Genomic DNA, 51,840 nt, shown 5'->3' with positions numbered 1-51,840 from the left:
CTTCCACTAAAGTGAGCAGAAAGACAACTGTGATTTCAGTGGAAGTTTAGCTCCCATAGAAGCTTGTCTTTCAAATCCAATGCTATACTAAAGAATGGAATCTCTTTTCTGCATTTACCAGCTACCTACTGATAATATAAAACTTCACTGAAGTAAAAGAAATTAAGTGGGGTACCCAGAATTAGGAACAGCCCGTCAACTAAAATCTGAAGAGAATTTATCAAGTCAACTTATATGCACTCAGACTATGCTAAAGTTTCATAAAAGTTTCTCAGTTCAAAAAGAGGCTTCTGTTTCTGCTAAAACATTTGGACTCCCTGCCCTTCTGACAGCCAAGCCTACACACCTGAAAACCTGAGGAATTTCATATCACTGATTCCCTTGGAGAATGTAACTTGTATTGTACAAACCAGCTAAACAGAAAAGACCCAGAAATCCCATACTCAGTGTGGATCTAACCCTCTTTAACTAATGGACACTAGAGATAGTGTGCTGTATAAACAACGCAAAGCAAGACATCTGTTCAGTCTAACAACAGAGAGTTGAAGCAGATTTTAAACAGCTGTTTTAATATTTTACAGATTTTTAAAAATAATCACTGGTAAATTTTAAAAATAATGACTAAAACTTCTCACTTTTTTTTTTTTTTAAAATAAAAAGTTATTTCCTTGACACATTTCCCTCCCATGGATTAACATTAGAACCAGAAACAGGACATGTAGTCAAACTATTTTTTTTTACTACTTCTTCCTTAGTTATATGGCAGAAGTTTGATGATTTTATGTATGGCCTTTTCTGCTTTTTTGGGGTGTAGACAAAAGTAAGTTATGCAGGTACTGATTCTCAAAGAAAGCTTTTTCAGCTCAAGTATGTAAGTATGGAAGCCACTACAAAAGGCACTTGTGATAAACATTACTATGGTCAGCCAGAGGTATTATACAGGTAACCCTTTTACTATGCTGCTAATTACAGTAACTTGCATGGAATGTGGTTGTGATTTAAGGATGGCCTCTAAAGCTAAATTTTGAGCCTTGGTGGTTCTACACAACTGGAAAAGATTTGGGTTGTTTTCATTTGGATAGGCATTTCCCTCGATTAATCAACACCGCTCCCTGTATTTTTCACTCTGACACCTGCAAAGGTTTCCTGTGTGATGGTGGCACCAGGTGCGGAGGCAAGTTGTTGGGTAGTTCATACCCATCTAGTTTAATCTTGATGAGATGCTTCGCCAATGCAAACTCCTCATTATCCAACATCCCATCATTATCACAGTCTGAAAGTTTCCAGATTTTCCCCAGGACACTGTTTGGTAATTTGGAAGTCACCATTTCCTTCTTCGCACTAACCCCTGAGATTTTTCCATTGACTGGTGACAGGGTATAGAAGATCTCATCATACGCAGGTTTATCTTTGGCAACAATCCACTCTTCTTCACCAGCTCCTTCCTTGGCACCTTCCCCATACCCATGGTCAAAGGGTCCCGCCATGGTGCCATCAAATGCTCCACCATGCACCATCTGTGTAGGCATGCTGTTTTCTTCCTGAGAGATTAGATTCATCAGAGAGGCAATTTTATTTGCCAACATGTTATCCACCGCTTCAATCAGCTTTGGTTTCAGAGAATGAAATTTGGTGAAATCACAAACCTCCAGTTGTTCCTGCCAATGAAGTACACGCATACATAAACAAAACATGTCAAAAGTTTCTTGACAAAAACTTTCCTTACTCTACCTTTGTTGTGGTACCTGCTTCAGATGAGGGCCTCTGTCTTTAGAAATCTTATTGAAAGCAGTTCCAACAAAAAGAGCCTCCGGGGTCTTACACTCCATGGGGCTTATCTGTCCACAGATGTGAACTGTCCTTACCAGTCCACATCACTACCCTGTGCCTATCCCTACCACAGGTAACCCACCAGGATGTGGAGGCTGGGGCTTTAAGGCACCTCTTACTTGTCTTTCACTGGGGAGGCAACTAGACTGGTATTTCTGGAAACTGCCCCACCATGGGCAGACCCACCAGACCATCCTCCCCAGCTGGGTGTAGCTTTTGGTCATGCCCCAGAACCAGGAGCCTCCTGGCATCCCCATAGCTTCTGCCCTTACCTCCAAGGATGTTCCATGAACAGTAGCTCAGCCAGGCAGTGTTTTTTCCAGCTGGTTGTAGCAACTGCTGCCTCAGTCCTGAGGGCCTAGGTTTAAAATGGAGGCCGCTCAGCCCCACTTAAGAGCCCCTCCTGTTTACTGCATCTTCAGCTATTTACCTGGTTTCCTTAAAATAATATAATGATTTATACTATTTGCTAGTCAGTACTAATATTAATAATATCTAGAGTTAATTCATGCATCTGCACAGTCTCCTAGCTCCTGAGGGACACCTATTTTAATGGGACGTATTTAAAGATATTTGGACCTCCAGTTGGCTGAACGTACTAAAAAGATGGATTTTAAAACAGTACTTATCTTACTATAGCAAAATGCTAGTAACCAATGTTCTTGCTAACAACTGAGGCAACTTAGGCCTGGTCTGCATGACAAAGTGATGCTGGTACACCCACAACAGGTGGGTTGTAAAACACCCCCTTCACCAAGATGGGCATGTCAGCAAAACCCTTTAGGGTAGATGCAGGTATGCCAAGAAATAACGGCATTTGCTAGCTTAGCTTATGTCATTTGTTAAAATGATGCAGCTACTCCAGCAGAAATATTCCTTCTGTTAGTATGTTGCAATAGGATTTCTCACATAACAGCAGGTGGCAGCAAATATGCACAACAGAGAATTATATCATTTTTTTCACAAGTTCTGTTGAGAAGTTTATTACAATTACAAACCCAGCTCAAAGGTTTTACTTTTTTCTTTACTTGGTCCTTAACTCCACCATCAGTGACCAGTTAACATACAGGGAGACTATATTTAAAATGTTTTCATCATATAAATCCCTTTTAAAACTTCTTCATCATTAACAACCTCTCCACTGTTCAGCTCCTGAACTAAGCCTTTTGTTCTTCTCACCTTACCACTCGTACAATTTGATGATTTCTGAATGACCTGTATGTACTCAAAATACAGGCTGGGCCCTCATTATGGATGAAAATATCTGCTCAATGCACGAGTGGTGAATTAATAAAAAATTTAAAAAATGTAAATAATGGGAAAGAAAATTATTCTGAAAAGTTCATGTTGCCACAATGGTGCTTCAACAGCTTACGACCATAAACAGAAACCAACCAATTTCTTCCAATTCAGGAAACTTAGTATGTGCTTGCTGCAGTGGGGGTAGAGAGAGATCATGCAGCTGGGAAGGAACTGTGCAGGTGCATGTTGCAGCTGGGGGCGGGGAAGGAAGGAAGGAATTGCTTGGGTTGCAGTTGAGGGAAGACAGAAAAACACCTATGGTGTGCATGGGAGAGCACCTTTGGTGCCTGCCACTTTAAGGGGCAGAGCAGGCAACAGGGCAGCTGGCAGGTGTGAGCTAGCATAATGAGCCAGTCACATGACCGCAGGACAGCACTGAGATAGGAGGAGGGGGCTGAGCGGCCTCCATTTTAAACCCAGGCCCTCAGGACTGAGGCAGCAGTTTCATAGTTGGTAGGGTAAGAAGGGACCTGAGCAGATCATGTCTGACCCCCCTGCCGTGGCAGGAAAGAGTACTGGGGTCAAATGACCACGGCCAGGTGTTCATCTAACCTCCTCTTAAAGACCCCCAGGGTGGGAGCCAGCACCACTTCTCTTGGAAGTTGGTTCCAGATCCTAGCCGCCTTGACTGTGAAGTAGCACCTCCTGATGTCTAGCCTGAATTTACCCTCTGCCAGCTTGTGACCGTTATTTCTAGTCACTCCTGGTAGCGCTCAGGGGAACAGGGACTCCCCCAGTGCCTGCTGGTCCCCTCTGACTAGTTTGTAACAGGCCACTAGATCCCCCCTCAGTCTTCTCTTGTGGAGGCTGAACAGGTTCAGGTCCCATAGCCTCTCCTCGTAGCACCTGCCCTGCTGCCCCCTGATCATGCAAGTGGCCCTCCTCTGGACCCTCTCCATGCTGTCCACATCCCTCCTGAAGTGCGGTACCCAGAACTGGACGCAGTACTCCAACTGCGGTCTGGCCAGTGTCGCATAGAGGGGGAGGATCACCTCCTTGGATCTGCTTGAGATGCATCTGTGGATGCATGACAAGGTACGGTTGGCCTTCCTGACTATGTCCCCACACTGTCAGCCCATGTTCATAGTGGCCTCAATAATGACTCCAAGATCCTTCTCTGCCTCTGCACTGATGAGAAGGGAGTTCCCCAGCCTGTAGGTATGCTGCTGGTTCTTCCCCTCCAGGTGCAGTACCCTGCACCTGTCAGTGTTGAAACCCATCCTGTTCTCTTCTGCCCACCCCCGTAGCCTGTCCAGATCCGACTGCAGCCTATGCCTTCCTTCTAGTGTGCCCACTTCTCCCCACATCTAAGTGTCATCTGCAAATTTGAACAGGGTGCATTTTACCCCTTTGTCCAAGTCGCTGATGAAGATGTTGAACAGTGCGGGCCCGAGGACTGAGCCCTGAGGAACCCCACTGCCCACATCCCTCCAGGATGAATAAGACCTGTCCACCACCACTCTCTGGGTGCGGCCCTCCAGCCAGTTGGCGACCCATTTGACTGTGCAGGCATTAACACCACAGTCTCCTAGTTTTTTTTTTAATGAGAATGAGGTGACAGACCATATCAAAGGCCTTCCTAAAGTCCAGAAAGACTATATCCACCATGACACCTGCATCCACGGATTTGGTGACCTGGTCATAGAAGGCCACCAGGTTGGTTTGACAGGACCTGCCTCTAATGATCCCATGTTGGTTGCCCCTAAGCATAGTCTCCCCTGCTGGTCCCTTGTGGACATGCGCCAGGATAATTTTCTCAAAAAGCTTTCCCAGGTAAGACTAATGGGCCTATAGTTTCCTGGGTCCTCCTTCCTCCCTTTTTTGAAAATGGGAACCACACTGGTCCTTTTCCAGTCCTCCAGCACATTGCCAGAGCACCATGAGTGCTTGTAAAGCTGTGCCAGAGGTCCCGCAATAACCTCTGCTAGTTCCCTCAGCACTCTGGGGTGGAGATTGTCAGGACCTGCTGATTTAAATACATCCAGTCCCTCCATAAGTTCCCCGACTAGGTCCTTGCTGACCCTAGGCCTGGGTGTGCCTCCCATGGGGCCTACCGGGGTTCCAGTTGGGGGGATGACCAGGTCCCTACTCAAAAAAATGGAGGCAAAGAAATTGTTAAATAGGTTAGCTTTGCTGTCTGGTGTGACGACCAGATTTCCTAGCATGTCCTGCAGAGACCCCACATTACCCGGTACCCATGTATTTAAAAAAGGACTTCTTGTTGTCCTTGATCCAGGTAGCTAGTCCCAGTTCCATCTCTGCCTTGGCCTTCCTGACCACCCCCCTACAGCCCCGAGCAACCGAGGTATAGTCCTATCTGGTGATGGCCCTTCCCTTCTAATGGGTGTACGCCTCCTTTTTAGCTTGGAGACGTTTCCAGATGCTTTTGGTGAGTAATGGAGGCCTTTGCGCCCTCTTGCCCCCTTTGATCCATGTAGGGATTACCTCCCTTTGGGCTACAACCAGCTGGAAAAAAAACATTGCCTGGCTGAGCTACTGTTCATGGAACACCCTTGAAGGTAAGGGCAAAAGCTATGGGGATGCCAGGAGGCTCTTAGTCCCGGGGCATGACCAAAAGCTACACCCTGCTGGGGAGAATGGTCTGGTGGGTCTGCCCATGGTGGGGTAGTTCCCAGGAAATACCAGGCCAATTACCTCCCCAGTGAAAGACAAGTAAGAGTCTTTCACTGGGGAGCCTCAGCCCCCACATCTTGGTGGGTTACCTGTGGTAGGGACAGGCATGGGTTAGTGACAGGTCATATCTGTAGACACCTAAGCCCCATGGAGTGTAAGACCTTGGAGGCTCCAGAGAAGGGGCAGAGAGAGTGGCCCTAGTGAGAGGCAGAAACGTGTGGTGGCCCACACAGAGTAGGGTGCGTGGTGATGGCCTGAAGAACTGTGCATAAGGGTTATAGAGGAGGGTTGCAGGGGCCACCTGAAGGGCTGGACCTGGGGGATGTTGAGTAGGGCTGCAGAAGTGGCCCGAAGGGCAGCACACAGACCAACCCCCATAAGGATTGAACCTAAGAGTGGACCAGAGAGGGGCTAGTGGCAGAGTTCAGCCCTGTGTAAGGCATAAGGCTGGTGATCACATAGAGTAGGGTCTGTGTGAGGGTGGCCTGACGGGCTGCATGTGGACTGGCCAGAGTGGGAGTAAAAAATCCTGAAGGGCTATGTAGAGTTAGGGCCCAAGGGGGACCTGAAGGGGCTGTATGAAATAGGGCAGGTTGAGTGGCCCAGGGAGGGGCAGTGTGTCTGAGGCCCTGTGAAGGGTAGTGTACCAAGCAGAATGCTAGAGGCATACCAAGGAGCAGTTTGGCCTGGCCACAGGCCAGAGCTGTTACCATCTTATGATGCCATCTGTGAGGCATGGGGCAGAGTATAGGAAAGGTCAGCCATGTATAATGCTCTTGGCACTGCAGCATAAAATGGGCGCCCTCCCATATTTTACACCAGTTACTTATTCATCTAGTTGTGGCAGGCGAGACAGAGTAAACTGCCCCTAGACAGGTGGGTGGGCCAGTGTTGAGACCTGGCCCTAAGATGACTCCCTATCACAGCATGTAGCCCCCAGGAGCTTAGAAGCTGGATAGCCTTGGGCTAAATGAATGGCAACTCTGATTCCATACAGTGATATATGTTTTTAATCTATAACACATTATCAGCAAAAGGTACTTTGAGGTAGCAATCCATCATTTTTGTTATATTGTTATGACTGTAAATCTTAAATTTATAGCAAGACAGCCCTCAGCAATCACGACTGACCTCTGCCAACCTTTTGCCACTGTCAGCAGAACCTACCCTCAAGTGAGCTTTATGGAAGATTGTGTCATTTTTTTTTAACCATTTGCAGGAGGGTGCCAATTGATAATTAGGGCACAGCTCTATGTTAGTACTATACCTGCATTTTCTTGACCTCTGGGAAATCCCCTTGTGAAATTTGGTACTCTCGTTGCAGTTCTACATAGATCTCAGGTAGTCTACTGATCAGCTCCTTCTTCTTGTTCTCTTTTCCAAAAACAGATGGCATTTCCTTTTTAAGGTGGCTGATGATATAAGCATGGACCTAGAAGAAATTAATGAGTTCTGACATTAGCTACAGAGTCTAGATGATTTTTTTCATTAAAAAGAAAAAAAAACATTAGCTGTGTACAAACACATCATCTTTAAAATAAAATGCGTCAACCATTATTTGTTGAACAATTCCATAAAAACAGATCAGTGGTTCTCAACCTTTTTGGACTCAGGGCACCTCTTGTTAGACTCATGGCACTCCGCAGAAAATACCAGTTCTTTGTTTTCACTCATTTTTGAGTGCAGAAAAATAACAGAGCAACTTGTGTGTGGCAAAGAACTCAAAGGCCCCAACAGCTCAGAATGGTTTTAATATTATGTATTCTTATTTAAAACCACTAGGTTTTATCTTGTGAATCATGTCTGCGTACCGAACAGCGCTAACATTGTGTGGCGGTCTGTGGCACCCTTTAAAAGATCTCATGGTACCCTGGTTGAGAATCAAATTACTGGGCTGAGAAGCTACTCTATTGCTAGCGAATTTTACGCATCTTATATTTCTGATTTTGAAGAAACATATATTAGACAATGAATGTTTGTTTGCTCACTCCTGAGAGCTTAATTAAAACTACATATGCCCTTAAAAATCTTCATAAAAATATGGTTGAAAAATCAGGTGCAATTACAGTGAGCTCTGGTTGATTTGTTCCTCTAACGGAAATGGAAATAATAGCAAATTATCTGGTAGTGCACAATTATCAGGATATAATTAATAATGCATATTATTATCACAATAATTGGGAGGCAGAAGAGAGGGGATTGCCCAGAAACTGGAACAGTGGTGACTTACTCCACAGAGAAACCAGGATAGGTTTGCACCTTGAAGACGAACTGAATCAGAGTTCACTGTAATAAAAAGGAAGAACACTGTGCTTGGTCTATCAGTGCCAAAAGTGAGAGTGAATGGGGAATGGAGAGAGTTACTGATCCTTAAACATTGCTTGGTGTGGGCAATCTTTGTGCCTCCTGCGCCCCATTTTTAGTTTTTACTAAAATAAGCTCCCTCTGCCTTGCTACTAATAGCAATTTGGGAAGAGGAGGGAAAATGTCCTTTAAATAATCTAGGCATGGTAAATGATAGGGTTATCAGAGTGGAGTGAGTGAATAAATAGGAATGTGTGTCACTTGCAAAAGAGAGACTAAGCTGTTTCTATATTTATGCAGCCACTAGAAGATGACAAGAGCACTCATCATACTTTAATAACAACGTGTCAACTGCTCCTGAAAAGGCAAAGGAGAAAAGCAGGGGGCATTTCACCATAAAATGAAAGGCATTTCTTCAGCCCTACACTGTACTGATCTATACACAGCTCACAAATCTAGAAACAGATGCCCTCTTCAGAATGTGACTAGTTGCGCTGCGATATGTCATGGCACAGCTGATCTGTTTTACTGACATCTATGGATGTCCCTGGAACTTTGGGTTGCCTGCCCTCTCAGGGTTTATGAGGCCCAATTCTGTGGGAAAAGGGCCCTAGGTGTTGTGTCCTGACTTGGGATGTGCATTTGGAAGTGGAGGAAATTTTCTGAAAGGGTTCCCCCCAACATTTGAAGAATGGGTGCACTGAGGGAATCCCCACAGGGGTCCCCTGCTCTGCACTTGCACAATGTGCCCAGACCAGGAGTGCAGTAGCATGATAGGCCACAGCCCCACACTTTTCTCCCTTGACTCACCAGGGGAATGCCCTGCAAGGGAATTCACCCCTGCCCTGACATAGGGGAGTATGTTTGCAAGTAGAAGGTTTCCCCACCCCTGATCACGGACCCTGTGCCAGGGTGAAGCAGCCCGGGCCCTTTTCCCACAGGACTGGGCCCATGAAGTTGGGGGAATTCTTGCGGGGGGGTGGGGGGTGGAGAGTTATATAGATATCAGCCACAAAAAGGAGACATAAATTATTACTATGTTCATTGCCACCACAAAATTTAAACGTGGAGCAACGAAGAGCTATGACATCCATTTACTTGGCTTTGTATAACCATAAATACTTTTACGGTGGCACAAAATCATTGTCCGCTTGCAGCCTTAGATTCTGACCCTGGAAAGACCATGCTCAAGCTGTAGAGTGAAACCATTCTTGGTTTTTAACACACTTGTTTTTAGATTCTTAATAGAGGCAGGAATGGAGGGGAAAATTCAAAAGCAGCCTTCTGTATAAGAGTTCAAGTGTTGCTGAAAGATATGAAAGGATAATTTGGGAAAGCCATGTTTAGAATCCTACCTGTTTTTAAGATTCCCAACAGATTAAATGGATTTCAAACATATAGTAAGGCTTCTAGGAAAAAGAAAATATAGACACGAAAGTTCAAAAGGCACAAGTCACTATGCTCTAGCCATTAGTCCTACCAGTTAAACTGCTGCAAATAATCATGTGTTTGTAGAGATATGAACTTTCCATCTTCAGAGTACTTTATAACTATGACCTAAACCTCACATGACTTTGAGCTGATGCTCCAAAGAAAAGATAAAGCCCAGAATTTGACAACCGGTTGACATGTTTCTGTTTTATTTTTGGGTCTGCTCCAACCTTCAAGAAGACAGGCAAAGAAGCGAGGGAGACATGGAACCAACAAACATCACAGCAATTTTGTTCAAAGATGACTGAAGGTTTGCCTAAGAAATCATGTAACAGCTATTCTACCTTAAATTTTACATAAACAGGATTAGATTATTGCCTGTCTTAGGGATAAGCAGTTGACTTCCGTTCTTCATGGTTGTCAACTTAGTGCATTCCATGAAAAAACTAGTTTCATGTTTAAAAATTCTACTTTGAGAAGCTTGACTATACTTTCCATATTTTCTTCATTTACTTTCACCCACATCTGAATACAGTTTAAAGAGAATTTGTGTTAAATAAGATGTTATCTAGCTACTTTGGAAGTGGTTCAGATGAGATCAGAAAAAAAAAATCCTAAGATTTTAAGAAATAAACATCAGGACATGATGCCAAAATGGCATATTTCTTTGCTGAGACACAGTAGGCAACATTAATGTGCTCAGTCTCCCTATTTTCCACACCTCAGAAAGATTTCAATTAGGGTTAGATCACCCAGGATTGTTTTACTATTATAATTATATGGTACAGTTTTAAAAAAGCAATATAATTCAATTAGTATAAGCCTCAGAGACAGCTTCTTATTCCAGTGTAAGAGTCAACCACGCTGGAATCCCTTGCCAAACAACACTCAAGTGGAAAAGTTCCTCTCATACTGGAATAAGAATGTCCATATATACTAGGATAATTACTGTGGTTTATTCACACTATGTAGGCAAACCTCAAAACACTATAATCTGCATTTTTGTGTTGCTGGAATAAAAAATATAGCTACAATTTTCCTTTTGAGGAACTATGGTCACAAATTGACAGAGAGTGGATTTAGGCTAGATATCGGGAAAAACTTCTTCACAGTAACGGTGGCAAAAATTTGGAATGGGCTTCCAAAGGAGGTGGTGCTCTCCCCTACCTTGGGGGTCTTTAAGAGAAGGCTGGATAGGCATCTGGCTAGGGTCATCTCACCCCAGCACTCTTTCCTACCTGGGCAGGGGGTCAGATTCTATGATCTGTTGAGGTCCCTTCCGATCCTAGCATCTATGAATTTCACCTGACTAGGTTAATTTGATTTGAATTATTTCCTGTTTTTGGGAGGGGAAGGAAGGGGAGAACTTTTAACTTCTTTTGCTTTACTGTTGAACCTCTAACAAAGGAAAGCTGCATGTTGCAATAAGGTCAGATCAGAGCCCTGTGCCCAGCTAGTCCCAATCAGAGAATCAAGGCAATTCATCCCCTGAGGCTGTAGAGGAAGCAACCAGGCAAACCCAGATCAGTGCCCTGAGCCCAGCTGGTTCTAGTGAGGCAATTAGGAGAACTGCAGTGATTGCTCCCACTAGAGGCCATCCTAAGGCTGCACTCATTCCAGCCCTTAAAATTCAGACCCAGGCTACAATACTCTGTCCAGACAAAGACTTAGGTACTTGTTCCTGGCTTTCCCTGCTTTACTACTCGGATCTCTGGCCCCGACTCAGATCACCCTGGCTTGGTTCTGGCTTCTGATTCTGACTCCAGCTCTGAACCTTGGCTTATCTCAACTCACCTCTGGCTCACCCTGACTTGGCACTGGTTCTAGTTTGAATGCCTGGCTCACCCTGACCTCGGCATTGACTACTATTTCCCCTGACTTGATCTTCAGCCTCCCAGTTCCCTGGGAACCTGTCCCATGAACTCTGCCCACGTACCTGATAACCTTCCTTGACTGGTCATACCCCAGCTTCTAACACTTCGGGGAAGAGAGGTGTGGGGTGATGTAGAACTCATGCTGCCAGTGTCCTCACGGCTGCTGACATTCTTGGCCTACGCATGCCAAAAGGCGAGAGGATGAGACCAGAACAGGATGTTCTGTGCTGCTCCCATGTGCTCCAAAAGGTCTTTGGTAGCCAGCACAGGAATCTGTCAGTTCAAGTCAGGTTCTGAGATTAACTATTTTCCTTCAGCCTGTACTGTGTGGGTGTGTGTTTTAATCAATTTGTGACCTACCACATAGTGCTGGTGCACTTTCCATAAACGGAACATACCCAAAATAGGTCCCTGGAATTAGAAGTGTCTACATGTTCACTAATGCTCTGTAATTACAACTCATTAAGTTTAATAACTCTAATAACAGGTACCAACTTAATGCACCATAATCAGAGCTACTGTACAGTAGCACCAATGCATTTTTTTTTTGTAACACTAATGCACAGTAGACTAATTCTACTGCACATTAGCATGGTTTTTGCCTGCTGCGGTAATGCGTAGTAGAATTAGTCTAGCATCTGATATAGATGTGCCCACTGACTATTACAGCAAAAGCTTTGTTATCTGCCATCTCCTGGAAATGGGGGATGCCAGTTAATCAAATATGCACCATCTGGTGCACTCCCTGGCATTGGTATGCTGGGGGACGGGGCGGGAGGCCCGTGCAGGCTGCTTTGCCCTGGGCCATGGACCGAAGTGAGGAAAAAGAAGAACTCGGCTTATGGCAGCAAAACTGGAAATGGGATTTCCGGTTTTGCTTTTGCCATGTCCCTTGGATGCCGACTGGTGGAGCTTTGTGGTTGATACAGTGCTGGATAACACTGCTTTTGCTGTAATTACCTTTCTGGCAAGGAATTACACTGGCCGATTTCATTAGCTGTTGAACTCCCATATATAATTGTTACCCTGTTGCATCCATTAAAAGGAAAGAAAAACAGTCAAGGTGATGCCTGGTTCTTGTCACAGCAAAAGAGAAGAGACAAGATGGTAGAAAGTTTTTATTAAGGGATACTAAATTAGAACCAGTGTTCATGACGGTGTTTCATAACTTTACATGGTTTAACCCCTAAATACAGACCATTTTCAATAGTAAATTCACTACAGAGCTGCACATGCTAGCCCAATTCCACAGTTGCAGGAGACACTACTATATTACATTTCTCTGGTCCACTGGCTCCAGACTGCTGCCTTACCAAGACACAACTACTTCTACGATGAAAGGTATTTTTCAAGCTGCATGTAGCATGTTGCCCAAAGGGGTTCACAGATTTCATAGACATTAGGGCTGGAAGGGACCTTGGAAGATCATCGAGTCCAGCCCCCCGCCCAAAGGGCAGGAAGTTAGATGGGGTCATAGGATCCCAGCAAGATAAGCATCCAATTTGCTCTTGAAGGTGTTCAGAGTAGGTGCTTGAACCACCTCCGATGGCAGGCTGTTCCAGACCTTGGGGGCTTGTACAGTAAAGAAATTCTTCCTTATGTCCAGCCTGAAACGGTCTCACACTAGTTTATGACTGTTCAACCTCGTTATCCCTTGGGGCACTCTGGTGAACAAATGTTCCCCCAGACCCTGGTGGTCACCCTGATAAACTTATAGGTGGCCATCAGATCACCCCTGAGCCTGCACTTTTCCAGGCTAAAGAGCCCCATGGCTCTCAGCCTGTCGTCGTAAGGTCTGTTTTCCTGACCTCTGATTATGTGCGTGGCTCTTCTCTGGACTCTCTCAAGCTTCTCCATATCCTTTTTGAACTGTGGAGCCCAGAACTGGACACAATACTCCAGCTGCAGCCTCACCAAGGCTGAGTACAGGGGGAGAAGGACATCCTGGGATTTGCTTGAGAAGCATCTATGGATGCAAGCCAGCGTTTTGGTTGCTTTAGTAGCTGCAGCATCACAATGCAGGCTCATGTTCATCTTGTGGTCAATGATAACCCCCAAGTCTCTTTCTTCCGTAGCGCTAGCCAGCGTAGCACTGCCGAGCCTATAAGGATGCTGCAGGTTTTTCTTCCCAAGGTGGAGAACCTTGCATTTTTCGGTGTTAAACATCATCAGGTTCTCATCTGCCCATTTGCTGAGCTTGTCCAGGTCAACCTGGATCACCTGCCTGTCTTCTGGCATGGATGCTTTGCCCCAAAGTTTGGTGTTATTGGTGAACTTGGCCAGTCTGCTCCTGACTCCAATGTCCACCTCATTAATGAAGATGTTGAACAATATGGGTCAGAGCCTTGGGGGACCCCACTGGTCACAGGACACCATATAATGAGTGATTTCCATCAATTACTACCCTCTGGGTCTGACCATGAAGCCAATTTCCCAGCCAACGGACCGTGGTGGACCCAAGGCCACAATTGGCCAGTTTCGCCAAGAGGTGATCATGGATACCAGATCGAAGGCTTTTTTGAAGTCATGGATGCTAGCTCAGTTGGAAGATGCTAGGGGTACATGTACAGTATATCCTCACTGTACAGTTGGCTTGAAGGACTGACTGTCAGGCCAAAGCATCCCAGTAAATCTCACTGAAATGCCTTGTCTAAGTTAAGGCATCTTTGCTGTGCAATCATCTATGTCATCTCCTGGGGCACATGCTAGGCAGATCTGAACTGCTTTATCTTTCTTTCCTGGTGACTTAGACAAAATGTATATTCCTGCTGGGGAATGCAGGGGAATGATAGGAGGCCAGAGAGGAAGGATAGGCGCCAAACCCCAAGCTGAGTCAGGAGGTCATGGGAATCAACCAAGTTACCAGATCCAAAGAGAAAATCAGGGATAGAGCACAAATCAAGATTCCAGAATTAGAAGCCAGTGCCAAAGTCAGAACCAACTGGGAAATAGAGACAAAGTCTGGGTATACCAGAAGCCAGAGCCAAGTCAGACATAGAGCCAGCATATATCAGGTGTTAGAACCCGAATCAGGGTGAATAAAGAGTCAGTGGCCAAGTTACCAGATCCAAGGTGAATATCCAAAATGTCAGAGTCCAGGAACAGAGAAGACTCAGGAGTACAGGATCAGAGCCATACCAAAACAGACATTCAGAACTGTTGCCCGACCTGCTGCTATAGGTGGAACTAAATGGGTAGGCTGTTCTCCCCAGTGGCCAACTGGTTCATTAGCTGGGATAGGGCTACTAGTCTGACAGTCCAAGCAGGTAGAGGCAACTAGGTAAGTAGGCCAGGCTGGCCTGCCTAATAGGTGCCCAATACTGATTATTCCACTGCACAGGAAGGCGGGAAAAAGGTCCAAGAAACCTTCAGGGCTGAGCACGGATATCCAGGCTGGCCTGAGGGCAAAGAAAAAAGCATACTGGCGGTGGAAGCAGGGGGCAGGGACAAAGGAGGAGTACACCTCTCTGACCCAAGCTTGTAGGGATTTGGTAAGGGAGGCTAAAGCAGCACTGGAGCTTAGATTAGCTTCTGGGATTAAGGATAACAAAAAGTCCTTTTTCAAGTATATAGGTAGCAAGAAGAAGTCTTGGGGTAACACTGGACCCCTGCGGAGCGAGGCAGGGCAGGGCAGTTGGTGACGGAGGTGCGAGAGAAGGCAGAACTCTTCAACAAGTTCTTTGCCTCTGTGTTCCTGTCTGCTGACAATGGAGAGCTCTCGGGTGATAGCATAGAGGCCCAGGAAGGATGCAAGTCCCCCGACTGTTAGCTCAGACCTAATTAAGGATTACCTGGAGGGCTTAGATGTATCCAAGTCGGTGGGCCCGGATGACCTTCATCCATGGGTGCTGAGGGAATTGGCTGGTGTCATTGCGGAGCCTTTGGCATAGCTGTTTGAGGACTCCTGGTGCTCAGGCCAAGTCCCTGAGGACTGGAAAAGGGCCAATGTGGTCCCTGTTTTCAAGAAGGGTAGGAAGGAAGAGCCTGGCAACTACAGGCCAGTCAGCCTCACTTCTATCCTGGGGAAGGTCTTTGAAAAAATTATCAAGGGCCACATTTGTGAGAGCCCTGCAGGGGAAGTGATGTTGAGGGGTAACCAACACGGCTTTGTGCCAGGCCGATCCTGCCCGACTAACCTGGTCTTTTTCTATGACCAGATAACAAAAAGTTTAGATGTGAAGGAGGAAGTCGATGTCATCTTCTTGGACTTCCAGAAGGCCTTCAACACAGTGTCCTACACAATTGTGGTGGGCAAGCTGAGGGACTGAGGCACTGACGAATGCACGGTCACATGGGTGGCAAACTGGCTCCAGGGGTGCACCCAGAGGGTGGCGGTGGATGGGTCGATGTCAACTTGGAAGGGTGTGGGCAGCAGAGTCCACCAGGACTTGGTCCTTGGGCCAGTGCTGTTCAACATCTTCATTAGTGACCTGGATGAGGGTGTGGAGAGCACCCTGTTCAAGTTCACTGATGACACCAAGCTGTGGGGTAAAGTGAATACACCGGCAGGCAGGGACCACATCCAGGCAGACCTGGATAGGTTAGAGAAGTGGGCGGATCTGAAAAGGATGCGGTCCAACAAAGACAAGTGCAGAGTGCTGCACCTGGGGAGAAGGAACCAGCATTATGGTTATAGGTTAGGGGCTGACCCTCTTGGCATCACAGGGGTAGAGAGGGATCTTGGAGTCAGGACTGACTCCAGGATGAATATGGGTCGCCAATGCGACGAGGCAATAGGTAGAGTCAACAGGGGCATCACTAACAGGTCCAGAGAGGTCTTGCTCCCCCTCTATGCGACGCTGGTCAGGCCGCAGCTGGAGTACTGTGTCCAGTTCTGGGCGCTGCACTTCAAGAGGGACATGGAGAACCTGAAGAGGGTCCAGAGGAGGGCCACTTGTATGGTTGGGGGCCTCCATGGCCAGCCCTATGAAAAGAGGCTGAGGGACCTTAATCTTTTCAGTCTCTGCAAGAGGAAACTGGGGGGGGTGGGATCTTGTGGCTGCCTACAACCGTATCAGGGGCCAGCAGCAGGGACTTGGGGAAAGTCTGGTCACCAGGGCCCCCCTTGGAGTCACTATGAATAATGGCCACAAGCTGAGGGAGGACAGGTTTAGGTTAGATATTAGGAAGAACTACTTCACTGTAAGGGTGGCCAGAGCCTGGAATAGGCTTCCCAGAGAGGTGGTGCTCTCACCTTCCCTGGAAATCTTCAAGAGGAGGCTGGATAGGCACCTGGCTGGGGTCTTATTACCCCTCCCACCCCCAATGCTCCTTCCTGTCCATGGCAGGGGGTCAGACTCGATGATCTGTCTAGGTCCCTTCCAACTCATTGATTCTATGACTCTATGATTGCATAACTAGGTCCCCAGAGTTATGCAAAAGAATAGAATTCAGATGCATTTTTTTGCTATTACTCTGACTGGCCTTGCCATGTTATATAATGAAAGCAGTTTATGATGGAACTATTTAAAGAAACCATTAGAGACCCATCAATTCACACCCAATCAATTCAGTTTGTGTCGAGGTATGAAAGGTGTACAGCAGAAGACAGGTATTAAATGGGCGTTAAGCAGCTTACTCATGAAGACTAGTGTAAGTAATTATCAGAAGGCTTTTAAAATTCATAAACAAACTTTACAAATAAGCAGATGCTGGTTTAATTAAAAGTTTACCAACATTTACACATGCATGTTCAACAGGCAGCACTGATCACAGCCACAAAGTTCTGAAATACATCTGTATACATCAGAGGTGGGCAAAATGTGGCCCACCAGGCCATTCTATCCAGCCCGTGGGGCCCCTAAAAAATTTAGAAAATTAATATTTATCTGCCCTGGCTACCTGTCATGAGGTCCTTGATGGCTTGCCAAAACTTGGTAAGCTGCCCTCCACCTGAAATGATTGCCCACCCCTGGTATACATGCACAAAATCTCAGTATTTACTCAGGCAAACTAGGTTATACATAAATTGGGTGGCTCTTGTAACCTGCCCAGTTACCCGGGTTGCACATGCAAATACAATTTTCCCTAACTGAAAACAGAGACGACTACCCTGGCCTCCAAAAAAAGGTCTCTTACAACTCTCTTCCTCCCTGATGTGTCAGACACTGGAATTTCTTCTGGACATGGACACTAAGCTCATATTACCTTCTATCTAGGAGATTTGGACTGACGATAAAGCAGGTTTAATATGAACAGATTTTTTGTTTGACCGGAATGTGGAAAAATGATATGGGAGCCATTTTGCTGTAGCAGCTGTGCTACTTTTTAAACACTACAACATATGCAGTATGTGCAGTTTTAGGGGAAGTTGCTTAATAATAGCAATATCAGTTAGCCATAGTGCTAGTATTAACCAATAGTGTTATATGCCCTTAAAATGTGTGTAAGTGGGCATATAGGTGAGAGGGGAGGGGACATGCACAGATAAATATTGTGTCTGAACTCTGACATCTGTTATGAAGATACTGAAAGTGTCACTTTGATGAAGGGACATCTTGTGGTTTCTTCATCGTCTCTCTGGCTACTAGCTGTTTAGTTATCTTCAGAAAGCAGCATTAAAACTCCTTACCGAAGGAAGTGTGACTTCTAAAGGCAGAGTCAACCAAAAATACAGCCTGTACAAGAGTATATAGTAGACTTAAGTTTCTTTTTCTTTCCAGAGAACACCAGGTTTCTGGAGAGAAAGAGAAAGAGGGAGGGGAGAGAGAGAGAAAAAAAAAGTGAAACAAGTAGAAGGGAATCCTTATTAAAAAAAAACTGGTTTTATTTGCATCTTACCTTTGCAAGTCTTGCCCTCTTGATGAGATCATTGAGTTTTCGGACAGCTGCCTTCTGTGGAAGACTCTGAATGTCATGGAAGAGATCTTGGGCCTCTATTTCAAAGAGCCTCTGATTTTCAGTGTTTTGAAGAGGCTGGGCCCAAAATGAACCGATGTAGACTCGCAACACCTCGGGAGTGTCAATCACTTTTCCCAAGGACCACATGAGTGCACCATAGACCCTCATCAACTGTTGTGTATCAACTTGGTCAGCTTTGTTAAGCACCACCCGAATCTTGTCATCCTGGCCTCGGAATGACTTAATGGCCTCTGAAAACTCATCAGAAATATCCAGTTTATGGGCATCAAAGAGGAGGATAATGCGGTCTACTCGTTCACCAAACCACTGGAGGACCTGACAGAAGTCATAGCCTGGAGAGGGAATACATCAGGTGATAGCACTTTATTAAAGATTGTTTACAATATGAGCTGGCAGTAAAAGTGAGATAAAGGTTTGACTTCTAAACTCAACTGCTAACCCTATTCTCAGTTTTTCTGGTTGTCAGATAAGGAATACTTTAAATAAAAATGGACTGCACCACAGTATTTGGTAGTAACCCTGACACATCAAATTAAGAAATCAAATTCATAAGATTTCAACCTGTTCTGACAACAGTTTTATGGATGAGGCGGGTCATAATAGAGAAAAATGAGTAGCTAAACTAAAGACTACTTTGGGGCATAGCTTTTGCTTTAAGCTTTCCAATGTTTTATTTTAAAAAGTCCGTACAAACAGTTAAGTACAACTGGTAACCTGGTACCAACCCAGTCCACTCATGACAACCTGTATGTATGACAAACTGTATTGAACATCTTTACAAAGTACATCCTTCAGGAGTGATTCATAATTTACAGAAAGAGTAATTCATTTATGATGTGGCATTGGGTTTGGTCTATATGACTCATCCTGCTTGAGTGCCTGTAGCAGACGTGAACTGAAACAGTTCTCCACTCCACAAAATCCAGACTCCTCCCCAAGAAGAAAATAAAACTGAGGAAGGGAAAGTCAGATCACAAGAACTGTTGTGAGGAAAGCTGAACAGAATCTGCAATTCTACCACTCAGCAACGTTTAAGCACTGGCTGTATGTAGGAAGCTCACAGCTAAACTCTAATATTCTGTCTTCAGATCTTTCCACTTCCACAGTGTAAGATTTTTACACTACTTACTTATGAATTCAGTCATCCAAGCATTTCATACAACTACCTTGACAGAAGCAAAAAGTTTTTAGATCTTCACTCTCTGTTAGCTTTCCCTCATTGACCCTGAAGCCATACAAGTAAAAAGCAGAGAGGAAGGAGGTGGGGGGGATTAAAAAGGGTGAACAGCATACCCATATCATTTGCTTCATTTTTCTTGAAATAATGCCTCTTTAGGTAGGAATATCCACAGCCATATTGTAGTTGGAACTATTTGCCAATTTTTTGATTTCAGTAGATGTATTGTTATTTATTGAGTCATCCATTACTACGCTTTCAAGCTGCCAGGTGCAGGTAGCAAACTTTTCATTGCTTTCCAATAGGAAACTGTCTAGAGGTTGTGACTAGGAACCCAAGATATATGTGAAAGCAACAAGGAAACATGTAAGCATGAAATTCAACACAGCAGTCACATCTCATCAGGCTTATTAAACAGAGGATGGAACTGGGCTTTAATTTTTTTTTTAATTGAATGGATCAATTCTTTAAATATGACAGCAAAAAAATATTGCACAACTCCCAAAACAGTGCATTGTCAGGCACATCCAGGTGTGCTGTGGCATTTTGGGCTGGAGCCACGCCCCGCTACCTGTTGCTGCTGCGGACAGACAGACGGGGAGTGTAGCTCCAGCCAGGGAGGGGGCGTGACTCCAGCCCAAAATGCCATCCAGCTGGCTGTGCACCCTCCCCGCAGTTGGTGTCCAGCTGGCTGCGATCCAGCACCCCCCCGCCATCCGGTGTGCCATGGTGCTTTTTTTTATTTAGGAAAGTGTGCCATGGAGCGAAAAAGGTTGGGAAATGCTGCATTAGACCACTCTACACAAGTTCCTTAAATCACAGCAAGATCAATGTCAGGCCAAATAGTCTCAGGGCTCCTCCATCACAACAGGAGAAAGATTTTTCTAAAAGAAAGCCCGTTTTGAAAGTGCACACAATTTAAGAATGCAAGCTTTTCTCATTCCAGAAGTGGGTAGCTGATCTTCCCTGACTACATTTTCACCTTTGCAAGGCTTTTATTAAAATGTGTTGGTAAGGTCGTGCATAGAGGCGGACAGATAGAGAATTTTGGGGCCAATACCAGTAACTGATTTTTAAAGAGGCATACTGGCTGATACCAATCCAATTTCTGATACAGCTCTGTGCAGCTGGTAAGTCTGTTGTGGTGAATGGGGATGGGGGAGGGAAGGGGCATGGGGATGCAGATCAAGACCCCTGTGAGGTGAGGGAGGGAGTGGGACAGGGGCTGGGGCAGTGCTGCGCTCTTTCCAGAGCATGGGGGCTGTGCTTGGGGCAGGTGGTGGTGCTGGCACTAGAAGACTATGAAGCGGGGGGGGGGTCAAAAAAATTTGGGGTGGCTGCAGCCCCCCCAAGCTCCCCTTCCAGCACTACCACTGCCCACCCACCCTATCACCTGGACAAAGGAGAAGAGATTGATGTCATATATCTTGACTTCAAAAAAGCTTTTGATCTGGTATCCCATGTTCACCTCTTGGCGAAACTGGCCAATTGTGGCCTTGGGTCCACCAAGGCCCGCTGGCTGGGAAACCGGCTCCGTGGTCAGACCCAGAGGGTAGTAATTGATGGAAGTCAATCGTCATGGTGTCCTGTGACCAGTGGGGTCCCCCAGGGCTCTGTCCTTGGACCCATATTGTTCAACATTTTCATTAATGAGGTGGACATTGGAGTCAGGAGTGGACTGGCCAAGCTCGCTGATGACACCAAACTTTGGGGCAAAGTATCCATGCCAGAAGACAGGCAGGTGATCCAGGCTTACCTGGACAAGCTCAGCAAATGGGCAGACGAGAACCTGATGGTGTTTAACACCGAAAAATGCAAGGTTCTCCACCTTGGGAAGAAAAACCTGCAGCATCCTTATAGGCTGGGCAGTGCTACGCTAGCTAGCGCTATGTAAGAAAGAGACTTGGGGGTCATCATTGATCGCAAGATGAACATGAGCCTGCAATGCGATGCTGTGGTTATTAAAGCAACCAAAACGTTGGCTTGTATCAATAGATGCTTCTCAAGCAAATCCCAGGACATCATTCTCCCTTGGTACTCAAATCCCAGGACATCATTCTCCCTTGGTACTCAGCCTTGGTGAGGCTGCAGCTGGAGTATTGTGTCCAGTTTTGGGCTCCACAATTCAAAAAGGATGTGGAGAAGCTTGAGAGAGTCCAGAGGAGAGCCACGCGCATGATCAGAGATCAGGAAAACAGACCTTACAATGACAGGCTGAGAGCCATGGGGCTCTTTAGCCTGGAAAAGCGCAGGCTCAGGGGTGATCTGATAGCCACCTATAAGTTTATCAGGGGTGACCACCAGTATCTGGGGGAACGTTTGTTCACCAGAGCACCCCAAGGGATGACAGGGTCAAACGGTCATAAACTAGTGTGAGACCATTTCAGGCTGGACATAAGGAAGAATTTCTTTACTGTCCGAGCCCCCAAGGTCTGGAACAGCCTGCCATCGGAGGTGGTTCAAGCACCTACATTGAACACCTTCATTTATACACACCCGCATTTGCTAAAATGTATACCAAATCCACATTTTTGATTCTTTTTTGAGAAGATGCCCAGCAAGCCCCAGAAAGAGGTGTGCTGTAGGGCAAGATCCGTTCTAACTCCCTATTCACATGACAATTAAACTGATGAAAGCTAAACCATGTTCTAGACTCTTCACTGGAATAGTTTTTTTATTTTTTTTAACAATCATCACAGGTGTGATTCATATTAAGGAAATTACTTTTAAAACCACAGCTTCACATTCGGAGTTCCTCCCCTCCTATTTTCAACACTTTAGAAGATAGCGAAAATAAACTGCACATGCCGAAATTGCCATTTGCAGTTGAAAATGTCATCACCTTTGACATGCACAAAATTCAATCTGCAGAAACAGAGGAAGTAAAGATGTACAGTGTGTGCCACCAGAACATACAGCATACTTATTTAGCAGATAAGTAAAGAAAAGATACCATTATGCTTTCAAGGAAGTACGCCTTCAAGCAAAACATATGTAGACAGCTTGCTCATTCACTTCTTTTTAGCATTTGCCTTTTTCAACCATTTTTAAAAATCGCAAGTCAGTGACCAGATGGATGAAGAAATGCAAAGAAATGAGGCTTTGATAAATCCATGCCTAGGATGGCAAATTAAGTCTCTGCAGAGAATTATGTCATTTAATTTTTGAGCTCTCCTTCCCTTTCCCTCACCCCAACCCCATTTAATGTTTTGAAAATTGATCATATTTTTAACTATAGGTTTCTAATCTGGATATTGGCAAGAAACCTTAACTTGCAAGACAGACTTTTTTTGTTGTTGTTCTTTTTTAAGTTTTCCAAAAGCAGGCTAATTTCTTCCTAACCATATTAAAAAGCTGTGGCTTAATATTTTATACAACTTCCACTTTTTCCCCCTTCAAGTACAATTCACAAAGCGGAATCAACTATCTAGAAATAATGTCTGGGATTCAAACCATATAAAATAAGGGGCAGGCATTGGTGTAGATCGCCCATGGATTGTGTAGCACCATAAGGCTGTTAAACAGTGAGCAATAATGGCTGATAAGAGTCTTTTCTGTTAATGTAAACCATGCTGCGTGAATGTGATTGACTCTGTCAGAACAGAGAGGAGGAATGAAATAGGACAGCATGCAGCATCAGCAGTCCTCTGCCATTTAGTAGTTCATCTGATAGCTATTATAAGACTTGCTTCCACAAAAGGAAATTAATGAACAAAGGCAGCCATTCATTCTACTTCTCTTTTGTGTCTTTTATTCCTAACAACAGATTATTTCAAGTAAATTTGTTTGCTGAATTTAGTAGTTTACTTTTCTTGGTGCAATAAAATTATATTTTACACAAAAATGCATTTAAAAAACTCAACATTTAGATTTTAGTCACATCACACAGTTAAGACTGCCTATATAACTTGTTTCCATTCTGCGTATGTATTGTGATATAACCTTTAATCGGATGATCACATACTATTTTAAAGGACATTTCCTCACATCTGAATGCTTGACTTGCAATTTTAAAAATGTTCTTTTAACATAGTGTCTTGTGTGTTGCAGGTTTTCTTAAAAAATGAACTAAAAAAGTCCACACAGGTTCTATTAGAGGCATTATATTGACACTCAAGCCGTTCATCAGCCAGACCACAGCAGCTTAAGCTAAAAAAAAGTTACCAACAGCAAGAGTAGGCTGTCATCCTCAATGAGGACCAGCATTAGAGACAGATAAGAGACTTCGAGTGAGCTTCATAAATAAATGGTGAAACTCGTTAATCTTGGATTCCATCTCAGATTCAAGGACAGTGTTCTTGTGGGCAAAGACTCTTCTGCCAGCCCCCCTACAAACTCAACCCCTTCTGTCTTATTGCACCATACCTGCCCCCGTCTCTTCTCAAACCCTTGTTCATTCTCCTAGTTCTGTTCTCCATCTCTGCCTAATCCCAGCTGCCATCCCTCATGCAATCCCAGTCTCCTTGCCCACAGGCAATTTCCAATTCTCCCTCTCACCCCTAACTCCTTGTTCCCAGGATCCATACCAAGCCAGAAACAGCTCTTTCCCTGCCAGCTCCTCATCCAATTTCTTTTCCCCCTCAGCTGACTGGTGTCCAATCCTAGACACAGTATTTTTCCACCAGTGTAACTTGCACCAGTTTTGTACACTGATGTAAAGTACACAGGGATCCTGAGCAGACAGATGAACAGCTATCCAGGAATAGGTACCATATTCACTGGGGAGCATGTCAGAGCCTATATGCCTACAGCAAACAGTTACCTCAGGAAGCAGATGACAACTACATCTACATTGGTTTACATTACATCAGTGTGTTTTTACTACAGAGTTTTCCCAGGGTAACTTTACTTCAGAGTCAAAGCACATACACTAGCATAGGAGTTTATATAATTTAGCAGCCCCTTGCTCATGGTGGTATAAAGACTGATTGCATTGATGTAAATGTATAATGTACACAGGCCCTTAATATTCCTCTCTTGGCTCCTCAATCAATCTATTCCCCCTTACCCTTGCAACCCGAGATCCTCCTTTCCCCACACTGGTTCCTAGTTACAGGCACCTTCTCCAGGTGGTCCTAGTTCCCAGGCTTCTTGTTTCCCTCCCAACCCCCATGTTCCACACCAGTCTCCAGTTTCAGCCTCCCCAGCGTCACCTTCTCCTCTCAGCTCCCTTTTCAGACAGTTTCCTACACACCGTACCACCAGCCTCAGATTTTTTCTTCTAGTCTTCCTCCCCCCCTGCCTATGGTACAGTTTTTACCCTCCCACCCCACACCCCAAATTCAAATTAAATGGCTTCTTCTATACATCATTGAGCACAAAGGACAGACAGCTTCCTCTGGCAAGTTACAATGTCTGACCCCACCCCTGTAAAGGAGATAGTACTGTAAAAGTCTGGCTACAGCCCTGGCCTGGTCCACTTCTGGCATAACGGTCACTCCCTGAACATTATGAGTCCTTGTTTCAGAGCGCAGGGGCAAAAAAAATATATTTTTATACATAAACATATTTTATATTACACACACACACACGCACACACACACACACACACCCATTTAGCCCTAAACAAAACAATGTCTTTTTCCCTAGCCTCATTCTCAAGATTTCATAGATTTCATAGACATTAGGGCTGGAAGGGACCTCGGGAGATCATCGAGAGGATCCCAGCAAGATAAGCATCCAATTTACTCTTGAAGGTGTTCAATGTAGGTGCTTGAACCACCTCCGCTGGCAGACTGTTCCAGACCTTGGGGGCTCGGACAATAAAGACATTCTTCCTTATGTCCAGCCTGAAACGGTCTTGCAGGAGTTTGTGACCATTCGACCTCGTCATCCCTTGGGGCGCTCTGGTGAACAAATGTTCCCCCAGATCCTGGTGGTCACCCCTGATAAACTTATAGGTGGCCATCAGATCACCCCTCAGCCTACGCTCTTCCAGGCCAAAGAGTCCCATGGCTCTCAGCCTGTCATCGTAAGATCTGTTTTCCTGACCTCTGATCATGCGCGTGGCTCTCCTCTGGACTCTCTCAAGCTTCTCCACATCCTTTTTGAATTGTGGAGCCCAAAACTGGACGCAGTACTCCAGCTGCGGCCCCACCAAGGCCGAGTACAAGGGGAGAATGACGTCCCAGGATTTGCTCGAGAAGCATCTATGGATGCAAGCCAGCATTTTGGTCGCTTTAGTAGCCGCAGCATCGCATTGGAGGCTCATGTTCATCTTGTGGTCAATGATGACCCCCAAGTCTCTTTCTTCTGTAGTGCTATCCAACGTAACACTGCCGAGCCTATAAGGGTGCTGCAGGTTTTTCCTCCCAAGGTGGAGAACCTTGCATTTTTCGGTGTTAAACACCATCAGGTTCTCATCCGCCCATTTGCTGAGCTTGTCCAGGTCAGCCTGGATCACCCGCCTATCTTCTGGCGTGGATGCTTTGCCCCAAAGTTTGGTGTCATCGGCGAACTTGGCCAGTCCACTCCTGACTCCAATGTCCACATCATTAATGAAGATGTTGAACAGGATGGGTCCCAGGACAGAGCCTTGAGGGACCCCACTGGTCACAGGGCACCACAAAGAGCAGTTGAACTATTTGTGCTGTACTTTTCCAAAACGCTACTTGGAAGCAGACAGCCAGCATGAAAAACGGTTAAAGTTTTGGCAACGTTACACATAATTGGACACATGCTATTTATATAAATAAAACATCATACTATATTGATAAGCTGTCCATCTGGTTCTGCCCAAACTAAGCATATATGATTTACAGTCTACCTTGGATACGCTTAGTAATGTGAACATTTCATGAATTGCCACCTCATCTTCTATTTTTCTGATGTTAGAGAGACGTATAACCTATGCACTGTTATACAGTGCAAAATAGATAGCTTATGAAAACTGGTACTGTAGTTTAAAAAAAGAAAAGAAAAGAAAAACACATAAGAACCTTAGCTAGTCAATACTTAGCGTAACTATATGCTCCCTAAAATCCACAAACAAAGGTAGCTTCTGGCAGATCCATCACATCCAACTGTGGTACTCTTACTGAAGAGCTAGCAAGATTCAGAGAAACTATCCTGAAACCACTTGTCACTCAAAAAGCAAGTTTTCTACCAGACATAACAGATTTCATCAAATTGCACAACATCAATCTCCTCCCCAAAAAGGTGATACCTGTAGCCATGCATGTCACCAGCCTGTACAGTACATCCCACACCACGAAGGCACAGATGCCTCCCTGAAATACCTATAAGAACACAGACACTTAGATTTGCAACATGCTGCACAAATCATCCACTTCATCCTGACCCACATTTTCACTTTCACAACCAACGTTTCCTCCAAACCATGGGCACAAAGTCCCTCGACATGAAACAAAACTGTGACATCAAACCTGCCCTCTACTTGTGTTTCCATAGAAGACTTTTCATCATCTGGACTCGCTGACTTCCTCCACGGGTTTTATTAACTCACTCCTTGATCAAATTTTCTCTGAAATATTGCTACACTAACATCAACTTTCTAGATACCACAATTCACAACTATGATTACACCTTACAACCACTTTATTAGAAAAAAAAAAAACCACATGGACCACCATACTGACATCCACAAAATTGGCAATCATTTGAAGCAAGCCACAAAAACTCTGATCTAGTCAGCCGTCAGATTATCACCGCATCTGCTCCGAGGAGAATATCTGCAATGCCCACTTTGCCAGCCAGCAATCTGCCTTTATATAAGAAGGACATTCCAATAGAGAAATAGACTATATCTTTGAAAGAGCCACTCAAACATCCCATAGTAACCTGCTACAATACAAAAAGAAACCTCCCAGTGACCGCACATCTTTCGTGGTCACCTACCACCCCACACTTGAACTGATTTAACAAGTCATCAAGCAGTTGCAGCCTATATTTAACAAAGACCAGACCTTGAAAAAAATATTTCCAGCTTCTCCACTCCTGGCTTTCAAATAAACCCCTAACCTTGCCCAACTCATCACCAGAAGCAAACTCCCTATTGTTCAACAGACATCAACTGAGATGCAGTTTTGTTAACAGGATTACTTTCCTACAAGGAACCGCATCAGAATTCACGGATCCTATGCATGCCTTTCCCAAAACATCATATATCTGACCCAGTGCACCAAATACCCTCATGGTAACTATGCAGGTGAAATGAGACAGAAACTATGCACCACAATTAATTTTCACAGGAAAAAATATATAATGGAGAGGCACAAATACCAGTAGGAGCACATTTCTCACAGAGCAACCAGACCCTTTCTGACATCACTATGCTTGTGTTTAAGGGAAATTTTTGAAATATCTTCAGAAGATGAGCCTAGGAACAAAAACTTATAAGCTGGCTACGCACCAAGAACCAGGGACTGAACACAGATATCAACTTTATGGCATACCATAATCTACCCAATTCCTGAAAATCTTTCTTCACACAACAGGTGATAATGACCCTTTTCCTTTCTAAAAGGTCCAACAATCATGCCATCTTTTTTTTCAATTGTTTTTCTGCTACCCCAGGAATTACCGTCTCCTCCAATTTCACATCCCTTTAAATTGATTGATTAAAAAACACTGTTGTGCCTGCTACTGCCTTCAGACCCGATGATAAATGTTTTTGCATTGTAAAGTTTCTAAGTCCAGTTGGTTCAATAAAAAATATCTGCCACAAAATCACTGTCTATAGTGTAACTATTATGTCTTTTTTAACCTTTTCCTAATTTATATCAATTAAGGGATTATGTTTGATACATTCTGAAAGACTCAGTGCAATGCTTTTTTCCCCTTAAGAGAAAAAAAGTATTGTGCCATTAACCCAGTGTAAAAGGACTGCTGATCCCAGTTTCTAAAACTAATCTCAAAATATGAATGACAATACATATACAGTATATGTAACAGAGACCTACACAAGATACACATCTCTCAGGTCCCAGCGGGATTGCACTGCTGCAAGCCACTTGGAGTAAGTCCTCAAGAGATGAGTGAATTACCCACAACAGCAAAATAACTAACTAGTGGCTTCATCTCCTTTTGACTGCCACAAACTCACCTCTGCTGATGCGTTGTTTCTCTCCCGAAAGAATGCCAGGACTGTCGATGATACTGATGCTCTTCAGAACCTCATTAGGTAACTGAGAGCACATAAACCTGCAGGGAAGGAGGAAAAAGAGACACTTAGAACAGCTATTGATTGTTTCTAGAGATCCCCCACACTTAAGGGCATGGGGCCTAAACAAAGGCCCCTTTAGAAAGAGATGAACACTAGGGTTGCTAGTACTGTTGATGGCAAACATTAAAAAAAACCCAAAAAAACCATGAAAGGTTTTATTAAATGATAATTGTGGGGTTCTTTTAACTTTTCGTTCTTATTTCTGGGCCCTTAAAATGTACAGTTACCACTTTCTCAGACTCTTCTCTGCAATCATATAGACTGGAACTTTCTATTTTTAAAACAAAAGTAGAGATTTTTTTCAGTTTCTAAAAATGCAAAATATCACAAGGCTAAACACTCCATCTGAATTAGAAATGACAAAAATAAGGTAACCACCTTAACCTGACAATAACTTAAGATGATTAAAAGTTAATCTCAAATTTCCCAAAGAAAGAATATTCAGGAGTGTTAGGTATAGCAAATGCTCCAAATACTGAAGTAACATTTTCTATTTAAAGTTATATGCTGCTTCTAAAAATGAGACACTTAGAAAAAAATCTTTGGCTCCCCCAAGAGACACTGGGAGGAACAGGAAATACTGACCTATCAATAAAAACAAATGCAACCCTAGAGCCTCAGATATAACCTAGTCAAAGCCATGTCTTGACTGAGAGCTTGCCATGCTTGTAAGCAGTTCTCTTAAACATGCAACACTCATAACATACTACCTCCCCACTTCCAGAAGTAGCACAGATGCAACACCACCTATGTGCTAATTAGCATGAGCCTTCAGTCTAAACACAAAACCAAGAAGCACAAAGGCTAACACACACCAGGTAAAACAGCTTCCTTATTAGCAGTCCCAGAGACTGATATTTTTCCTAGTTATGTATTCTCACAACATCTCATCTCTCTGTAGAAAGTCTAGGATCTGTTTGAGACCAACCAGCACTTTCAGGATATATCTTATAAGACAAGGATCTTTATTTCAGCAGAACAATGCTGCAATGTTCAAACTTCTCCTCGAGCCAAATGACGTAACAGCAGCAACAGGTTATGCAGGAAAAACAAGAGCAAGAGTTAGCTATGGGGATAGCACTGCTGATTACACAAGACATTAGTAAAGTACAGAAGAGAAACTGGGGAGGTGGGTGGGACCAAGAGTAAGATGAATATAGACTGAAGTTAGAAAGAGCTGGCTGTAGTTTCTAAAATAGGCAACAGCCTAAAAGCAAAGAGGAGCCCTGTTACAAAAAAAAATAGTTCAGCCTCTTATTTCATACCACAATTTCAAGCTGTAAGCTTAACTACATCAAAATATTTATTTTAGACCCTATTTTTATGACAAGTTTAAAGCATATTTTGCACCTAAAATGCAAGTTCAGAGCTAAGTTTCAACGAACACTGTTCTCTATGTATCTTTATGTCAAGGTGCAAACATAATTTGCTTCAAAGAACAGAGTTACACAGTGGGTGCATGAAAACAGAGCGTTACTGTGCAGCAGATATCTATGTGAAAGCTTCTTCTCTATTAGTGCATACAGGATGGTTCATTATATTCTGGCTAGGGTTATCTGAACGCAGCACTCCTTCCTGCCTAGGCAGGGGGTCGGACTCAATGATATGTTGAGGTCCCTTCTGATCCTAGCATCTATGAACCTATCTCATGTTTTCTGTATTTTAAATTAACTGTAAAACATAGATCACACATAAACACACATAGTGATACTACGAGTACTGTAAAAGTAATCCTCTTTGTGGGAATGAAATCAACAAGAAATCTTGCAAATATTTGCAGGGAAAAAAGTTTTATAGCATTAAAAAAATCAAAGGCAAATTAAGGCTGCAGATGCCTCTTGGCTTTTATTCACTTGTGTCTGCAGTATAAGACAGCATGCGAGCAAGGAAATAAAGGCTCTAACTTAAATGAAATATATACATTTTTTTCTAAGACCTTTTGCCATTCTGCAATATTTTTCCTTCTCGTGTACTTTATCAGCAGCCAAGGGCATGCTAGCCTTTTTCACAGAGCAAATAAAAGGAGCAGTCCCTGAAACAATATGCTTAGAAATTCAGTTACAGACATGCCAACTATGAAGAGAAAGAAAAAGGAGGATAGAGTGAAAGAGAAAAAGATTACAAGAAGAGCTTATGTTTAATTACATTCACTATGCATGAACAGCAATGGCAGCGGCATGTTTGTTTGCTAAATTCTCTTTTTCCCAGCTGTTATGTTCAGGAGCAGAAATCATTTGATCAATGACAGTAGCCTGGGGGAAAATAGGTTCTGAATTTAAACTAAAAACAGATCCTGAAGCACTGGAGTTGGAAGATTATTCCAATCTAATGGGAAAACAAAGGGGAAGGTCCTGTGACAGAAACATTAAAAGTAATACAAGGGGATGCCAAGACTGTACTGCTGACAGTGACAAGTGAGAGAGGAAGGAAAGGAAAAATAGTAATGAGAACTCAAATGAAGGCAAGGGGGAAGTTACTCAAGGCCTTGAAAGTGAAGCTAAAGTAAGAAAGGGGGAAACCAGTGGAGCAATTCAGACATCTGCATGACCTGGGAAGAGCACACCAGCAAGGGGTGTTTGCTACAGAAATGCAATTAAAGCTTGACTGCAGGTCCCCAGAGAGCTGCTATCATCAATTTACATGAGCACATCTCTCAGCAGACTAACAGTCAACCTAGGTTTGAGCAGCCACAGCTTTTTTCCCCCATGAGAAGCATACTGTATAGAGCATGAAATGCCCTGCTAGCACACAAGCCAGACTTTAGCAGCAGAACAGGAAACATTAGTGTTAAAAGGAAATCAGTTTAACTTAACTTGTCTCGTAGGCGCAGGCTTCCTCTTCAAGTAACCACTAAATGGAGCAAAGGAAAAAAGCATACTACATCCCACCGTGCCTACGTAGTCAGTTCTACTGAAATTAAGTGATATTTTTAACTCAAGGGCTGAGGGATTTTACACAATGTGTGTACCTTGTGTATCTAATCCTCTGCTCCAAGTCACAAGTCTCATAATCAGTTAAAGTTTGTACACTGAGGCAGAGACACAACCAACACCCTACAAAAAGAAACCCCAGTGGGTTGTTTTTACCTGTTCTACTAGTCAACGGTCATATGGCTTTTTTTCCCATTAAGGTCCCTTTAGCAGGCCTTTTAATTTTCCCATCAGTGACTGCTCTAAAGAGCTGTTGAGCCTCTGGTCAACCAGAACCACAGACAACTTCCTCTCATATAGCTCAGATATAGACACACCACACAACAGGCACTTCATGGGTACTAAGCAACTAGTACCATTCTCTTTACTAGTGAGACACCTTTAACTGACAAGTTTCTCAGTACCTTTTGGCAAGTTTCTGAACTACACAATCCCTGAAACTGAATATACACCTTTTTTTTGTTTGACCATCCTCACTACATTTATTGAATGATATGTCCCCTCTCAGTCAACAGCTGCAATGTTAAACTTCATAAAAAATATGCACTGCACTACATGGAACTGTGTTATTTAGTTATTAATATACTAGCCAATTGCCCATCAAGAATGACAGGCGGGGGGGCTGGGATGGAGTGACAACACCTAATGCCCCATGCTGCTGCTCTTCTGCCTTTTGCAGGGAGCAGGGTGGGGGAGCTGGCCTTAGCCGGCCTTGGCTCCCCAACCCTCTGCCTGATCCTTGGTGCAGCTTTGGAATCATGGTGGTGCTCCCCCATGCTTGGAGCACTTTGATTGGCTAGTTCCATCAGCCAATCAAAGCACAAATAAAGCATTATAGACAGATAGACCGACAGACTTAGGCTTTTATAATATTAAAATTCAGCAACTCCCAGTTACTGGTCACTGGATTTCGACATACATCATTTGCACTGTTAGCAATATAGCAGAAAAATAGCAGGCTTGAAAGTGCTGAGAAAACTGAATTAACTAAAAAACAAGAACCAAGCGAACAGCCTGCCCCTACCTGTTCAGAAAAGCATTTCCAAAGCGGCTGAGTTTACGGAATGGCTTCTTCGGGTCCACCACCAGAGCATTTCCAGGAGTACTCCCTTCTGTATCGCCATACATCACAGCAATGAAAGAATCTGTGGTAGGCTCAGGACCAATCCTCATGCCTGGAAAGTCCTGCTCTAAAAGGTACCTAAGGAAGGGCATTACAAAAAAGAAAAGAAAAAAATGAACAAGTATTAAACCAAAACTGCTGCAATTCTTACAATTATTAAAAGAAATGAAATTGAAAATGGCACACAACCCTCCCCCCTCATCTCAACCAAAATGTAGATTCCTGCCCCACCCCCTCCACATTTTGTTATTTCTTTTGGCTGGAAAATCTTATATAAATCTAAATCTATAATTTTAATTTTTTGCAAAAGATAGACAGACTTGGATGCAATCCCACCGGGGCCAGACGAAGACAGCAAAAGTCAATCCTCTGCAGTAAAACCGTAACTGTAAACACTCCCTCTGCTGTAACACCTGCCTGAGTAGTGAGGGGTCCTAACTTCTTCATGCTTAGCTACAAAGTTATCTGTTAATTTAAGGTGCTCTGCTGGGCATGACTGTAGCTAGCCAATATAGCAATGCTAACACTAGGACAGTGGCTCTCAAATGTTTTGGGGCTGCTTTGCCTTTCAAGTCTGTTATACTGATGTGTATCCCTATGTTGACAAGTTATGGATAATGGAAAGGAACACTGTGGGTCATAACTCATAGAAAAGTAGAGCTAGATGGGACCTCAAGAGGTCGTCTTGTCCAAGCCACTGCCTGAGGTAGGACTAGATTGTATTCCACCTGTTAGATATGAAGGTGGACTAAATGAAATCCTATTCCACCTTGCTCAAGTCCTGGAAAAACTAAGTAGGTCTTTCCCTCCTCCTCACTGCTTTTTTGTGATCAAGTCAGAAGAGTAAGATGACAGTGTGGTATAGAAATAGACCCATTAATGGATTTTCAGGGAGTTGAGCAGGACGGAACAGAATTTCACTCATAAATCCATGCATGTGCCGAATAGGTAGAATAAGATCTGGCACTTTATGTCACTATAGTCGCTCCAACAACATAAAAGACATTGCAGAATTACTATTAATTTGTCTTTTTCTTCATTTTGTCCCATTTATATTTCTCCTTTACCGTCTAATGGTTTCCCTTTCCTTCATCTCATTCATCCTTTACAAGTTTGCCAACTACCCCTGGGAGAGGCATACTCCAGTTCAAGAAATACTGCTATACAAGATCTCATTTAGCAGGTGTGCTTTTATAGAGGGAAAGCTTTTTAAATTAGCGAGCAAGCATAGTAAGAAAAGCAACCATGTGAAAACGGTCACCTTGCTGAACAAATCAGGCCTTTTAGTTGATTCAGTCATATTTTCTGATTTACTAAAATGTATTCCTGCTGGCATTTGCAAAACCAACATAGCTATAAGGAGAGGAGAGAAACAAATGGAGAGGAGGGAAACAAATTTTATTCTGACCTGCATATCGAACATAAACTTCACAGTTAATGAACTCCTGAACTAAGGTACAGCCCAGGTGAAGACTATTGTCTTACTAATACAGCATTGCACAATTACATAGCATCATTTGATGGGTTTTCCACAGCCCTCTGAATCACCAGGGTTAGACTTCTGCCAGAGACAGAAGATCTTAGTTGAAATAATCTTCCAAACTGGCAAGTTAATCTTTACATGCCTCTGCTTCCAAGGAGACAAAGGCCTCAAACACAAGTAAGTAAGTTCAGTAGGTCTTAATCCTATGTTCAAAGTATGTGTTTATAGATTTTCCTGAATAGGTTCATATTTAGGGATCCCTGTGGCTATTAAGCATATATCATCATGACATTACCCCTTCTCTAGATAAAGGACGTAACTACAGTTAACTCCGTCTCACTTGAAGGTGACTATGATCTAGCTTCACACTCATAACAATATTGCCTTAGAAATTATCACATTGATGAGCTGAGAACTGGTAAGTCTATCAGTTTCACTGCATTGTGATATAGTGACTACACTTAGAAAAAGTGAGGAGATTCTAATAGTTCCAAGATTCTCTCTCAAAGAGATCCACTCTGGTCCACAGAATTAATCATCTTGGAACTTTTTTGATCATATTGATTTTCATCATTTTGGAATTTTAAAAAAGACACTCATAGCTATGAATCAGCATTTGCAGACTCCTCTCAACACAAGACCATAACACAGAAAGTCATGACACATGCAACATGAAGTTTGCATAGTGGGACCAACAAATTAAACTTTCAGCACTAGAAATCACATCTTTCACTGGTAGAAGTCTACCAGCATGGATCCAATGCTGGATCACAGAGGTGCACTGAAACATTAGTCCGATACTGGATCAGCATCGATATAAAGAAAATTTTCTGTATTGGAAAATCGGTCCAATTAGGGTGATAAGTTCTCTGATAAATGCACTTGCATGTGCGTAGCCGCAGCACAGCATGTAGGCAGTGTGGAGCACAGCCTGGTAGTGTGGTGTGCTGCATGCAGCTGGTATCTGGTATAGTGGAAGAGGGGAAGGGGGGAAAGAAAGGGGTAAGGGGCATGAGGGGGGAAGATCAAGACTTCTGTGATGAGGGATGGTGTGGGGTTGGGGTTGGAGCTGCCCAACCAGGGCCAGGGCGAGACAGGTGTGGGTCATTGGGGGGCGTGGGAAGGCGGGGGACAGCTCCTGCCGATGCGAGTCATTAGTCTGGTGCTCATCTGGCAGCTCCCTCTGCTGTTCCCACTGCTCATCCAGGAGGGCATGGGGGAGGGGAGGGGCATGTGCCCCTGGATCTGCACGGGACGGGGTTGGCTGGGGCTGGGCTCTTCCCAGCTGGTCGGATCTAGGGGTACACGCCCCCCTCCATGCCCACCTGGATGAGTGGCGGGAGCTGCCAGATGAGCCGTGTGCAGCGGAGGGGCCTGCCCCCGCCCCAGCCCCAGCCTGAAGCTGCAGCCTGCCCTATGGCGCACAGATGCGGGGGTCACATGCCTCCCCTCCCCAGACAAGCCACTTGAAGCTCTGTCCCATGCCCTTCCCTGCCCTGGCAGAGTCAGTGCCTACCCCTGACCCAGCCCCATTCCCTCCCTCACAGCAGAGGCCTTGATCTGCCCGCCTCCCCCACCCCACCAGACTTACCAGCTGGACAGCTGCGTATCGGCAATTGGATCAGTATCAGCTGATATACCTCCTTAAAAATCGGCTATTGGTATCAGCCCCGAAAATCTCTATCGGTGCACCCCTGCTAGATCATGTTCCTATTACCAAATTACAAGGTCAGAAACCTGCTAGATACCTAGACAAAGGAGGCCTTGATCCCAGCAATTCTCCTTTTCCAAGCTTTCCTTTGGAAATGTAGTCTTCAGCAAATTGCTGAACATTTTTGAAACATCTCTGAAAACTCCTGGCGCTCTGGTGTAGTGCCTGAAGACTGGAAGAAGGCCAATGTGGTGCCGATCTTCAAAAAAGGGAGGAGAGTGGATCCGGCTAACTACAGGCCCATTAGCCTGACTTCTATCCTGGGGAAGATACTAGAAAAGTTTATTAGAGGAGGCCATCCTTGAGGGACTGGCCCAGGCTAACATTCTAAGGGATAGCCAGCATGGGTTTGTTGCGGGTAGGTCTTGTTTGACCAATCTCATTTCCTTCTATGACCAGGTGACCTATCACCTGGACAAGGGAGAAGAGGTTGATGTCATATATCTTGACTTCAAAAAAGCTTTTGATCTGGTATCCCATGATCACCTCTTGGCAAAACTGGCCAGTTGTGGCCTTGGCTCCACCATGATCCACTGGCTGGGAAATTGGCTCCATGGTCGGACCCAGAGGGTTGTGATTGATGGCAGTCACTCATTGTGGTGCCCTGTGACCAGTGGGTTCCCTCAAGGCTCTGTCCTGGGACCCATACTGTTCAACATCTTCATTAACAATGTGGACATTGGAGTCAGGAGTGGACTGGCCAAGTTTGCCGATGACACCAAACTTTGGGGCAAAGCATCCACGCCAGAGGACAGGCGGGTTTTCCAGGCTGACCTGGACAAGCTCAGCAAATGGGCAGACGAGAACCTCATGGTGTTTAACACCGAAAAATGCAAGGTTCTCCACCTTGGGAGGAAAAACCTGCAGCACCCTTATAGGCTCGGCAGTGCTACGTTGGTTAGCACTACAGAAGAAAGAGACTTGGGGGTCATCATTGACCACAAGATGAACATGAGCCTGCAATGCGATGCTGCAGCTAGTAAAGCGACCAAAACACTGGCTTGCATCCATAGATGCTTCTCGAGCAAATCCCGGGACGTCATTCTCCCCTTGTACTCGGCCTTGGTGAGGCCGCAGCTGGAGTACTGCGTCCAGTTTTGGGCTCCACAATTCAAAAAGGATGTGGAGAAGCTTGAGAGAGTCCAGAGGAGAGCCACGTGCATGATCAGAGGTCAGGAAAACAGATCTTACGATGACAGGCTGAGAGCCAAGGGACTCTTTAGCATGGAAAAGCGTAGGCTCAGGGGTGATCTGATGGCCACCTATAAGTTTATCAGGGGTGACCACCAGGGTCTGGGGGAATGTTTGTTCACCAGAGCGCCCCAAGGGATGACGAGGTCGAATGGTCACAAACTCCTGCAAGACCGTTTCAGGCTGGACATAAGGAAGAATGTCTTTACTGTCCGAGCCCCAAAGGTCTGGAACAGTCTGCCAGCGGAGGTGGTTCAAGCACCTACATTGAACACCTTCAAGAGTAAATTGGATGCTTATCTTGCTGGGATCCTATGACCCCAGCTGACTTCCTGCCCTTTGGGCAGGGGGCTGGACTCGATGATCTCCCGAGGTCCCTTCCAGCCCTAATGTCTATGAAATCTATGAAATTAATAACACCCTGGGAATTGAGTAGGAGTTGAAAGGTACTGAGTACCCTTCAGAATCAGGCCCTAAAGTGTGGACTGTCATCACAGCAATGTATTTGTGTAAATTCAATGCTTAGTGAAAAGAGACAAGAGCTGAACTTCAGAATCAGGTACCTACATCTGTTTTTGCTGGAAAACCTAAGGATCTATGGGGGTGTCAGGTCCCTAAATTGGTTAGGAGAGTTTCTATTAATTACCCTCTTGGACTTAGATGCCTAAATTCCATTCAACTGCCATTTGGGTCCTTGGGTTCCTTTGTGAATCTCACCCAGTTTTATTCACACTCACGGAACAAGTATGTGACCCAGCTCACAACAGAACCCAGCTTGTGATTCACAATTGTTTGCTTTACCACAGTCCCTGGGTACAAAAGAAGAAAGGCCGAGATCAGTCCCACTGAAAGTTAGAAAAACCTATATAAACACATGAAAATACATAGATTTTAAGGCCAACACCCTCATGACTTTGTCAGGAATGATCAAGAGGAGGAAATTCAAAAGAATTTGCAGGAAGAGTATTTAAAAATAGCATACATCTCACCGGCACCCATTCACACAATTCATATCCTGTTGATGGAAAGGCCTTCTCATCATCCTTTGCCTCGACCTAAGTTGACCAATCAACTTCCTGTATTTCCAGCGTGGTAAAGTATTGCTGAGCCCCCTTTTCAGAGCTGGAAGCCAAACTGTGGGGCCCCTCTTTTCAAAGTTACCAGTTGCTAAAGGTCAGCCTGAGTTCCTGACCTGGGTTAGCCATTTAAAAGTACATTGCTTCAGTTATACCAAACTATAATATTGGCACAAATTGACTAGCTCTTCACAGTTGTTCTGACATGATGAGACAAACGGAAGTCTTGTTTCTTTTCTACTGGCAACTCCACCCAAACTTACCTAGTGTCTCACTTCTATTTTTGTTTAAGACCTAGGCTCTTCAATTCTGAGAGGATGTTTTGTTCAAGTGTGGGAATTCAGCTCTTAATGAAAAGTCATGACATTTGAGGTAAGTGACAGGGAAGTTTTATTTTACAAAGTCACGGGGGTTAAAAGGTATAAGAAATCTTGTCAGAAGCAAGGTGAATGTGGGGCCATTCCCAATTCTGTCTTACTATGAGGATAAATATACTCATGTACCCTTTGTAAATTGCCTATTTTATGTATGTAATGTTGAGTTCACAGAAAACTTGACAGGGGCTAAGGCAGAAAAGGTAGAGTTAAGTATATCATTGCACCCTTTGGGAAATACTAGATGGAATACCAAAGCACAATATAGCAAGCTTAAGAGAAAAAAAAACCAGATTTAAATTCTGGATTGTTTTGTCCTTTAATTCTTTTTTTAAGTCACTTGTGTAAGTTTGGGATATATTTGAGAGAGAGAGAGAGAGAAAGAGAAATATATAGGAGACCCTCGCCATTCATGGGGGATCTGTTCTGCAGATCCCCACAAATGGCGAAATCTGTGAATACTGACATGGCTTCCTGTCAGACCCCACAGCTACCCCCTGATCGCCCCTTGGGAGAGGCTGGAAACGTGGGGCTCCCCCATAGCACCTGGGGACTGACTGCGACTGCTTCCAGGGGAGGAGATGCTGTCGCCACCTCCTTCCCTGGTGCTTACCCTCCTCCTGCCCGGCTCTGCCCTCCCCTCCCCTCTCTCGCAGCACTCCATGCCTGGCTTAACTGCAGAGGCAGGAGCTCAGTGCAGCGCCAGAGGGAGCCGCAGCGGCACTCACCCCAACCTGCCTCGTTGGCGTGGTGCACCACAAACATTCGAATCAGCAAACAGCATATTCGCAAATAGCAAGGGTTTCCTGTTATATATATATATATAGATATAAATAAAATATTTAACTAAAGATATATTTAAGAATTTTAGATATATTTTAAGAATACTTAAATCTCACCCCGACATCAAAATGCATTTCATATGACAAGACTTCGGAATAGGCTAGGGTGTAAATGACAGAAGTAATGAAGGTGACTACAAAGGCATATGGGCTAATTTCTGTCCTCATCTTTGCTTTATAGATTCCAGTTTTCACCAACCCCTCCTCTTCCTTCCTTCCTTGTAGCAACCACACAAAAAAAGAAAAAAAAATAGTAGGATTAAAACAATGTTGGCAAGCAACACATACCCAAAATTAGAATTATTAAAAAAATGGGGATATGATTGATATGTCTTTCAAATTACAAAAAAATTTTTGCTCATTTTCATATTCATCAGCATTCTCAGATACTGAAATAAAACAGTACTCAGTGAAAGTGGCCAGTTTAGTTTCTTCGCCTCAGTTGCACAAAAAGTTAACCGAATTAATAGTATCATTGTCATAGTACTTAGGGTCAGAAGGGATCTAAACAGATCATCAGGTCTGGCCTCTGCCCCAGCCAGGGACGGGTGCTGGACTCATATCACCTCAGCCAAATATCTGTCCAGCCTCTTCTTGAAGACCCCCCAAGGTAGGAGAGAGTACCATCTCACTTGGAAGCCCATTCCAGAGCCCGGCAGCTCTAACCATAAAGTAATGTCTCCAGATGTCCAGCCTGAACCTTCCCTCTAACAATTTGTGGCCATTATTCCTAGTAACCTCTGGTGGTGCCCGGGGGAAACAGAGCTTCCCCCAATTCCTGCTGGTTCCCCCCGGTGAGTTCATAAATGGCCACCAGATCCCCTCCCAGCCTTCTCTTGTGGAGGCTGAATAGGTTCAGGCCCTTTAGCCTCCTTTCATAGGGCTTGCCTTGCTGCTCCTTGACTATGCGAGTAGCCTTCCTCTGGGCCCTCTCAATGCTAACCACATCCCTCTTGAATTGCGGCAACCAGAACTGGATGCAGTACTCCAACTGTGGCCTAACCAATGCCGCATAGAGGGGAAGGATCACCTCCCTGGACCTGCTTGTGATACATCGGTAGATGCATGACAAGGTGTGGTTAGACTTACTGGCCACTTCCTTGCATTGGTGGCTCATGTTAATCCTGGAGTCAACAATGACTCCAGGATCCCTTTTTGCCACTGTGTTGACGAGAAGGAAGTTCCCAAGCCTATAGGCGTGTTGCTGGTTCCTTCTTCCTAGATGCAGTACCTTGCACTCGTCTGCATTGAACTCCATCCTATTCTCATCTGCCCACCTCTGCAACCTGTCTCGATCTAGCTGGATTCTGTCCCTCTCCTCCAGCATGCCCATCTCGCCCCACAACTTGGTGTCATCAGCGAATTTGGACAGCGTGTTTTCCACACCCACATCCAGATCGCTGATAAAGATGTTGAACAGTACAGGCCCCAGAACTGAGCCCTATGGGACTCTACTGCCCACATCCCTCCAGGCCGAAAACGACCTGTCCACCACCACTCTCTGGATGCGACCATCTAGCCAATTTCCCACCCATCTAACTGTGTAGGCATCAACGCCACAGTCACCAATGTTTTTTAAGAGAATGCGGTGGGAAACCATGTCAAAGGCCTTCTGAAAGTCCAGGAAGATGACATCCACCCCGACACCCTGGTCCAGGCACTTTGTGACCTGATCATAAAAAGAAACCAGGTTAGTCTGCCCTCAGTGAACCCATGTTGGTTGCCCCTGAGCTTTACTTCCCCTGCTGGGCCCTTAGAGATGTGCTCTTTGGTCTTCCCAAGGAGCGAGGTAAGACTGACTGGCCCATAATTGCTGGGGTCCTCTTTTCTCTTCTTCTTGTAAATGGGGACCACGTGGGCCCTTTTCCAATCCTCTGGTAACTGGCCAGTGCCCCACGAGCGCTCAGAGCCATGCCAGGGGCCACGCTATGACCTCCACCAATTCCCTCAGCATCCTTGGGTAAAAAGCATCTGGACCTACTGCTTTAAACATGTCCAGCCCCTCCAGTAAGTTCCTGGAGTTAGTTAAGTTCCTGGAGTTAGTTAAGTTCCCTAACTAGGTCATCCCTGACCTTAGACATAGCAGTGCCCCCCCAGGGTCCGTCCACAGTTCTAGTGGGGCAAATGTCCCGGTCCTTATTCAGGAATATGGAGGCAAAGAGGTCAGGTTTTTGATTTGCCACAATCACCAGATTGCCAAGCCTATCCTGTAGGGGCCCCATGTTACCTGGTGCCTTCTTCTTACTTCCTATGCATTTGAAAAAGGACTTTTTATTATCCTTAATTCTGGTTGCTAGCCATCTCTGCCTTGACCTTCCTAACAGCCTCTCTGCAGTCCCCAGTAATAGAGATGTAATCCTGCTTGGTGATAGCCCTTTGCTTCCACTATTTGTACACCTCCTTTTTTGCCCTCAGGCATCCCTGGATACCTTTGCCAAGCCATGGGGGCTTCTTAGCACTTCTGCCCTGCTTGGTATGCACTGGGACTGACTCCCTTTGAGCTTGGAAGATCGTCTCCTTGAGGAACAACCACCCGTTTTGGACTCCCATCTTACTGAAGCTCTGAGATCCCAATGCCTCTCCTACTAACCTTCTTAGCTTACAGAAGTCAGCCCTCCTGAAGTTGAGGACCTCTGCCTTGCTGCTTGCTTTCACCACCCTGCACTGGATAGTAAATTCCAGGAGGCAATGATCACTGTTGCCCAGGTAGTCGAGTACCTGCAGACCCCTCACCAGGTTGTCACCTGTGGCAAGGACCAAGTCCAGCAAGGCATTTCTCATCCGCCTCCTGGCCCTGTATCCTGGCTAGGAACCTATGTAAGCGGGCAGACCTGGCTGGCTGCTCCCCCCAGCAGATGTTTGGGTAGTTCAGGTCACCCATGACAACCACATCTCTTGACTCTACTGCCTCCATGAGCTGACCTGAGAGTTCCCGGTCCAGCTCGTGCCCCTGGTGAGGTGGTCTGTAGTAGACGCACACTATCAAGTCCCTTTCCCCACACCCCACTTGCATTCTTACCCAGAGCACCTCAGTTTGTCCCTTTTCCGACCCCATCCTGATCACTGAGGATGGGTGATGATCAAGGGTGACTTTGAAGTATTATTAACAACATGTAAATATTTTTAAAATTATTTAAAATCACATTAAATTGTCTCAATCTTTTCTGAATCTATTCTTCCTGCACAGGTTTGTTATGGAAGGGATGGTATGTGTTTACTAATGAGAAGTATACTCCTGAAATTATGAGAAATGTCCTTTCTGTTCTAATTGAAACCACATATACTTGCATATGTATTATATTAAAACTGAATAAAAACTAAATTTCAATTAATGCTTTTACATATGAAGCTACAAATCCAACAAGCAGTCCTAGTAGTAGGCTATTGTTGACCCTTCTGGATCATGGTGTATACATGAGTGGTCACTGGGACCTTCGACATGCATGCCTAGGCAGGAGCATGGAGAAGTTGAGGCTGCCCAGACCTTCCTCCTCATCTTTAGACCACAGAGGCAGAATCTAAAGGCCATACCAAGTCCAAAAGTTTGGTGCCTTGATGGCTGTAGTGCCGTTTGGTGCCTCAGTTGCTTTGCAACGTTTCGCATTGTGTGTGGCAGAGCTAAATGACTCAAGAAACAACAGTTTGCTTTGATCCAGCAGATTTTTTTTAAGCCAGGCCGCGCTAACAGATTTCTTAATAATTTGCTCGGCCACCGATTCAGCAAAATACATAAGCATGTGCTTAACTTTAATCATAGCCTTCAACTTTTCATGTGCTTAAAATTAAGTGTTCTGGTGCATCAGAAATCAAAAAGAATACAAAGAGTGCTTCATCGGTATTTGGAAAGGATGGCAAATTATTCATTTTTTAAAATCTCAGTCCTTGAGAAACAAGATCATTAAATGAAAAAGGAAGAACAGTGTGGATTTATTACTCTGATTTAAAACCAAACTTACTTGTGGAAGGGCTGCTTGCCCAAGGGGGCTGGACCTGATTATCTCGAGGTCCCTTCCAGCCCCTAACATCTATAAATCTGTGAAATAGAAAGAATCCCTTAACCTTATTGGTAAATATTTGTAATAATAAATGACTTCCCTTCCTTTCAGCATAGACTCTACACATACCTCATAACTAAATAATATTTTAGGGAATGCAGTCAAGATAACAGCAGGCTACACACAGGGTGGTGGCATCAAAACTAAATTTTTAAGAAAAGAAGTACACTGGTTTAGAAATATATTATGAGATGGCTCCCAGGCCCAAGAAGCAACTTTCAACTAGATTGTTTATATACTGGCATTCAACTTGTTAATGCAAGCAATGGAGCAGTAAGAAAATAAATCTTTTTTTACTTCTCTTATTTGCAACTATTGTTTGGGGGCCTTTAAGAAAAAAGGCTCACTTAAATTTGGCTTTAATCATTGCCTCAAATCCCATAAACATTTATGCACACACGCATGCATTTGAACAGGTTTAAACTGTACGTAAGCATTTTCAGGATTGGAACAAGTAAGGAAACCATGTTCAAGATTTCAGTGCATACTTGCACGTAAGGGAAGAGGAAAAGACTTAGACAAATAAACATGGGAAGACAACTGGATTGACAATATAAGTAAAGATAAGGGTGAGTCTAAGTGTTTGCAGGATCTGGACCTTAAGTGTTTTAACAGGAAAACCACAATAGTAAGGATCCTTTTAATTGTTTTATATTGCTATTAAAAGAATAAGCATAAGCAACAGAAGCACTCCACAATTTGAAGGAGGACTTACATGAACTTTACAGACATAAGATCAGGTCAGAATTCGAACCTGGTAGCCTCTCTACTACTCCTTGAAAACTACAGAATCACTGTGCTGGGGGAAAAGTCTTTAGTACAATTTATGAGGAAAAAATGAAAAAAGGGTTTTTCAGCTTTGTATAATTAGCATGTGAAATAACTGGATTTTTTTTATACCCTAGACAAGGGGTGGGCAGTTATATAGGTCAGAGAGTTTTGGTGAGCTGTTGTGAGCTGGGTCAGTACCCTGGTCCTTCCCTGCACCCCCACCCACCCAGTTACCCTGGGCCAGGCTGGACCAGCACCCCTCCAGTACCCTCCCTGGGCTGGACCAGCACCCCCACCTCCAGCCACAACACCTCACCAAAACTTCCAGAGTGGCTCTGCCCTGGGGCCCAGCCCTGTACTATCACCCCCAGGCCATCCCGACCGCAGCCCCAGGGTCTCCATGGAGACAAGCCCTGTACCTATATGGGCAAGGCATGCTTGGCTGAATGGATGGGATGGGGTAGTGGGTAGGTGAGAAGCAGCACCCCCAGACATGGGTCTGGGGTGCAAAGGCACCAGAACTGGGACCAGCAGCAACGCTAGTGGCAGCAGCCAGGAGCCACCACTGGGGCTGCTGGGAAGCAGAATCCGATCACTGTACTACCTCAGCCCCACTGCACACCCAAGGGCAGTGGGACTGACTACATACCCCACACAGTTCAGGCTGTCCCCCATGCCTGGGCCAGGTGAGCAGACATAAAATCCCTTGGTGGGCTAGATCTAGCTCATGGGCTATATTTTACTCACCCCTGCCCTACACATAACTGCAAAGTCATAAAAAACCCCTCTAGTTCCAAGTAAATATTTGAAGTAACAGAAGAATTTCTGAACATTCCCCAAATATGCTTTTAATGCTATTTTTTAAAAAGTCTATCTTTAATTGGTGCAATTTCTATTAAAATCTATCAAAAAACTTTAGCAAAATTTATCCTGATGAACGGATCCAGGTGAACGGACAAGTGGCAGGAGCTGCTCCCCACTCTTTCCTGTGCCCCCTAGAAGAGCTGTGGCTCACGCCCGCCCTGGCTGGGCAGTGCCTAACCCAGCTCCACTCCCTCCCTCACCGCAGGGGACATTGATGTGCCCCCCCAACTTCCCTTCCCTGCCCGCCCTCCCATTTCACCACAACACACTTACCAGCTTATCAGCTGATATTTAAGGAGGCATATCAGCCATTGGTATCTGCCCCCAACATTTCTATTGGTGCACCCCTATAAACCAGTGATATTTGCTTTATAGCTCTAGGACACTAGGGCTACAGACAAAGAGTCAAAAAACCAGAGGCTGAATTGAGTCAATCTTTGCAGCTTTAGTCTAAACTGCATAGATTGAACCAATAAGCAATTGAACAGACATTCATTTTTGAAACCGCAAAGGCAACCAGATGCCCGCAGTGGCCCATACCAGTAGCTGGGGGACGAAAGAGCACACCTCCCAACCTGCCAGCCACTGCAGAAAGGAAGAGAGGGAAGTTGCGAGGGAAACCCTCAGAGGTTTCCCCTGGCTGGGTACTCAAGCAGAAGGGGGCAAGGGGCGGCAAGGGCCCGGCCCAGCCCAGCCCAGCCCAGCCCAGATGGCTGAGTACATGCGTGGGGAGGTTTAAACCCCCACCCTGGCAACCCCATCTGGGATCTACGTGCTGGGGGTGGAAAGGTAAGCCCTCAGAGGCTTGTCCCACCTCTCCCGCATCTCTGTTTGACCAGGGAGGGGGCAATGGGGAGGACACACAAATCTCTGAGAGCTTCCCTTCTCTCCTCCCCCGCACCAGGCAGACTGCAGCTGGGGTCTGTTGCTAGGGTTTTTCCCCCCCACCCTCTTTTCTGTCAGCCAGAGCAATGATATTACTCTGACTATGGAGCAGAACAGCAGGGCAGACAGTACAGTACTACAAAATGTCCTGGGATACTGGAGGACTGAGAGTTAACTTGAATCGGGAGGGGATCTGGGACACAAGAACCATAAACTGGTCTGATCTACATCAGTTAAGTCTGATACTACATCCAAACTGGTTTTTGCCATTTTTAAAGTAATTTATGTCACTGGACTTTTGTTCTGTTACAACTTTAAACCAAGTTCTGATCACTTAATCCAGTTCATGTATAACGGCTGTCCTTAGCCTAGCTATCTGTTCTACACTATACATACCAGGTTTATTTTTTTAAGGGTAAATATCAAACTACGCACAATTTCAAACCAGGTAGAAGCGTTTTATTTTATCAAGGTTTGGGTCATCAACTAGTGAGAGAGGGGTCGCCATGTTAATATGAAATGAGGCACAAGGTGTGTAAGATATGCACCCTGTAGGCTAACTAAATAAGATATTTATCAAGCAAAAACTACTGTGAATTCAAAGTCACAAAAGCTTGTGCTATATATGTTTGTTAGTTAGTCCACGAGTTGTCAACCGGGGTTTATGCGTACCCCTGGGGGTAACTGGAATGGTTCTAGGGGGTATGCGCAGGTGGGCGGAGATGGAGCACTGCTGCCTCCCAGGAGCAGGGCCAGGGCCAGGGCCAGGGCAGCATGCAAACTTCACTGCCCCACAGAGGGGTGCCACTGCTCCTGTCCTGCCCCGGTCCTGCTCCTGGGAGGTGGCGGTGGCGCTCCATCCCTGCCTGCCCTGTGCACCAATCCCTGCCTCCCTGCTCTGTGTTTGGCCGCGTGCCACCCACCCCCTACTCTGCATCCAGCTGCTGGGGGTACTCAGACTCAAGAAGGTTGAAAACCCCTGAGTTAGTCCCTAATATGCTCATCTTCCCTGCTGGCTTCAACTAGTGACAGGCCTCTTGGCTATCCCCAGTTACATTTACTTGAAGTGAGTTACTGCTCAAGGTTAGCAGGCATGTTACTGTAGCAAAATTGAAGTATATTTGTCTTGGGGCATGGCATTTGCTACTTAATTTTTCATAGGAGAGGGCCAGGAGTGGCTGGAGAATCAGTTAGCAGGTGAGTGGCAGAAAGATCTTTACCATGGAGGGGGAGATAATGGGGCAGGGATATCTACAATGAAATGGAGGCAACAGAAAGTGGATCCTCTTCGACGAGGAGAGAGGCAGTCAGCTTTTGTTCCTATGAAGTCAGGACAAGGTGGCACCTTCCAGACTAAGGCGTTAATAGAGGTTTTCTCTTTGGTAGACTACTTCAGTTGCTGCCCCTGAGGTGGGCAGTCACCGGCATGTAATCCAGGTACTGGAGCCTTTATCAGGTAACGGTGGTGCAGATGGGGACATGACAGGGACCTTATCCATACTGTGTCTGTGTAGGGGGTGTGCACGCATGCCTGTGTCTGTGTGGCCATGTGTGCGCCTGCTCACACCTGCCTGTCTCTACGGGCCTGCGTGTGCACAAGTGCCCATCTCCCTGGGCCTCCGTGTGGGCGGGGAATATCCCAAAAGTGCGATGTTCACCCAGTCAAGAGATGCTCCCGCGCGGAAGGGACGGGTGCCCGGGGGGGGTCTCACCGGATGAAGGTGGTCTTGCCCGTGCTGTACTGCCCTACGAGCAGCACCATGGGCTTGTTCTCGAAGTCGGCCTCCTCCAGCGCGGGCGAGTGGAAGTCGTGGAAGCGGTAGTGCTCCTCCAGCGGCAGCAGCTTCCGCATGTACAGCTCCTTCAGGCCGCCCGTCACCGTCTGCACCACGTTCCCCCCGCCGCCGCCGGCCCCAGCCCGGCCGCCGCCCGCCTGCTTCCCCAGCCAGCTAAACATCGCTGCGCCGCCGAGCCCCGCCGCGCCGCTCTCCGCCGCGCCCGGGGGCGGAGCCTACTATAGCCTCGCTGCCGGTGCCGCCCCGGGGGGCGGGGACTGGGCAGGTAAGACCCCGCCCCAAGCCGGCTCAGCGCCCTGAGCCCATTGACTTGTGGCCGCCCCGCCCCGCCGCGCCGCGCCGCGCCGCGTTCTGCGCTTCACCTCACAGCCCAAATGAGCGGCTCTGAAGGGTGGCTGCAGCGGTTTAGCCTTAGCCTCAGCCTCAGCTTCGCCGGAAGCACCTGGGCCTCAGATGCACTCCAACCCGGCAGCCCTGCTGGACAAACGCGTCCCTTCTCCCCAGGGCCTTACCACCCCCTTCTGCCCTCACCCGGCCCTTGAGGGGATCTCCTGCTCCTCGGCTGAGAATCGCTGCTTTCAGTGCAGAAGACATCGCGAGGGCCCTTAGCTAACGCTTGCAGCAAATTGGGCGCGACAGCACTGCAAAACCTCTCAGGCATCCTCAACCAACCCGTCGTGTCATCCTGAACCACTCAGTTAAGCCAGTGAGTCTTAGCCGGGGATGCCAGGGCACCCTGGGGTGCCGTGCGATCTTTTGAAAGGTGTGGTGAGGTGCTCGGACAGGGGGTCTCAACACTGTTGACACGTAGGGGGTGCATGTGCACCCCCTGAGATTGGCAGTGCACCCTCCATGAAAAGCGCTGTCAATGCTGCGGCAGGCAGTTGCTACTTGCCACCCACCTCCCCCCCTTTCCAATGCCAACACCACCACCAGTGTCTGCGGGCAGTCCCCAGTTGTCACTGGCCACTGCCAACGCTGCTGGTGGTGTCTGTGGGTGGTCACCGACCAGTCAGCGCTCACCACCCTGCCACCTCTGGGAGCTCCCCACTTGGCCCTCCCTGGCCCCCGACACTGCTGCAACTGCCTGTGGGAGCTCCCTGATCACCACCGCCACCACCACGGCCCCGCCACAAACACTGCCACCTGTGGGCAGTCGCCGTGCCCCCCCAGCCTCCGGGGGCACACATCATTCATGGCTTTCAACCAGGGTGTCACTGGGGTGCCTTGAGATCCATTCACAATGGTAGCGCTGTTAGGTTTACAAACATGACTAACAAGATAAACTTGGGGATTTCAAACACCAGTCCATAGTTGTGCTCTTCCTTAGTTCTTTACCCCAGAAAAGCTCTCATTTTTCTGTAGGGCAAAAAGAGAGCTGGCATTTTGCAATTGGTGCCTTAAGCATAGCCAGCAGTATCTAGAAAAGGTTGAGAGTTGCTGAGTTAAGAGATAATCAGGTGTGAGGACGTAAGCCCAGGCTCAGGCTCTCTCCAAGCTTGGCCACTGCCTTGCCTTCACAGCCTAGCTCCTCAGCAAGGAGGGAAGCACTGTAATGAATACATTTAGTTTTTGAAATGGGGTGCTGCTCAGTTCAGAAAAGTTATTGGGGGGTGCTTCAAGTCAAATGAGAGGTGGCTGTCATCTAAAAAGGAGGAGAAGCACTGAGTTAAAAACCGAAGGGTAATATTTGCTCCGAATCCTGAAGAAATCAAGATCATAGTTCACCCCTACAGAGGGCAAAGATGTACGACCAATACTTGGCAGTTCTGGATCCCATCATTCTTTGGCCCCAAACTTCCAAAATACACCAGCAAAATTGGCTGTACATATTATTTCTAGTACTTGATTAGAAAAATCCAGGCTCCAATGCTCCAGTACATCTCAATGCAAGAATGACACATGTCTGTTCCTGGGTCTTTTGTAGGATCCAATCATCTTTTAAAACAATCACAAACCTGCTTAAACAGAAACTTAAGTACATCTATTTTTACTCCAGTATAAACACCTAGTCCTTGAGGTCATGGCCTATTTTACCAAGAAATAAAATATAAGATTGCAACCAGCAAAATATTACCCGTTTTTCTTTAGATCCCCACAGGCTTCTTTCTAGAAAGTCAGTAAGTGTAGCCATCCTTAAACATCCGAGAAGTGTGTATGTAATGTAGTGTGTCACTGAAGCTACAGTAAACCAGATCAGTCACTTCATTCCTTTCTAGCTACAGCCAAGTTTCATACAATACCATTGACATATTGAAGTGGAGCTGACTGAACAATAAAATCATATGTGTCATTTTAAGAGATCAGCTTTTGACTAAGATTTTTAAATTTGACAGCATTTTAGACATATATTCCATTACTTTTAATATATATTTTAATGGAAGTGTGCTTAAATCCCCCATCCTGTTTAGATCTTTCAGTAATCTGGACAGAGATCTATCTAATGTAAAAGAAAATGATGCTGTAGGTATTTAAAAGATAAACCTTTGGGACGATCTATCTAAAACAAACAGCAGATACCTTGCTAACATCATGTCCATATTTTTATTTAAATGGTATAGTCTCCATGATACAAATGAACAGAAATTCATTTGACATCTCAGCTATAGCCTTACCTTCTTTAATTGCTTGTTGGTAGTCCAGCATACCTACCAACTCATGTGTTTAGTTATCTAAAATCTTTTTAGATTTCCCAATTTATATCTTGCATATTGCCTACCACATTTTATGCTCTTTTCTATTGGCCTCATGGGTTTGATTTCTTTCCGCCCTCTCCCTGATACAGATTCAGATATCTTCTTGTATGTTAGCAGTTAGCCATCCCGGGGGGGTTTGTAAGGCTTTCATTGTCTAGGATTAAAGTTTTCTAAATCCTAGGTTGTAAATGTTTTTATTTTTTGCCCACAAGGGTCTTTTTTACTGTCTTCCTCATTTTTTGGAAATTCCCATTTCTAACATTTAGTTTTACATTACTCATTTCATGACCTCTTGCCTGACAATGTTCAGGTTAAATATTTTGTCCTTACTATTACTTCTTCAACCAACATCTGTGTGCTACTTAAAAAATCCCTTAGCTGGCAGCTATAAAAATAAGCTTATGGTCCTTTTCCTATCCTGCAACAAATCTACAGAAGACAACAAACTTGCACACACAGAAAGGCTGGTTCTCTAGTGTGTTTAGGCATCTTTATGCTGCTTTCTCAGTAGATCCAACTTCAGGTAGCAGCCTTAAGGAGAGTCCTACTGCAGAAGGTTTGCTTCTGCACACAAAGTCAGTAGCATTACATGTAGAAACAAATGGTGATATCTTTTAAACAGCTACCAATGAGCCAATATCAGACTTGCAAGATATCTTAAGTGGGGTACCCTAGGAGTCTGTTTTCGTTCCAGTGTTATTTAATGTTTTTATTGACTTGGAGGTACATATAGCAAGCGTACTGATGGAATATGAAGATGTTTGAAATGACAAGGGGTAGCAAATACTTTGGAGAATAGGATTAAAATTCAAAGGGATCTTGATAAATTGGAGAACTAGGACATAGACAACAATATTCAGTTTAACGTAGACAAATGTAATGTGCTACACATACAAATAAAAAACTGATCTACAAATACAGAAAGAAGGGGGGAGAGAACAAACTTTGCCTAGCATTTCCAGGAAAGAATTTGAGAGTTATGATGAATCATACATTTTATACAAGTCAGTGATTTGCTCACAGGACTGGAAGGAACCTCAGATCCACCCTCCTGCAAGAATGCAAAAGACAGGCTTAGCCAGGAGCTGAGATGCTGATGGAGATAACTGTAGTAGAAACAGGTCTTGATCCAGGAACGTCAGCATTTGTAGGCCAGGAGGAATATCGCCAAGTTATAACCTACGGGCAATGTTCTTACAAAAACAAATACAATTTTGAGTTACATTAACACAGCATTGTATATGAAATACCAGAAGTAACAGTGTCACTCTGCTCAGCACCAATTTGACCTGTCCTGGAGCACTCTGTCCAGTTGTGGGCACTGCATTTTAGGAAGGCTGCAAAAAATCTGGAGGCAGGCAACAATGATGATAAAGAGGTTGGAGTGCAAGCTGTATGAGGGAGGTTTAAGGGACTTGGTATGTTTATTTTGGAGAAAAGGAAATT

At 45.1% G+C, this 51,840-nt stretch overlaps 1 protein-coding gene across 1 annotated transcript; it reads right to left on the bottom strand.

Moving 5' to 3' along the window:
* Positions 1-552: 552 nt before the first annotated feature.
* On the bottom strand, positions 553-47,910 carry EHD4 (EH domain containing 4). Its single transcript, XM_090033358.1, has 6 exons — positions 47,615-47,910; positions 32,552-32,728; positions 28,478-28,575; positions 18,156-18,568; positions 7,034-7,198; positions 553-1,658 (listed from the first exon to the last, which is right to left on the bottom strand). Exons 1-6 carry the CDS (start codon positions 47,857-47,859, stop codon positions 1,122-1,124), a joined length of 1,635 nt encoding a protein of 544 aa, XP_089889484.1. The 5' UTR covers positions 47,860-47,910; the 3' UTR covers positions 553-1,121.
* Between the last annotated feature and the right edge of the window lie 3,930 nt (positions 47,911-51,840).

Source organism: Crocodylus siamensis, chromosome 2 (genome assembly GCF_052110815.1).
Source record: "Crocodylus siamensis isolate JL-2025a chromosome 2, ASM5211081v1, whole genome shotgun sequence".
Classification (NCBI taxonomy): domain Eukaryota; kingdom Metazoa; phylum Chordata; order Crocodylia; family Crocodylidae; genus Crocodylus; species Crocodylus siamensis.
Note: the sequence above shows the minus strand (reverse complement) of the source record. Positions and strands in the feature narration are given on the sequence as shown.

Bases quoted from the DNA above. Each gene is read 5' to 3' on its own strand.
- EHD4 (XM_090033358.1), bottom strand. From the start codon at position 47,859: ATGTTTAGCTGGCTGGGGAAGCAGGCGGGCGGCGGCCGGGCTGGGGCC. The intron at 7,199-18,155 runs GTAAGATGCAAA...AATTTCTTCTAG, and splicing joins AGAGGGCAAGACTTGCAAAG to GTCCATGCTTATATCATCAG. The intron at 1,659-7,033 runs GTATAGTACTAA...CTTCATTGGCAG, and splicing joins CAGAGGTCAAGAAAATGCAG to GAACAACTGGAGGTTTGTGA.